The sequence below is a fragment of the Haliotis rufescens genome, unplaced genomic scaffold (genome assembly GCF_023055435.1).
Source record: "Haliotis rufescens isolate VD_foot unplaced genomic scaffold, xgHalRufe1.0.p SCAF_10, whole genome shotgun sequence".
NCBI classification, from domain to species: Eukaryota; Metazoa; Mollusca; class Gastropoda; order Lepetellida; family Haliotidae; genus Haliotis; species Haliotis rufescens.
Genome location: NW_025963780.1, coordinates 39,592,162 through 39,664,250, shown reverse-complemented (window position 1 = coordinate 39,664,250; position 72,089 = coordinate 39,592,162). Strand labels below are relative to the sequence as shown.

The 72,089-nt window shown below is 40.4% G+C and overlaps 2 protein-coding genes and 1 long non-coding RNA gene across 5 annotated transcripts in view; all 3 read right to left on the bottom strand.

Annotated features, from left to right (window-relative positions):
* Positions 1-11,116, bottom strand: part of LOC124142651 (calpain-A-like) — a 19,430-nt gene extending 8,314 nt beyond the window's left edge. Inside the window, exons 1-7 of one of the 2 annotated variants that reach the window (XM_046511228.2) lie at positions 10,958-11,116; positions 9,476-9,816; positions 5,618-5,749; positions 3,719-3,915; positions 2,955-3,132; positions 1,118-1,180; positions 657-745 (exon numbers count right to left, since the gene is read on the bottom strand). In XM_046511228.2, the coding sequence (XP_046367184.2) occupies positions 657-745; positions 1,118-1,180; positions 2,955-3,132; positions 3,719-3,915; positions 5,618-5,749; positions 9,476-9,784 (968 nt within the window). In that variant the 5' untranslated portion in view covers positions 9,785-9,816; positions 10,958-11,116. Of the gene's footprint in view, positions 1-656; positions 746-1,117; positions 1,181-2,954; positions 3,133-3,718; positions 3,916-5,617; positions 5,750-9,475; positions 10,227-10,957 lie in introns of those variants that run through there. The other variant, XM_046511229.2, reaches the window with a different exon arrangement.
* Positions 11,117-17,409: 6,293 nt separating this feature from the next.
* On the bottom strand, positions 17,410-49,033 carry LOC124142650. 2 transcript variants are annotated; one of them, XR_007219547.1, is made up of 15 exons: positions 48,854-49,033; positions 35,011-35,079; positions 33,450-33,547; positions 30,204-30,299; positions 29,642-29,770; positions 28,042-28,335; positions 27,441-27,585; positions 23,489-23,705; positions 21,872-22,556; positions 21,486-21,666; positions 20,608-20,725; positions 20,284-20,463; positions 19,989-20,025; positions 18,049-19,544; positions 17,410-17,645 (listed from the first exon to the last, which is right to left on the bottom strand). XR_007219547.1 is itself a non-coding variant. In XM_048390474.1 (14 exons), exons 1-14 carry the CDS (start codon positions 48,922-48,924, stop codon positions 19,243-19,245), a joined length of 2,622 nt encoding a protein of 873 aa, XP_048246431.1. In that variant the 5' UTR covers positions 48,925-49,033; the 3' UTR covers positions 17,410-19,242. The 2 variants fall into 2 exon arrangements, 1 of the variants encoding a protein (XP_048246431.1); XM_048390474.1 differs by having other exon boundaries at positions 17,410-19,544.
* Positions 49,034-55,951: 6,918 nt separating this feature from the next.
* On the bottom strand, positions 55,952-57,697 carry LOC124142647. Its single transcript, XR_007219834.1, has 3 exons — positions 57,541-57,697; positions 56,705-56,799; positions 55,952-56,179 (listed from the first exon to the last, which is right to left on the bottom strand). It is a non-coding gene; the product is annotated as an uncharacterized LOC124142647 (long non-coding RNA).
* Positions 57,698-72,089: the final 14,392 nt, after the last annotated feature.

Genomic DNA, 72,089 nt, shown 5'->3' with positions numbered 1-72,089 from the left:
CACCGTCACATGTCACTCTGTCGGCCCACTCTCACCCGTCACTCCGTCGGCCCACACTTACCTGTCACTCCGTCGGCCCACCGTCACATGTCACTCTGTCGGCCCACTCTCACCCGTCACTCCGTCGGCCCACACTTACCTGTCACTCCGTCGGCCCACCGTCACATGTCACTCTGTCGGATCACCCTCATTTGTCACTCCGTCGGCCCACCCCCACATGTCACTCTGTCGGCCCACTCTCACCCGTCACTCTGTCGGCCCACACTTACCTGTCACTCCGCCGGCCCACCCTCACCTGTCACTCCGTCGGCCCACTCTCACCTGTCACTCCGTCGGCCCACACAGACCTGTCACTCCGTCGAACCACCCTCACCTGTCAATCTGTCGGCCAACCCTCACCTGTCACTCTGTTGGCCCACACTTACCTGTCACTCCGCCGGCCCATCCTCACATGTCACTCTGTCGGCCCACCCTTACCTGTCACTCCGTCGGACCACCCTCACCTATCACTCTGTCGGCCCACCCTCACCTGTCACTCCGTCGGACCATCCTCACCTGTCACTCTGTCGACCACCCTCACCTGTCGGCCCATTCCAGCATCTGTCGCCCATTCGACCCGTTCACTCATCTGTCACTAAAACAGTATCCCTACTCACGTGTCACTCCATCGTCCCGTCCACTCGTTTTGACCATGTGGATTTCGTAATCGCAGCAGAGGAACTCTTGCATTGTCAAATGTCGTCACCTGCAATTCGTTGTACCGAACTGGTTGAGTTCACATAGCCATACCCATTGCACTCATCCTTTCATTGTGTGCGCTTTTATTTTTGTTTACGATAATATTCTCAACGTTTAACAGGAATCATATGGGACAAATATTAACTAGAAAGCATGCTCTTTAAATTTTCCTGTACCAGTTTCTATCATAAAGCAATGAGGTCAGGACCAGACAATCCAGTGATTGAAGTTATGAGCATCGATCCACGCAATTGGGATGCGATGACATGGATCAGCCAAGTCAGCGAGCCTGACCACCCGACCCAACAAGCATAGTCGCCTCTTACGACATGTTTCGCTGAAGACCTCATTATTTGAATAAAATATGCTTTGACTGTACCACATCAGCTCCGTTCAGCGAGTAGGCGTGCTGCCCGACCAAACCCTTGGGGGCAACTTTGTTCTGAAAAAAGTCGATAAAACGTCAGAGACACACGCGTAATTAAACAATATTGCTTCATTAATACCACTATAAATGCGGTGCATAGTTTTTCCGTTCACGAGTGCCAGAATCATACATCGTGTGTTCACATAACTGAATGACCCTTCTTATAATTATTGGTATGAAAGCACCAACCCATCTTCATGGGTTTAACCAAAGTGGCACATGTCTAAAACCTGCATCATGTTAAGATGACACGCTGTGATACAACTGATATGCTCGTATTCAAGGGGTCGTTAAAACACCTCACTCACTCGGCTTATAGTGTTTCCACAAAAGTGCATATGACAGGGGGAATATTTGCAAATATTTGATAGTAGTAAAAATATGTACTTTATCAAAAGAAACATGCAAGACATGCATGGGCAAGTCATAAGAATGCTCTGGATTGACATGCACGAGACAAATACGTTAAGCACCATCTCAAACCTGCTGCAGCGTGAAGGAAGACAGGGCGGACATGAGATTAAAGGCATCATAAACGGCATCTGGAAACTGTTCTCCTTCACAATCAATTATTAAAGGCATATTTCTATCGGTCTAACCTTATAAATAAACAGTTTACAAAAGAATCACTGGACACCAATACATCGAAACCTCATTGTCTCTTCCTGGGGTTGATGTCCACAGAAACAAAAGAAAGATACAATACTTATAAAGTTGTGAAAATGATGTGAAATAAACATGTATTTACCGAATCATCAAAACGTCAAGCATAAACCACACTCTCCGAACGAGTGAGTGAGTTTATACCAGCAATATCACGGCGGGGGACACCAGAAATGGGCTTCACACATTGTACCCATGTCAGGAATCGAACCCGGGTCTTAGGCGTGACGAGCGAAAACTTTTACCACTAGGCTACCCGACGGCTCCCTCTCCGAACGAGCAAACAAATCTCGAGTTGGTTACAGATGCACCAGTGTCCTTAGTAACATGTGCCGCTCTCTTTGCCTTCACAAACGTACACACTCTGCGATGCATTGAGCCCGTTAATTGCCTCATGACAGTCACCATCACCGACCGGCTAAACTTCCTTCACGTCCATAGACACGTCTCCTCTCTCCAATCGCAGTCGGCAATGTCAAAGTCAGTCTCTATTATACCTTGTAACATGGATTCCAAGACTCGCAATCTCCTGGACACTGTTTGTCAACTCTAGAAGCTAAGGTATGGAAGTTGTGGCGTCCCACTTAGGAACTGATTCTGAAGAAGAAGTGTTCCAAGATGCCTTTTATCATGTCTTTACTATCGTGTCTTTACTATCATGTCTATCTGCTGACTATTACGCTGCATCGGATTTGAAATGGTGCTGTCACATGGCCTGTCATACCCTAGTCTGGAGTCCTATGGCTCGCCCATGCAGCTCTGATGGAAATCATAGGATGTTTCTGTTGAGTTTATATACATGATTGCTCTGCTTTCTTATTATTTATATATATAAACCAATCACGTAGTATGTTTACTTCTCTTTATTGTCTAAATTCCATTTTCACCGTGGTATACTTTCCCTGAGAAAGTGTTGGGTAGCTTCTTTTGCCTACCATTTCACAATTTAGAATATTTCTATTTCTTGAATTTCCATTTTCGCAATGTGATAGCGCTTTTGGGCGGCAATACCTGCCACGGATGACAAGAATTCTGCTGCGCTATAAAAATTAATTTGGGGCCACATATCGAATAGAAGGATTCAAGTAAATGAGGTCGAAGTGTAGTATACATAGCGAATACTTACAAATATAGCGCATGTCACAAGGGCTCCCGTATCCACGGCCGTTCGGACTCTACGGTAAAGTAGCTCAGGGTTATACGAAGTGTTCCCGAGTCGGATGGTCTCGGGCACACCCCCAGTCAGCGCCAGATAAGCGTCACTCGGCCACCCCCCTTCAAGCACACTGTAGGACCCGTGGAATCTGGTCGTAAGTAAGTATATTTGGATTATTTTTTCACACAATATTCCCACAGATACAATACATCGGCGATGGGGTAGCCTCATCACGCCGAAGACACCGAGATCGATTCCTCACATGGATACAATGTCTGAATGCCATTTCATGTTTTACGTCTTACAAAAGATCCATCTGTCTGGCAAGTTTAGAACTCATATTCCTGCAAAATTTAAATATATTCTCTGACTGTCTCTAATAACGAGGATACTTTGAATAGATGGTGTGGGTAAATAATGTTTGATGTCAATGAATTATTAATGTGCATAGTTATATAAAACATAAACTGTCCTTAATGTGAATCGAGTAAGCATAATTAAGAATAATGATACCTTTTATTCGGTTTACTGCATTTATTTTTAAGAGGATTGGGTTTTACAAGTCTAAAGAGAACCTAGACATGTGACTTCGGGCATGAAAGCATACATATCTATACTCCGTTTAGTTGTTCCCCTATTTTTGCACATGAAATATAGGATCTGAGTCCGTATATACATTCTCGATCATTCCTAACGGATTTATCCATGTTTTGTTATCCATTTGAATAACTTACTTGGCTAGCGCCTTCTCCATCAGTGAGACCCACATCTCACTGTTGCCGGAACCAGAGCCAGCACTCATCAGGAACCTGGAACCGTCATGGACTGGCAGGAAGTCGTCGATGTAGACGTCCTCCCATATCCCCAGTCTCCACAGCCGACAGTGGAAGATACCATCAGTCATAGGAGTGTAGGACCTCTCGCTGATCACCTAGTCAACAACCTGGCACTAATCAGGTTGGAAAGCAACTGTTCTGAACAAGGCTTGAGGGAGTTTGTGTGTGCGCTTTGGCAATTCATGAATATTTCATCAATCGAAAAGTGTTTACTCTTTATGATAAATGCAGAACTTACGAGCGACGTCTTTGACGGATACCGATGCTGGAATTGGATAGTGACAGTGTTGATAGCGATGACAGCATTTCAAAATGATTATGAAATTCAATGTTTCCTGTTGATAGTGTATTTCGCTCATGCCCATAGGGGACAGTGTGGGCTATTATGCTCGAGGTCATTCCATGTTTTTTGAATGACTGTATGAGGACTTCTCAGCGTGATCTACTATGCTCGAGGTCATTCCGTGAATGTGTGGGGAATGACTGCGTGGGGACGTGTCAGTGTGAGCTACTATGCTCGAGGTCCTTCCATGTTTTTTGGAATGACTGTATGGGACTTGTCAGTGTGGGCTACTATGATCGAGGTCATTCCGTGTTTTTTGGAATGGCTGTATGGGACTTGTCAGCGTGAGCTATTATGCCCGATGTCGTTCCCTGAATTTGTGAGGAATGATTGTGTGGGGACGTGTCAGCGTGAGCTAGTATGCTCGAGGATATTCCATGTTTTTTTTCTGGAATGACTGTATGGGGACTTGCCAGTGTGGGCTACTATGCTCGAGGTCTTACCATGTTTGTCAGGAATGACTGTGTGGGGACTTGTCAGTGTGGGCTACTATGCTCGAGGTCTTACCATGTTTGTCAGGAATGACTGTGTGGGGACTTGTCAGTGTGGGCTACTATGCTCGAGGCCATTCTATGTTTGTGGGGAATGACTGTTTCCGGGACGTGAGCTGCATTTGGCCACAACACAATAAAAATTATTTCACAGTAGCGAGAAGTTCAACATCATTTAAGCAAAGCAGATACGGATAGGACAGAACGACGATACTTTATCCAGGGAAGGATAAACCTGTTCTGCACCATTGTACTTTTTCATAATTAGAAATCAGCATGCAGGTAGCATAGAAAGGTCAAAACACTCCAATGACAGTCAAAAAACATACATGAGCGCAAATATATACTCAAGTTTGACCATATGAGAGCCTCAAAAGTAATTTCAGAGAGTATATCTAACAAACATGATGTTAAATCAGGGAATATGTACAATACCTGACAAGAAATAGGGATTATGTTTATTCCCTGAGTGAATCAGACATTAAATATATTCCCTGAAAATTTCAGGGAATACACATATTCCTTGATTATACACATTTCCTGTAACCTGTTGACAAAGGTAAAGGTAACTGATTATTTTATTCTATTTTCCGTCTGATTTATGGTGTACTGGTGTATACAGGACTCAAAATGCAACCCTTTTAGGCCTTCTGAGACCTTATTTAAACTAATTCAAACTTCCATATTCAGGGAAGACATTCATTACACGTTTAGTGAAATGTCTGGTTAAATGTGTGTGTGCGTGTGTGTGTGTGTGTGTGTGTGTGTGTGTGTGTGTGTGTGTGTGTGTGTGTGTGTGTGTGTGTGTGTGTGTGTGTGTGTGTGTGTGTGTTGCTTCATGACTAATATTTGTTTATCCATACTCTGGAGTGTCTTATGCATTTGAGTAATATGAAGGGCTAGAACCACATAGCAGCATGATTGTTTGCTTGTGCATTCGTGCTATTGAACACATGTACATACCTTCTTAAGAAGATCTCTATCTTCTGCAATATTCGACAGCATGGACAAGAACCAGCATGTTCCAAAATTCCCTTGGTTGATGTCGGATTTGTCAGGACCTTCAGCAAACAGCACAGGGTTAGCAACGATAATCTGAAAGAAGAAGAAAAACAAACATATATGAATGTATTAAGACCATAAGATTATTTTTTGTTTATTCATAACGCCGCACTTAGCACGATCAACACCATATGACAGCAGAGTATAAACAATCGAGTCTGGACCAGACAAATCAGCGACTGATATTATGACCAACGATCCACGAAGTCCGGAAGAGATAACACCCAATCAACCAAGTCACCGAATCTGACGACCACCCACCCGTTTAGTCGTTTCTTACGACAAACACAGGATGCTTGGGACCTTTGCTCTTTCCTGGAATCCCCACTGGTGTCTTACGGGGATTGGCAAGTTCAATGATGCTGAGGACATCTAGAGATTACTACACGAGTGTCTTTCAGAAACCATTTATCTTTCAACAAGTTGTTTCAAAACGTACCTAACGAGCGAAAGCTATCATTAGTTATCAAACTTATCATTTGTGATTAGATGAAAAACAGATTCCCATGATCACTAATATGTTATTTTTGAAGTTCAATTCTTCGAGTAAATATCCAATATTTAGATGTCTAAACACAGGGTAAATAACGTTGTGAATATGTTTGATACAAGTTATCTCAAAAAGGTTTCTCATCCACAGGTGTGTGAGAAACTCTTATCCTGTATGCCCACTGGTGGCTAACGGGGTTAGTTGATTGACAAATTCTAGTATGATTGGCGCCTATATTCTTATCTGGAATCCCCGCTGGTGGAAAGATGATTGGCAATTGTTTTATGCTGGGGACCTATATTCTTATCTGGAATCCCCGCTGGAGGTAAGATGATTCGCAATTGTCTTATGCTGCGGACCTATATTAGAAATAGTTATGGACAGCTTTTTATATATTTCCTTATCAGTGCCAAGTTTTGTATTTCAAATGGTAGAAATAATGTAAAGAATGATTTTACTTGTGTTTCATGCAAGGGGGCATCTGTTGTCGATTATTGTATATATCCATATGAGAATGTGAATAGTATATCAGATTTCAAGGTGACACGTGTATCTGAGCTGGTGGATGCAGCGGGGTGTGTAGGATGTGTCAGTGGTCAAGCCATAACCAAAAGGGACCATTCGTTTCTATCATGGAGTGTGAAACTACCTTCTGTGTCTATAAGTGATCATGTTCAAGAATGCGTGACCAATTCTCTGTGTATGACTAAATATGATGTATCAACTGTGCCTGACACTTTTATGAGTTCAACTAACTGTGAACATATACTTCATGAAGCCATCAATAATCTGGAAGCTTCTAGCTGTCATCAATCTGATATTGATGCGGCCTACAATATTTTTACTTGTACAGTGAGAGAGGAGATGGACCGAACTCTACCTAACAGAAAACTCACCTTTACATGGGGACCAAACAAGAGGAGGCGGTTGAGGAAGAAACCATGGTGGAATAAAACACTTAACGAACTGTGGACTGACATGTGTAAGGCAGAACGTGAATGGTATAAGTGTAAAACAGTTAGAAAACGCTGTCTTCGTGAGATATTCACTCATAAAAGGAAGATATTCGACAAGGAGACAAGAAAATGTAAACGTAACTATAACACAGAATGCCTGTTTGAGCTGGAAAACCTATGGAAGAAAACAAGAACGATTTTTGGAAGAAGATTGGAAAGATAGGGGTGGGATACAACAGAATTCAGTGTGTACCAATGGAGGTGAGACTAGAGGACGGCAGTCTATCTGCTGACAAAGAGACTGTGCTGAACACCTGGAGAGACAAGTACAGTGTTCTACTGAATGGTGAGACTTCAAATACTCCGAGGAGGAAGTCAGCCCAGGTGAAGAAGAGGGACCTTCTCATGATGCAGACAGCCTCGAGATCAATAAAACCTTTACATGCGAGGAAGTGTTTGGGGCGGTAGGATCAGCTAGCAGAAATAAGTCTCCTGGTTGTGATAACATCGCCACTGATGTTATGAAAACTACCAACTGTATCCAGTTTCTTCATAAACTTACGGCCGTTAGTTTTATGTTCAAGGTTAAATGCCAATCTTTATGATATGTCTGATGTTGATCAGTTAGGTTTTATTATGTCATGCCCATATATTTTTTAAGTTACTGCCAAAACCTGCATGGATGTCTTAGATGTTAGAAAATTACTTTTTTATACATCTTAAACTTTTATAAATAGTTTATGCTGTTTATCCTTTTTACTAACATATATATATTTATTCCATATTTTATGTCTGTGTATAATTTCGTTCTATAGTCTCTCATAATCCCATACGGGATGGCTCATCACATGTATTTTATCACGTGACCTGTATATACTTTTTTATTTGTTTGAGGTGAGACATGAAATAAATTACCTACGTATATTCTTATCTGGAATCCCAGCTGGAGGTAAGATGATAAGCAATTGTTTTATGCTGGGGGCCTATATTCTTATCTGGAATCCCCGCTGGAGGTAAGATGATAAGCAGTTGTTTTATGCTGGGGGCCTATATTCCTATCTGGTATCCCCGCTGGAGGTAAGATGATAAGCAATTGTTTTATGCTGGGGGCCTATATTCCTATCTGGAATCCCCGCTGGAGGTAAGATGATAAGCAATTGTTTTATGCTGGGGGCCTATATTCCTATCTGGAATCCCAGCTGGAGGTAAGATGATAAGCAATTGTTTTATGCTGGGGGCCTATATTCCTATCCGGTATCCTCACTAGTACTGATTTCTCACGGGTGATAATTGGCAAGTTATATGATAATTGCAGTCTGTATTCTTATCCTGAATCCTCTCTGGTGTTTTATGGGGGTAAGATGATTGGCAAGTTATATGCCTGGGACTTTTACTATTTTCGTTGTCTTTGAATGAGTGAGTAGTGCTTTGTGGGCGTTTTAGTAAAATTCCTGCAGTAAAACCATGAAGACATGGAGAGTTAGATTCACAACTACTACCTCTGGATTTTAGGCTTGAACTGTAACGCTTATGCCACTGGACCACCTAGCCGTCTTTGGTGTTTTATTGAAACATGAACGCTATGTTTTATGGATAACGACATCTTTAGTGTTGAAACGACGTTTTAGGGCTACTCCTTGTCATTTCATCAGGTGAACACTGAGTGAACATCCCCGAGCTTATGTTTTTATTTATGCGTGTATTATACATGCTGATATGTCTACATATGGTAGGATTAATGTACAACGATAACACTATGACGAGGAGTGAGTGACTGTGGTTTTACGCCACTTTTAGCACTATTCCAGTAATATCACGGCGCAGAAGATCCCGGGTCTTCGGCGTGACGAGCGAACGCTTTAATCACTAGACTACCCCCACCGCCCCCTAGGACGAGTAGCAGGACAGGGAAGCCAATAAAGCCTCAGTGAAAACAGAGTGATAGGTGTGATATCAAAGAGTGAGTGAGTGAGTTGGGCTTAACCCCACTTTTAACAGTATTCCAGTTATATCGCGGCGTGTCAGCTTAAGGTGGAGGAAATCCCGAAGTGATGCAGGTCGCAGACGTTTACCACTTCGGTGAAACCCACGAGCACGGGTATGGTGCTGACAAACCTAGAAACATAATCGGAGCGAACCGGGATTCGAACCCACAATCATAGGTTTCTGGCGTGCCCAAAGGACGCAACTCTGCACAGCGAATCGCGGCGCCTTAGACGACTGGGCGACCCGTGCCCCCTGATATCAAAGAGCTGACTGAGCAACAATGTATTGCACAGCTATTATATGTAAGAGGTAAGTAGTTGAACGTACGTGTGGTCTCTTCCAGTCCAGGTAGTAGACTTCATGGTTCGACGGATAAGGAAAGTCCTTATCTGTCCACATCCGGCAACATTCAGAACAACCTGCACACCCACCACATCCACCACATGTGCCAACACGGGGGCGTGGCGCCCTGTATGCTGTTGGCACTTGTGACGCCCTGAAATCCACTGAGCAATACTTCAATGAAGACCCACGAGGGTCGTCCATATACTTTCCTTCATTAACACCGATGGTGACACCATCGTCGAAGTTATAAAATACATCTCCGGTGTCTTGTTTTGAGGATATACATCCCATGCTTGACAGATGTTGAAATGGTGTGCCTTGGCCTATTAACAAAGAAGTCCATACACATCAGTGGGAGAATGAGCTGTCTGTGGCATCTGTATTCAGAGTATTGCCTCAACTGATGATGCGATCAACCATTTGCTTATCTGGTCCCCGTGATAAGTCTGTATAACTTTCTGTAGATAGAGTATATCAACATTCACTGACTGTCATATCCCACACGATTGCTATGTGAAATAGCATGGTGGTTACCCCTAGTACGCCTTGGTAACTATTTAGGTCAACAACGCAGGCCCACGGAACCAACAAATGCGCGCAGCTGGGTAGAAATAATGCCTTATCTATGGGGTGGCAGCAGTAACCTGCACCTAATGCCTAAACCATTCAAGTCCACAGATGCATTACCACGAGTGTGTGCGTGGGCCTGCAAATTCCCCATCAAGCAGGGAAACACGACCTATACTGTAACTTTATGTAGACGTTTATGTGGGTGGCAAAAAAATACAACTGGCGTCACACATGAGCGACTCTCCATACATGTCTAGCGTTGAAAAACCTCGATCAGAGGTCACGAAAAACAACACGCTGTAGATATCTTTTATACGAATGCTTCAATCTGAATAGCACACTTTGCCCATCACATGTATGGTAGGTAGATTGGAGAACGGATGACACACGCAATAAGCATTTGACAGTTGATGCACTAAACCATTGATGTGTGATATTCAATGTCAGTCGAGATAGCATACTGTAACAGGTGTCAATACATAATGGCATAACGTTGTCTATAAGCTGCATATTTCCATAACATGTTGCTACAGGTCTCGATATTGTATGACATGTCTCACATAAAGATTTTAGATGCAGGTTTGTTTGTTGTTTAACGCCGCACTCAGCAATATCACAGCTACATGGCGGCGGTCTGTAAATAATAGAGTCTAGACCAGACAATCCAGTGATTAATATTATGAGCATCGATCCATGCCATTGGGATCGATGACATGAATCAATCAAGTAAGCGAGCCTGACCAGCCGATCCCGTTAGTCGCCTCTTACGACAAACATACTCTCCTTAAACATGCCGCCATTTGTGATTGTTATTTCCCAACTCAGTTCTCCCTCGAAACATGTTATTGACATTATTCTATTTACATGAATTTGAAAGAATATATCATAACTTACAAAGCGAATCGAGATCGGGTCCTTTCAAATATCACAGTTTGGTATAAGCGAACAGCGAACAGGTTGTAGTGTAGCCATTGTCAGTTACCCGGGAGGCCATTCAATGTGAGGTACACAAAGTGAATCTATCCACCATGCACCATGCTGAGAATAACACGTCGATACAATGAGGCAGTGCATGTATGATATGTATAGGTCTATTCTTACCTCAGTATATACGTTGTGTTTTGTACACGTCATGTAGGGCCGAATCTGACATTGATATGCTTATATACTTATTTCATGTGATTAAATATAGAATTAGAGCACATAAATAATATCATGTATATCTATACATGTATTTTTACAAGTATGCACCTCCGTAAATCGATATATGATAGATTTTATATAAACATGAATCAACATTTTTTTGCCACGAAAATGAAATATTTGTCGTATGGTGCATGGTCTAATCTATTATTCATACTTAATTATGCATTAACGTTGTGTTCACGTTCTTATATCACAACGTTGATAAGCTGTAAGCCTGAGGCAACTTGTCTCATTGTGTTTCAATGGTAATGTTTGATATGTAGATATTGACTTTATCTGTAGTACATTCTATCCACTAAATATATGTGTATATATATACACTTATTTCAGACATAAAAGACTCGTGGTCGTTCCTAATCGTGCAACAAACACTGCAAATTCGTGTTACGGTATTTGAATATGACCACCCGATTTCGTTAGTCGCCTTTTACAGCAAGCACGAGTTGCTGAAGACTTATTCTAACCCGGAACTTCATGGGTCTCTTACTACATGTAATGGTGATGTGTACATATTCTAAACCTGGTCGCCACAAAGGTTTAATATGAACTCCATTATGTACCTGGACTCTTTATTTTATCTTCTGGTATCGTCATGAAATATATTAAACTTGATCGTATGATTTAAATATTATAAAAAATAGTCAGAAAAGAAGAAAACAACAGAGACTAACTTCGCTTTTACTTTCTCGACAGGAGCATACTTGATCACATATCAGTCTACACGCATGAATAGTTACAGCTGATCTTGTTTCATCAGTCGTTGGTCAGCCGAGGACAAATATACATCCCAAGACGCTCGCAGACTTCCAATAACATCCTTGTGGCAAGATGTGATGGATGTAACGCGGCGGTCCTCGAGAATCAAATAAAAAATAAAGTAACTCAAATACAACAAGAGCCGAATCCCATGTTTTTAATTTACTTGTTTAGACTAAAACCAAACGAAAGCATGCCCAATATGTCTATCCCGTAAACACTATCATCCTTTGGCCGTAGTTGTTTTGACTGATCAAAGATGAATGACACAATCAGCTAACAAACACGCCCCAAGGCATAAACAACAACCTTCCCGCGATTATGTCACAATCAGCCTTCCACCATCAAGGTATTGTGACACAATCAGTCTTCCACATCAAGGTATTGTGACACTATCAGTGTTCCACCATCAAGGTATTGTGACACAATCAGTCTTCAATAATCAAGGTATTTCGACATAATCGGCCTTCCATCATCAAGGTATTGTGACACAATCAGTCTTCCACCATCAAGGTATTGTGACACAATCAGTCTTCCACCATCAAGGTATTGTGACACAATCAGTCTTCCACATCAAGGTATTGTAACACAATCAGTCTTCCACCATCAGGGTTTGTGACACAATCAGTCTTCCATCATCAGGGTTTGTGACACAATCAGTCTTCCATCATCAAGGTATTGTGACACAATCAATCTTCCACCATCAAGGTATTGTGACACAATCAATCTTCCACCATCAAGGTATTGTGACACAATCAGTCGTCCACCATCAAGGTATTGTGACACAATCAGTCTTCCACCATCAGGGTTTGTGACACAATCAGTCTTCCATCATCAAGGTATTGTGACACAATCAATCTTCCACCATCAAGGTATTGTGACACAATCAATCTTCCACCATCAAGGTATTGTGACACAATCAGTCGTCCACCATCAAGGTATTGTGACACAATCAGTCTTCCACCATCAGGGTTTGTGACACAATCAGTCTTCCATCATCAAGGTATTGTGACACAATCAATCTTCCACCATCAAGGTATTGTGACACAATCAATCTTCCACCATCAAGGTATTGTGACACAATCAGTCGTCCACCATCAAGGTATTGTAACACAATCAGTCTTCCACCATCAGGGTTTGTGACACAATCAGTCTTCCATCATCAGGGTTTGTGACACAATCAGTCTTCCACCATCAAGGTATTGTGACACAATCAGTCGTCCATCATCAAGGTTTTGTGACACAATCAGTCTTCCACATCAAGGTATTGTGACACAATCAGTCTTCCATCATCAAGGTATTGTGACACAATCAGTCGTCCACCATCAAGGTATTGTGACACAATCAGTCGTCCAGCATCAAGGTATTGTGACACAATCAGTCGTCCACCATCAAGGTATTGTGACACAATCAGTCTTCCACCATCAAGGTATTGTGACACAATCAGTCTTCCACAATCAAGGAGCGATGACATATGAGTCCACGCAAACACTGTTAAGGTATGATAATATGGTCTACATTAGTTGTTTTCTTTGATGAGTACACTCACATTAATTGATGACACACTGCACCTAGTTTCATAAATATGTTCAGTTGTCAGTTGTATGATTCCGTCTGTTTCATCAGCATGAGTTTATGAATCACTATAAATGAGGATATCGTGTGTTGGTTTAAGGTGAACGTATCACGTCCCATCAGTGCACAGACACATTCAAAGGAAAGTCATACGTTCACACACATTCCTCCAATTTTTTAAAAACTTTTAGCAATAGTCGAAACACACATTGCAACACAAATCTTTATATCCATTTTGTGTACAGATACATCCACCTTCGATTACTTGTAAATCCCAAAAGTAAATACTAATTACAAAATACCGTAACTTTATTTTATTCAGAGTTCACTATATTTACTCTTCCAAAAAAAAGAAACTTGACACTGACTTTCAAAATGTAATATAATGCGATTGTTTCAAACTAGGGCACAGAAACCATAATTGAAACGCTGTTTGAAGATCAATGTACACAATGTTCAAAATATTAATCGTGTCACCTAGACAGACACACGTACATGATACAGTTAATGTCACAGGGGTACAGAAAATGTCAGTATCGGTTGTGCCCACCACGTGCATCAATCACCGCTTGACACCGACGACCCATAGATGCAATCAAGTTGTCAATAACACGCTGTTGGATGTGCTGCCATTCATGCCGAAGTGCATCAAGAAGCGCCGGAAGTGTATGGGACGGTGGATTCCTTCTACGAAAGCGTCGATCCAACTCGTCCCACAGATGCTCAATCGGGGACAAATCTTGTGACCGGGCTGGCCAAGGTAATGTCTGGATGTTGTGCTGTAAGAAGTCCTGACAAACACGTGCAATATGCGGTCGAGCGTTGTCCTGCTGGAACTGTCCGCCATGAACGTTGACGTGAGGAAGAACGTAAGGCTGTAGGATCAAGGCTCTGTAACGCACACCTGTCAATGCCACATGCACGAGAGGCGTCCTACCACCGTGATGAATTCCGGCCCATACCATGACACTCCCGCCGCCAAATGGGACAACCTGCAGCACACAGTTGGGGGCGTAACGTTCACCCCTAAATGCAGGATCCTGTGCTGCACGTTTTTTACAGGCGGTTGCGTTTGGATGAAGCTGTAAAATTGATTCCCAAACGCTCCGTTTATATGCTTTGCATGTGTTTTCTCGAATTATAGACACATCATCTTTCTGTTTGACTTGTTTGGTTCTCATTTAATGTAATTATTTTAGATATTTGGCAAAAAGTGGTTTTACATCTATGTCAAGTTTCTTTTTTGAAGAGTATATATATTGATTTCAGCAAAACGATGTCTCAATGCCTCAAAGTCGTTTTGTGAATTTTATGGAGCAACTGTAGTTGTTGTGATTTGAATCGAAGATATCCACGTCGCTATGGCAGTATATACATTACATGAAGAAACAACTCACATCAATACCACGCTACACGATATCATCGTTATACACAACACAACTGTTGTGTTAATCATTCCCTTTTCCACATATATACATCACTTGAAGAGTCACATGGGTATCCATTTTGAGGTGAGGTGAAATGGGGTTAAACGACGCGTCCAAGATTATTGCACTTACATAGCGACGTGCATGCATGTGTTTGTGTGTGTGTGTTGCTGCTGGTACAAGTCCGGACTGTTGCCGATTTATAGTCCTATCCCAGTGAGATACCATGCCGTATTTTAAGATGAATACCCCACTCAGACACAGTATACTGACTCCGAGGCGACCATTCCTTGTTTTAGCCCCTTAATGCCGAGCGCCAGACAGGGTAACAACAACTACAATCTTTTAACGTCTTTTGGTATGAAGCCACCGGGGATCGAACCCCGGACCTTCCGTTCTCCGAGACGCTTTACCACTAGGACTAGGAGGGGGTCGTATCCATTCTGAGGAAGATCATACATGTAAATGCGAAAATACTAAGAGGTACTCTCCCTTAAATTCCCAAGCCATCAGTCGTTGAAAATTTGACTTGGAAGACTTGTATTATCATGTCGAAGGATGTAAGGGAGAAGATAGGACGTAACAGTCATATATTTGCCTCATGAATAATATTTCCCTTCCACAGCAAGAATGTGGGGTAATATCATAGTATAGGACAGAATCTCTGCACCAAAGTTCAGGATAAAGCGACTGTGATTGCGTTAGATATCACATTAGTTTTGTATGACAATGCATATATTTCTGTAAAATAAATGTGTATTTAATGATGTTTAGTTGTGTATCTATCATACAAAAAAGATTCAATAATTTGTAATAATTTCTTTCAAAACGTTTTGATATGAAAAATACCAACAAAAATATGCTACGTATACGGATGATTGATTTGTTGAACACGGATAAGTTGTCACTACAATATCGTTTAAATTCAGTCGACAATTGACTCCTTGAAAAACTGTATCTGGGCCGATCTGATATAGCACTTCGCTTGGTTCACACTCATTTATGTACCGCCCAGCAGTACAGAACCATCAACAGAATCAACACTGACATTGAGATTATGTCCCACATCCTTGGCTTGTTTAAGAAAACTATGGAATGTCTTGTTTTCATTATGGGGCATGCTTCACAAGATGATCATCAGATAAATAAATGTGTGCAAAAATGCACAAACCAGTTCTATCATAAAACGCCTCTTCGTTAATCAAACCACGCCCTCTCCATTATAACTTGAATACATCAGCGATTGAGGTAAAAACAAGGGTGGTGGGATCTATTGTCATCCATGTAAAGGAGGTAAGACGTGTTAGAATCTGTGTGGAGGAGGTTAAGGACGATTACCTTCATTAACCAAAACGCTTGAAGGATTTAGTGAAAAACAGAAAAGTAAAGGACGAACAGATTCTTCTTGAAATATTCTCTTCTAATAGAAATGGGTTCTGAAATCACCATCTGCACATGCGAATACATCTCAAGTTGAGTTGACCAGCAATTCAGTAAAGACTTGAGTAAAACAAGTAGCTGCTCGGGGAGTTCAAGGCATTCCAGTGACTTCAAAATCCATTCGTAATACCATTGGTTGCAGTCAATTGCCTGTAAGACATTTGTCATTAGATTTGAACTGGTTTTTCTTTTGATGATTTTGTTTTTACCCTTCTGTGGTTCAATGTCTTTTAGAAACTGTATGGTGTCCCTCCAGCGTTAGGGCAGTGGTATATGTGCAACAGTTAATGTCATGCAAAGAACAGTACGCACTGAGAGTAAAAGAACTAAAGTCATTTTTTTAAGTTGATTCTGTCTTAATGATTGATTACATCGTTTTATTAGCCTCCCTTCCTAGAGCGGTAAATCACAGATTTCATTATAAAACAAGAGGCGGAAAACTCATAAACTTCAAGGCCAACATAAGGGAATTCATTTTGGGAGCCCATCAGTGGGTCATCAGTGACAACTGCATCAGGTAATTTGGGGAGAACAACGCAAACGTCCATTTGCAATTGATGGTCTGCTACTGTTGGGACTGAGGGTTCATGCAATGGCGCCTGACGAGCGTTGGCAGTTATCTCACCAGACTCAAGGCGCATATACAACTTCAGTCGCCTGAGCTGGCGGCGTATATTCTGCTCTGTCAGGTGTGCATATTTATTTTACAAACTATGACTGGTTGTTGTGATGTAACTATTCATCGGAACGTTTTTTGTTCGCTCAAATCCTCTTCGTTTTCTCAATAGTCATCAACTGACAGACAGTGGATTGTCAATAATGACTAGGTTTACATTAACCTCCACTTCCTCTGCACTCTAGCTGTATTAAACTCTGAATGATGTGATTTGCTACATGTGATATCAACACCAAGACTTAGGATTAAGGACAAGGCGATAAGAATGTGTCTTTACAAATTTATTTGCACTAACAATGCTGGAGGTAAATGCTTGTCATATCACAAAATGGAGAAGAGATAGATAATTATCCCCAAATTATATCCTTATATTAGTCGGTGCATTTGTCAATATAATATTCTTGTCAGAGCCCCATCGGTCACTATCTTGCCGGTGCTTGTTGCAGCAGTCAAGACAACAAGATTGGCCTAAAGTTGTGTAGCACTGGGAGTCGTGTCTGGTCTGGAAAGACAATGCAACTACATTAGTCAATTTCTCCTCATATATAGCATGTTGTACACGAGTATTGCATATTTGATATCAAGTCAAAACTATGTTAAATAATGCCATGTGTATACAAAACATAGTGTCAAAGATTGACAGTATTCCAGAGGACATATATCATTCCTGATCATCAACTGATCATTGGACAAAGGCGTTTTCTTCTGTGAAGAAACTCCAGTTAACTTAAAAAATACTTTTGCAAAAGTACTACAGTATTTCAGCCAAATAAAAGCGGAATATACAATGTAAATTGTTCGGCAGCCAGCAAATATGGACATGAAGAGGGCAGACGAGAGCTAATCATAGTTTCTTTGTTGTACTGAGAGTTCAAAAATTAAAATGTTTAACAAGATTTGTTCACCAGGTTGACGACCAGCTTAGCGTTCATATAATTGCCTGGCACCCATCACCCATCCGGCTATCCACCACCGACATGTCACATAGTTGATATCCCCTCTGAAAGATCTGGACCAGTGAAATCAAACCCATGGTGTTAAGAATGACACCTATCACGTTGACTGGAAACATGGAATTAACCTGAAATATGTCAGTGATGGATGCAAATTATGAAACACAGCTTTGGACCAATGCTCGGTTCTCTGCGATGATATGGTATAGCGTGAATGTATAGAGGGTTTTCAAATACATCTTACTATTTTATCAATCTATTTCTACCATTTTGAACATCGATTACCAATAAAACATTAATAACATAATAAAATCGCATTAGAGATACAGGGTAATGTAGTTAAAAATTAAAAGTACTACATCCTTCTTGTTATTGGGAACAATATTCCATTTAGAAGAAGTGATATTCCAGTTCATAAGTGCGTTTGATAGATACATGTTTTGATTCCTCAACACCTTCATAGAGTAACTATGTTGTGAAGAAATCATCTGTATATCCATATGCTGAAAATAGAAATAACAGATATGGCATCATTTGGTTACAAATATTTACACAATATGAATTAATTATCAAAAGACTGAATTAAGAGGGATTTTAGTTTATTCGTATGTAAGTAATACTTTACAATAAATAGAATTGTTAACTGTCGTAAACGTCACAGCTGCATGTTGACACTTTGGATAGTGTAAGGTGTCCCAAGCTGAAAGCTGATATCTCACAGACCAAACACTCACTTTTAACCACAGCGACACACATGCTCTACAGACCATCAAACGCACCGATCACACAAACATATGTAACAGGTAGTCTGACAATATATATGCACAAACAATCGCATGCAGCGGTAAACTATGATACCATTATCAAAATATAACAATTTGTTTAACTTGGGTTAAAAGTTTTAGAACTTCTAAACCTTTAACTCCATATGTGAGCAGCTAGACACATATGCAGTAAACACAAATGTATTAATTAATTACGTTTATTCATGTATCTTTACTTAAAATCACGGTTAGCAATGCAGAAGAACAGAATATTGGGTTCTTAACATTACAGAACGAAAAGACCTTCCCGTTGTAAGAGATGAGTTCAAAAGTAGTGACTGTTCCTGACTGGAAGACCACAGAGGTGGCTGATGCATTGCGTTTATTCTTCGAAAGCTTCACGAACACTAAAACTATTACCTGTTGTGGCGGTCACCGGGACAGCCCTGCTCTTGAACTCCCCATACTGGGAGATGACCACGATGGTGTAGGTTGTGTCTGGCTGGAGGCCGACCAGAGTGTGGGAGGTGGCTGTCTTGTGCATTAGGGTCGTCACCGTCTGTCCATTCACCTCGTAGTTGATCCACATCTCTGTCCGGCTGTAACAACTAGGGGAGTGTTTCCACGTCAGCGTCACTAAGTTCGTTTCTGTCTTTGTGACAGTCACGTCTACAGGTGCTAGCGCTGAGATGAATAAAAAGGAGAAAACCTAGATATGTCATAAATACTGGCACCATCACGAGTCCAAGACATTGACATAATACTGAGTAATATGCTTTCAAATAGTAATGGAGTCCATTCTACGATTCCCACTATTCCCTAAGCATGTGTTTGAAACGCTATTAAATATTAATGATAACAGGTTTTCGCAATAGGGTGAGAGTATCCTGTCCTACCAGTGGTACCCGTCACACAAACATGAAAAGGAAAGCCTGAAGTTGAACTGAACAAACACGGAAACAAGTCAAAATAGGAGTTTCATCCGACATACTTTTTGTCGCTAGGTAGCGTGAGTTTCAAAAGCGCGCTGTCATAGTACTGTTATTCACAGTAAATCATCGTCCTTTGTATTTAACTTGGAAACAAAATGTTGACCTTAAATCGCAATCACATTAACACCCTACTTACATCCTTGTGTTCCATTCAGTGTATCTAGTTTATCCACCTGTAATAAAGATGAGTGCCACATTAATAGAACATAGCAAATATTGGATCAAATTAACACTTTATGAAACAACATGTCACTATCAGACTATGATATTGTTTTTAAATATTTATTTCATTTTTAATTGTATTGTATGCCTGAACATGGACATCGTGTTGGTTTGCATAATCTCAAAATCCTTTATTTATGTCACAAAATAGAACCAATTGTATCATTATCAATTGTCCAGCATCCAAAACTGATATTAACCACACTCACAGTGAAGCTCTTTGTTGTATGGATGCCCGCCATGTTCACAAAATCCATGTCCATTGTCACCGTCTGTGATTCCAACATTGGGTGTTTTAACCAGCAGTTGCTGATGGGCAGAAACTGTGTCTTGTTGAAGCAGACTGGATTGACGGTGGTACAGTAACACGTTGAAAAGCTGTCACACGCCTGTGGAGAAAGTTGTGTTGTAAGGCAATTGCATTTGAGACCATTTTTTATATAAAGAAGCAATAAAATGAGAAACGGTTCTCTCAAAGGTAAATTTTGTTTTGAGGAACAATAAGTGTCCAACGGTTCACTATATGTACTTACATCAATGGTTCTGAGAGGCAAAGTTTCATTAACAATCATTAGATTGTTGCTCACTTTCCTGACGAAAAGGTTCACACGTTTCAGACCACTCTGCATATCCCGAACATTGACTTCAACACTGTAATAAAAGGATGTAGACATTGTTGATTATTTGTTTAGAATAAAGCCGTAAGACAAAACGAAAGATCAAGGCACTGTTGTTCAGCAGGAACGGTCAATGTGAGCTGAATGTAATATGAAATGATTAAGAAAAATAACGGAATCGTTTTTGCAGCCATAACGACATTTTGAAAAAATTTAAAAAGGGCATGGTTTCATATGATTGTAATCGTTTTTTATTTGTAAAGGCAAAAAACAGTAATATAAAATATTTTGTATGATGAAGGATTTTTAATATTCGAAACAGTCCACAATAGCAAACGTTATGTGCAGTTGATCGCCCAAACGATTTTTTTAAACCAAATCTCTTTGTTAACTGTAAGTATATCCCACCTAATTATCACCTTTGGGAGAAGGATGCAGATGCCCAGACAATTGTAGAATATTTAACAATAACTAAATAAGTTAATCCAATGCCAATGACAATTTGAAGTCACATGGTGGTTCTAAATGTTCTAAGACTTTATAAGTATGAATATGTTTAAACTATCTCCTCCCGGAATGAAAAGAAATCTAATCAATGTGAGTTACTTCACATCAACAAATGGTTTCGATTCCGAGACAATCCTGCGTCTGAGAGGAAGATTCCATAAGATCATCAATAGTCGGAGCTGAACAGAAGAACAGACACAAAACAGGCGACGAACAATGTGTCCTGCTGGTGGACCAACAAACAACACAAAGGTGTTAACATGGAGAGTATGTATGCAACTACTCACGTGGAACTAAATGGAACATTGTTGGTCTGGATGTTCCTCCGGAACACAGGCTGCTCGACTTCAGGTGGTGTATCATCAAAGTGAACCCTGGTAAAATTTACCCGGGTGTTACCTAGGACATCTGTAGCTCTCACCCAAACTGTCACTGTGTCTCTGTTCGTCAATGGAGCTCCGTGTGAACCTATAAATCGTACATGTTTACTCATTATTTCAGAACCGAAGGATATTTACTTGATACGAAAGCACAATTTTTCTGAGATAACACATTTATCGCGATTATTATGCGCGTTGAATGTCATATATCATGCCCTGCTAAAAACTGTTGTAAAAAAAACACACTGATAATTTGAGCTGTACAAATATTATGCTGTGACAAAAAAAGTTACCTGCAGGTATAATGTATGTTTCATTGAGTCCGACATCCACCCAGCCTGAGGTTGGTTCCTGCTGATTCTTGCCACCATTACTGTCCTTCCTAACAACAACCTCAAACTTGACAACACCTCTCCTGTTTGGTATTGCGTCTACTGTCCTCTGTCCTTCGTGGTCATCCTGTCCGGAGTCTTTAGGGATGTCTTTCAAGAAGTCCTCGAGCTGTGGGGGGTAGGCAAGGACTTCATTTAACCACTTGCCCTCCTCATGCCTCAGGTTGACAAAGTGGTTGGTCCATGTGACCGTGACGGGTCTAGAAGGATCGTCTTGCCAGTTGTATCCCCCTCTAGGATCAGCGGATGATATGTAAAGTCGGTTATCTGCCCCTTCATCTATAGTAACACTAGAAACAGGGTCGTATATGGCGATCCTTCTTACAAAGATAGAGTTATTGGCCTTGTCTGAGGCCTCCAGGATGAAGGAGTAAACTCCAGACTGTGAAGGCCTGTAGGTGGCCTGGAAGGAGTTTGAGGCAGATGATGACTGATTGACTTCAATAGGACCATGTATGGGCATCAAGGGTTCAAACTCCTTCAGCACCTGATTCTCATCCACCTGTAGCCGGAAAACCTCCCAGGCGTAGCGATGCATGCCTGACGGTACGTCAGTCCAGTTGGACCAGCGGAGAATGACAGAACCCTATTGTGAAATTGTAAATACATGTATACAAGCAAAAACAGGTGAAATATGCGTTATGAAGAACACAGGTGTTATAAGCCAATACAAACCACTATTATCAGATTTAGATTTCGCACTTCAAGGTTACATCGACACCACTCCATTCATATTTATCCATTAAGTTATAAATTATTAAAAATATACTTAATTCCAAATTTGCACTCATTTGTTGGCAGAAATTATCTGTAAGAATTATCCACAGTATGCAGTTTGAAAGAACACATGATGAATGTCGGTTATGTCATTACTATATGTTTCGAGTGGAATAAAGTAGCACTTGAAGCTGCTCTACATGTTCATAAGGGGTAGTGTAGCGTGAACACATATCCCCGTCAAAATATAACAGAGAAAGGTTTGAGGGACATTTTTTTCTATCTGCTCTGAGAGCAGAACGAATTGGGCCAATACAATATTCGCCCTGGTAACATTGTTGGTCATTTGGATAAAAAGGTAGAGTACCTAAAAACAAAACTAACCTGTGACGGACTAGGTACTCATTGTTTACGCCAACATATACCAGTATAACGTAACTTAACAATAGTATTATTTATAAAGAACGTAGTGTCCGTGCAAATGTCATTCAGAGTTGGTCCCCCGTGAATGACATGGTATTTTGTGTTAGTATTTATCATGCATTATCATATAACAGCATTATAATTATGTAATAATAATGTAATGTTATAACATAATAACAGTCAGTTATATCCTGATGAGGCCCGTACATAATAGTTGAAAGCGCTAATCAATAAACGGCTGTCATTTCTAATTCAAGAAATGAAATTCGATATATTACTAATAGAGTGCGGCCTTAAACAACAAACAAACAAACAAACAAAACATGCAAACTCAATATATCATACACCTAAAATTCAAAAATTTGTTATCATTCATACCTTTGTGATATCATCATCCAATGAAAAGACGGAAGTACACCTCGATCCTATTTCGAGACATGTGTGAGTTGGTGTCAGGAAGTCAAAACGGTAAGCCATGGTTTTCTCCGAATTTTGTCCTATAAAGTTTTGAAACTGTCGATCAACGAACTGATTTCCAGTAAACTCCCTCAGTTGTCGGTAACCTCCACTCCACACTTTGAATGTAATGGTCAACCTGAAGAGAAGTCAGGGTGTAAACATGGTGTTTTCAGATTTGCGGGTAATACGTATTCAGTGCTCAGCAATGTCAGCTGAACTGAATCCTTAACTCTCAGGCTATCAGATACTCAATACCATCGACAAGTCTGACTGTGTGTCCACAATATAAATATGTAATCGGCGATTTCTTCCAAAGAATCGCCTCCTCTAACCGTTGTGAAAACAAATGTCATGATGTTATCATGATGTCATATCCCTCCTTTATAAGTCGACCCGTGAAGATCCGGGGTAGAACAGGGCTTCAGCAACCCATGCTTGCCGTAAAAGGCGAATATGCTTGTCGTAAGAGGCGACTAACGGGATCGGGTGGTCAGGCTCGCTGACTTGGTTGATGCATGTTATCAATCCCAATTGCGTGGATTGATGCTCATGATGTCAATCACTGGATTGTCTGGTCCAGACTCGATTATTTACGGACCGCCGTCATATAGCTGAGTGCGGCGTTAAACAACAAACCACCCAACCACCCAGCTTAATAAGTCAAACATATGGATAACACACTATAGAAACATGCGTACGCAGTTTTTCTGTAAAATATCATTTACACTGCATATATCAAAATAGAATGAATACAGTATCTAATGATGCCGTGACGAATACCATGTCGTTTTAATATATGGAAATGACCATGGCTCTATATTTACCATGGTACGTGACCCGTGAAAATCCGGGGTAGAATAGGTCTTCAGCAACCCATGCTTGCCGCAAAAGGCGACTCAGCTTGTTGTAAGAGGCGACTAACGGGATCGGGTGGTCAGGCACGCTGACTTGGTTGATGCATGTCATCGATCCGAATGGCGTGGATCGATGCTCAAAATGTCAACCACTGGATTGTCTGGTTCAGACTCGATTACTTACAGACCGCCGTCATGTAGCTTGAATGTTGCAGAGTGCGGCGTTAAGCAACAAACTCACTCACTCACAATGGTACGTAAATGAACTCGTATTGACAATGCTCTTTAACCAATAAAATTACGGCACATAAATCTGTTTGAGTATATCCACAGCGTATAAACGCATCTGAGGATAAGGTATCTTTTATAGCGTGGTTCACTTATCTTCGAAACAGTTCACTTATCTGTTTATGTCCATGAACATTAATCTGTCGTAGAGATTACTGATTGTTTTAACTGAAATACTTAAGAATGGATTCTAGCATGACTCTTGTTCGCTACTTTACTACTAGAATAACATACAATAACCCTTTTCTGAGTATGCTATGACAGGTATAATAAATATTGTTGAGAGTACTTGTGTAGGCTATACGTGCTCAAACACGCAAAGTCCTCAACCATATGTCTTTTAGAATTGAGAATGTAATTGCTTCAAAAAGAAATTTACCATGTGTATTTTCTTTCAGTGTGACTCTTTCCAAGAGTGAAAGATTTAATTTGTAGATAAACGGATAAAAAATAATGTCATATTGTTATATCACCACACATGTATTCTAATTCTGAAATCTAGACTTATATGCCCCTTCTACTTCTTCTTATGTTTTGGTATCATGGTCGCAGAACACTTTGTAAAATACGAATCGGTGAAAATTGACGCAGTGACTGGGTAACCCCTAAAGGATCTCAATTTCAAGATGAACGGACAGAGGCATGCAGTCATGGGCACGATGATCACGAGGTGCTTGAAAACCTGGTGGTTGTGACAGAATCGTTGCACATCATTATTAGAGAGCACAACAACATGTGCTACTAAGGATTGCAACAACTGAATGCACTTATAATCCATTGACGTCAAATACGTCGTTTGACGACCGAAGAATTAGGCACATGCATAGGCACGCTGGAAACTGGGTCAACACAACGTCTGTGGTATCAGCCAAAGTGTGGTCAGCAGGGCATGGAATCAATACCAGACGTTTGGATCAGTTACGCAGCGACAGGCAGGTGGTGGACATAGTTCCACCACACAGGGTTGGTTGCAGCTAGACGTCATCCCTTAAGACTGCCACCAAGCTCGGAAGCGTCCAGCGGAACGACAGTGGCGTTAACGTTTCTACTCAGACAGTGCGATATCCCCATCTTGAGGCTAGTCAACATTTTCGGCGAACATGCATTCGCATCCCATTGACCCGACATCACAGGCAGGCATATGCTCGGATTGGGCTGGAGTTCACGTCAATTGGTCAGAGCAAGATGGGGCTCAAGTACCTTTCACTGATGAATCGAGATACTGCCAAGACTTCACTGATCATCGTGCCCGAGTATTGAGTCGACAAGGAGAAAGATTTCAGGATTCCATCTCAGCTGAACATAACCGCTCTGAAGGGGGTTCATTCATGACTTAAGTGGCGGTGGAAGAACCGATCTCCATACCCTACAGAGGGTCATGGCGACTCTACAGGAACTCGGCAATGCCCTTAATGAAAAATGGTACAATCTTCCCTTGGCAACCATCTGGACACTTATTAGGAGCATCAGACGGCGGTGCAAAGCTGTGATCGGAACGTGTATCACATACGCGCTCCTGAGACTTGTTGCTTTATACAATGAATTTGGTTTCGTGATTCTTTTACATTTCATTTCTTGTCAGATACTCTAATTTTGACGCGTGATCTAAGTGATTGTTGGGCACATGTTGTTTGGTTGCCTTGTGTGGTACATGACAACGGACCTTTGTTCATTAAACATGCACATGCCTTCACGCAATATAGTCTCTGACTATTTCAACACAGTTTGACGTATAATGTTTTGGTAGTATATACATTGTATTCAATCTCAAAGGACACGTGTGTTCAGTTTATATGGTTACAGCTTTTCACAGTTGGTGTCATAAAAGATTGACAGTAGCGGGTGACCTCGCCCAGGTGAACACTACCAAGCTGACTGTCGTTCATTTCCCGATGAACGTCAGTATATGACGGGATTACGTTGTCAATCGAGCGGAGACATACAGAACTACTTTTGGGGAATTCCTCTATGTCTAAAAATAACATCAGTACAACTGACGACATCGATTCAGGCCATGAATGATGTGGGTTTTGAGGCAAGACAGATCAATATATGTGTCGGGTCACCGAAATGAAGCATCCATTCGAAGCTATAACAGAGAATGCTCGACTTACCAAAAGAAATCACTGAGATCCACACTGTCGTGTATTGCTTCGGGGAATCCAACTGTGCCACCTCAAGCGGTAGTCCCCATTATCATCAGCCGTAGTATGACTCAAACACACACCCAAAGTTCACAGAATGTTAATACCAATCCATTTACAGCATCAGCTGGGTCTGGATTTCATTCCAACATTAACTATTTCTGGGTGTTCATTTCAAGTGAATGACATTTCCGTAGCCGCCATTTTCTACCGTTTGTAAAACCAAGGGATGTCACTACAAATGGAATGTTGGGGACGGACTCTCCACGTTAATATAGTTCGCTTTAAATAATTAAAGTTTGATTTTTAATGGATAGTTTTGTTATGATTTATGTATCTGTCAATATAAGGATTGAAGTTGTATTTGTTGACGTTCATCAGCCGATGACGACAGTGCCTCACGTGAGCAAATTTACCATGAAGCGCTTGGCGCATCATGGAATTTGCTCACGTGAGGCACTGTCCTCGCTTCGCGCATCATGGAATTTGCTCACGTGAGGCACTGTCTTCATCAGCTGATGAACGTCAACAAATACAACTTCAATCCTTAAGTATCTTCCAACCCCCTTTACAAATGAAACTTACTTGTCGCCATTTTCGAGAGATCGGTCATAATTGGGTTTGTCAATATCACAGATGTAGGATTCATCAGTTGGTTGTCCACTCGAGACTGCAGGTTCACAGGGTATAGTCTGGTCAAGGCTGACTTGTGCCGTTGTAAAATACGACCCTGTAATCAATCCATTTCTCAAATGTACATGTGTGCATCTTCATACTCCTGATAGATTGGAAAGTTAGCAACTTCATCATATATATAAATCAGTATCCTCAGAACAACATCTTATATCACATTATATACATGTATACCAGATCATGAATATGACTCTTCATGATCATATCACTGTGTAGGTCCAAACATAAATGACCCGTGAAGATCTGGGTTAGAATAGGTCTTCGGTAAACCTACGCTTGTCAAAAGAGGCAACTGACGGGATCGGATGGTCAGGCTCGCTGACTCGGTGGATGCATGTCATCGTATCCCATTTGCATAGGATCGATGCTCATGATGTCAAACACTGGATTGTCTTGTCCGGACTCGATTATTTACAGACCATCGCCATATAGCTTGAATATTGCCGAGAGCGACGTTAAACAACAAGCAAACAAACATACAAACCAAACATACCTGTGTAAGGTATTTTCTCATGATACAGACGAGCTTCAGCACGAGCAATGCCAAGTCCGTAATCCTTGACAAAGAATGGCGACGCAGTGATGTTTTCAGCCATATACTGAGCTGATGCATTGATGTTCAACTGGTTGAACATTTTCCTGTTTGTCCACACGAAGTCAATATCGGTGGAGTTTGTCGAGTCCACATACAATGAATACTTTTCCATGGGCGTTCTTCCTGTTCCTCTCATCCAAAATCCAAATCTTGCTTGCACCTCAAAGATAACTGGTCGTTGATCTGACTCCACTTTAAACATTAAAGACCATGATTGGCGTTAACTGGAACCATCTAAAACAGCTTATACTACGGTATTTCAGAATGATGCATTCTGATTAGACCGCAAGAGGTATAGACTATATGTTAAAGTTCAATTTTGTTGATGAATGCATCACCGCAAAATACAGTATTATTTGAAAGCAGTTCAGTCTCAAACCCGACCGGTAGGCAATAGGAAATACTGCTGTAACTTATTACGCGTTGCATGATGACATGCTGATGTTCTTAGATTAAAAGTAATTCAAAGTAAGTGTGGCAATATATTGTAGACGGAATGCCTGATTGTACAATGACTACGAAAGTGGGTTGTATAATTCACTGACGTCAGCACAGCACAAGTCGATTACGTCCTGTGACGTGCTGTCTACCGCGGCACAATACTTCGACTTCCTATTGTAGGACATTATGGCGTCTTTACAGTGGCGACTCTGGATCTATAGAAACGCATAGTACATATTGTACCACAGTTTGGGCCAGTGTCTCATTCTTGTAACTTATTGCGTTGGTTTTCGGCACTTAATTTTTAAAATTCATGTGATTTGAATCCCGATTTCAAAATCTTATTTTACATGTATGCAATATATATTTCAGGGCCAACAATGGTAAATGCAACGCATTTTACCTCCGACCACTGCAAGGAAGGTGTCCGGTATGCCGATGTTCCCGTCTGGAAGTACCCGTTACGTGCAACAGTTTCCAAACTCTTCAAGCAAGCTTGTATTGCAGGATTTTTTACCAACCATTCACTGGGAGCAGCTAGCTACTAGACTGTACGATCCCGGCCTGGCCGAACGCACTGGACACAGATCTATGGCTATCCGTAGCTACAAGGTATTTTTTTTATTGGCCTTTTTAGATGTATTATTTAGATCTAAAGTCCTAACGTAAATCCTAAAAAGGAAATTTCGCCTTTAAATCTCAAAATCAACTATTTTTATTTATTGAAATACTTAATCACGAATTGCCTGCCTAGGGTTTAAATATTTTCATAAATTTCTTATCTTATGCGTAAGTTCTATTTGTAAATTTACAGGGGGAATTTTCATCCAAAATATTCTACTATTGATGGACTGTTGTACATTTTCAAATTTTAGAGGAAATAAAGAAACTAAGGGAATATGGAACAGACAACAGATTTTTGTAAATGTGGTTATGTAGAACATACTCTCAACTGGTTCAAATAATGAACCTAAATACCTAATAATCGTCGTTTTCATTTTAACGTGTACGGCATTTTGCAACATATAATTGAGACATATTTATATATACCACTCACATTCTCTACAATAATCGCCAGGGCCACTTGGCGGAGACCGGAAGCCTGATGAACAGTCACAGTTGACGTTGTTGCTGCCGAGAGAGGTGCATGTCCCGGGGAAACAGGGCCGCTGATAGTTGCACACCACTGAAAGTGTTAACAGCATATATACTATAACAAAATGTGAACACAGTGTAAATATCACCCATTACAGTTCTGAAACTTAATCCAAACAACTCTGAAGAAGATATTGCTGCAGGTACAGAATATATACGTATTAATGTCCTTGGACTTATTGGTGCAATTTTGCATTTGATAACCGTCTTCGAACATCTGTAATTCAAAACGCAGACGTCAATCATTTCATTTTTCCCATGTGGCTAAACTTTTGTGTATATATGTACACATATATTCTATTTAAGAACCCGTTGAGGACCATGGGATTCTTTCATATTACAATAGTAAATCTAGTTATTCAGTCATGCCATGACAGATTTACTGTAGTAACTTTTTTCGAGGAGTATGGATAGGATATAATATACACGTTTCGACCTCAAAAGTCTTTTTTACATTTACTTACACGAGTTACACGTTGGTCCCACAGCACCATCACCACACTGACACCTGTTGGGGGTTACACAACTACCTCCGTTCAAGCATGGGGGGTTGCAGATTGCTGTGGCATTTAAATACATTTGTGTTAGTGAGTAATGCCTCTTATTTATTTCATGGATAGCATCATGATTAACAAGCATAATAAACGCGATGTCCACAAGTTCCTACAACACCATCGACTTACAGTTTGTTAGCATTTCTTTGCATTGAATACTTTATCCCAGCACACATGCAGATATATTTCAGAACAAAAACTATTATGCGAATCTTCAGCTTTAATGTCATTTCCTAACACAGCCGAAACGAAGATGGTGACAAGTTAACCCAGCGGACAAGAGTTTCTTGAAGACAGAACGAGACTCGACAGTCACCACCCTTTCGCTCCGAGATTTCGTGTACTCAATTTCCTGCATGGCTTTATTACAGTCATATCCTATAATGATGCGTCTGGTGTGGAAGGAAACCTGAATACTAGTAGCCTATGTACCATACAGTTTTCCTCTCGCTCTGTGAAGGTTCATTCTCTAAATGAACTAACACAAAGTGAAAGTCAATTCTTATATTTTTTGTGTCACTATTTTTACCTCAAAGGATGTAGACCTTGATTTATACACAATTATATTTAGTACGTGTGACTTCATGTTTACATTGACAACCATACAACAACCAGGTGTATCGCGGAATAAAATAGTTCCGCAAAACGAGAGGTGACATGAGCTCATGTACGCTCAACATTCTCAACAGGAACACTTTTTGTAGTTTCTGTACAACAAATGTACTCAAATAATAACCTCATTAGTTGAGTCAGCTCTTCTAAGAATAACAGCGCGTCGTAATACATTTACTTCAAGTACAGAACGTCAAAATGACCTACACGAAAAACGTAACGGGAGATACTTCCGAAGTTATTAGTGAACTTGTGGCTATAACAAGTAATTGTCATCACTCATCAATTGGCCGATCACTGAACGGTGATTGTAAAGGTGTGTCAATTTTACTGAACCGCGAGAGAAACGTCACCATGGATAGATATATGAGAAACCTTATTTGTCCAAACACTGTTAACATACTTTGAGAAACATTAACAAGATGAAAATAACCTTGCCAAAACTGATAATCAGGGTTGAAATTAAAGTGTCAAATGTTCTTAGAGTGTAACACAAAACTAATCTCTGAGAAAATGGCATCACAAGTCAGTATCTCGTGTGTCCGCCATGTGCATGATGACTGCCGTCCAACGTCAATACATGGAATGGATGAGGCGGTTGATGAAGGCCATGGGCACTTGAGCATACAGTCTGAGGAACGCCTGACGCAGTTCAGCTGCAGTTGTCGGCCTTGGTCGGACGTCATTAGAACGTCTTTTAATCTCGTCCCACAGGTGCTCAATGGGATCGTAATCGGGAGGGCAGGCCACTGAATGGTTCTGATGCCATTCTGCTGGAGGAAGTATCTTGTTGCTCTCGCAGTGTGGGCACGGGCGTTATCATGCTGAAACTCGTGCCAAATGAGGTATGGCGTGTGGTCTCAAGACTTGATCAATGTACCGAGCTGCTGTGACACCACTGCATCTCCCTGGACCGATGTTCTGGAAGACCACAGGGCCGACTCTCTGTGCAAGACCAATTCCTACCCACACCATGATGCTCGGACCACCCCACGAGTCTCTCTCAACAACACAAGCCTCCGAATAATGTTTCCCACGGCGTCGCCAGATTCACTCTCTCTGCCATCTCCCGTTGACATCCAGTAACGGATCTCGTCTGAGAAGAGGACTATTTGCCACTGCTGGTGGCGTCAATGCTGGTGCTGTGTTACCCACTGAAGACGGTCCCGGCGATGACGTGGTGTCAGAATGCGTCCTCGGTGTGGCCTGTGACAGTGAAGGTGTCTGCTCGTCAATCGACGACGCACGGTGTCCGCACTCATGTGTCGCTGGTGTGTCCCCATGGTCTGTCGAGCAGTTTCCGCAGCAGTAACAAAGCGATCTTGAAGATGCTGTCGCACAATCTGACGATCCTGACGTCGGGTAATAACCCTTGGTCTTCCACTACGTTGTCGGTCACCTGTAGTGTTGGTGTTCTGGTACTGTTGCTGGAGCCTGTTTATGGTCCGTACGTGGACTTAAAATGAATCGGCTACTTGCCGTGCGGTTTGTCCAACTTGCAATCGTCCAAGGGCTTGGTGTCGCTGATTTCTTGTCAATCTTGGCATATGGTAGCAATTCAATAACGAATGAATGTCATCCGATCTGGGTGGATTTTATAGGGCTAGAAATGGGGGAACGCATGACAGTCATTGTGCATTTCCTTTTGCACGGAACTCACGTGCATCGGGTTACCATGGCCGTTGCCGTGATGCGTTTGGGCGATCGGTTTTATTGTCATCTGCTTTGTTTTTTTATCATCAAATTTAATTTTCCGGACAAGTTAATGTTAAATTTTGGAAACTTTGACACAAATTACCCAGATATTTAAATGGCAACTTTTCATGCAATGTTACTTGGGGTGACGTTTCTTTTGCGGTTCAGTATAGATACTAAGGTACGTTCATATATTGCTGAAGACTGTCACAGTCGTTTAGACGCGGATCGAGTCGACACTACGGTTGTTTGGATGTGCTTTCCTTTCGTTTTATGCTCTAGGATGGGTTGTAGCGAGGATATCCTTGAATGGACATGCAAACAAACTCTCTGACTTATCCCAATGTATGCTAAAACGCGAAGTTCAAGGTTAAAGGGTCCTAATGATGAGAAGTAACGCTTCTGTATTTATCCCCAGGGGCTCCTCCAGGAATGTGGAAGTAGTCCGTCAGTGTTTACGTCATTTCAAGAGCACGGTCTCGTGAAAAACATATGAAAGTCAAATTGTGTCGTTTATACTCTTATGAACGTCAATTTCGCGGTCATGTGACCGACCTCTCGTCCAATGGAAAAGACCTATTTCGTATAAACTGCTACATCAAGAGAAATGGAAATGCCTCAAACAGTCATTGCCCCAATAGGCCTTGCCCATTTCTTAATCGGAACGACCATGACCTATTTCATCAGATCCTTGTATTACACCAGGGGAGATAACGCCAAATTTCATTCTTCATGATTAAAGGATTATTTTGATTACTTTTGATTTAAATGATCAACTTCAATTTTGATTTCACATAAAAATACATAACTGAGTATGTTAACATTGATAATGTTAAACCCTGAACTTACCCACGTCACATTTCTCATTGGTGGAAACTCGCCATCCAGGGCAGCAGAAATAGACAGTCCGACAGTCCGGCACTTTGTACCGCTTATAATAGCAGCATCTGAAGAGACATGAGGTGAGGTTAACTGGGGTTTAACGTGGCATTCAGAGTAAGATCACTTACCATGAGGTCAGCACGCCCTTGTGATTGGCTGTTTGTATCAGTCCGGAATTATAGGCTTAATAGTGCTACCCCACTGAGATACTATGTCGTAGTTCACCATGGATACCCCACTCAGACACATGATACTGACTTCCAGCCGTTATCGAGCAGGGTAGCATCAAGTACCATATTTAACGTATTTTGATATGACGCAAAAGAGAGACATGGATGTACCATTGATATACCGGCTGTTATAATATGTGTTTTATATTAGATGTTGTATGAAATTCCCTGCCTAAACATAATTACCATTGTAATGCATGGTAAATCCACGAGAAAACTGTTTCACAAAACATAAGATCTTTAACTTTTATCATATGATTAGTAGACTTCTCGATGGAATAAAGCCAGCGGAGAAAACGGTATCCGTTTGGATCACATACGGATAAAGATGCAAATATGAAAGGTGAGGTAGGTACTACTTTTAGTGTTTACAAACAAAATGGCGCCGCCCTTGTCAATCAGCGATAGAGTCGGAATTAACCATCGGTGAATCTGGAGAAACTACCGGCATAATTGTGATCATTATCAAAACAGTAGTCTACGATACTGAAAATAAGTGTATAACTAGGACGTAGATTAGGACATTTACAAGTTATGGCATTTTTGGAGATATAAATTGCGAAACAATTTAGGAAGGACACTAGTCCAGTGGGATCCGTTTCCATATCTGTGTTTAGAGACCTCTGCGGCTTGAGTCTTTTCCCCCAATTTGAGACAGTTGGATTTGGCCGAAATATGCTCGAATTGTTACCTTGGTTCAATATGTCGCTGTGTGTACATCTGACTTTGCACTTCGTAACGTTGTGACAGCACAGAGAGACTTAACTATCGTGACGTCTCATAGACTAGGGTAAAGGGTAGTTACTCTTGCGGGCGGAGCTCAGGAATGCCGCGAAAGGCAAGTTGAAACAATATGAGTAGGCAATTGTTATTTTGCCTCCAGATCTATGTAGTTACGCCAAGAAACAGGTTACAGTTGGAACTATATTGACTGTTGTATATACTGTTCTGTACTGTACTGTACTGAAGTATATATACTTATGCGCACATTCCAGGAAACTTTGTAATGTTTAGATCGTGTTTAGATAGAGATGAGAACAGGAGTTTCGCGACAGAATTATGAATGACTAATTATAAAGAGGTTCTCACGCTTGTGTGTTTGGGGATGGTATATATCCTGAATTAGAAATAAATACTATGTATTTAGGTCGCTGAGGCAAGCTTAATACAATGTGTATTCCTAATACAGGATCTTTACCATCCCAAAACACACTCGCGTTAACCTCTAGTAAAGTTGCGTCATTGGAATTGACATCACGTGTTTTCTAGTCATATATTTAACGAAATACTGTACTTACGCTCTCCATGTTCTGTACGCACACCGATACTCCAACCTGTACTCGCAGATTCTTCGTGAACATACACTACTGCAAGGACAGATATGTTCGTTAAACAAAATAGCAACGTGGTCGAAATCCGTAGATATCCAAAGGAAAGCAATATACTAAAACGAAGACATCAGGACAATCGACAAATAACCGCCATAAAGAAATGCTAGCATGCAGAAAAAGAACGTGACACGTCCATAGTTCACGGGTAAACAGGTAGGTGAAACAGTTCATTTCCGAAATCCAACAAGAATAAAGTGGAACAAAACGTAAGAACCGTGGACAAAGCCCTTGTGTTTAATATATGAAGTAAACGAAGGTATTAAACTCTAATTAAGTGTGCTTGCAAAACATGTCAGTAGTAAGAACACAATACCTTGTACTCTCAGCACCTTTTTTAATGTGACAACTTGTGTTGAGGTTACTGTAAAGCCCATGTAGAAGTAGCAATAAAGCCAAAAACACACCATTGAGGCATGCATTTCGGTATTTGGCGAAACTAGGAGGTAGAGAAATAATTACAAACTTTTGTCTTTTACCTTCTTAAAAATATGTATGTATGAAATTTAATCTTCAGAAATTTACAGAAATTGATTTGAATTTTCAATTTTGAATTTGCAACTGTTCTATTTAAACAAATCACCACCACACAATTATGGTCGATATATATTTATCTTATTAAGAGCTCGTTTTTAAGTTGAAATCGTAATATATATGTGATAAGTAAGCAGACATCCTCCGTTGTCACCACATCAAGGTATGTCAAGGTCACTAGAGGTTACATTTTGAAGTAAGGTTACAAGTATAAGGACATTTCGGATTAATTCTTGAAAACTAATAGTCATTTGAGCAATCAGTTCAGATCAACTCTAACCTAACCTATCATATATATTGATTGTTACAAATGTGAAATGACTAGTAAATAGTTTTATTCGGAAGGTCTTGTTATGATGGTTGTGAGACCTATTATTACCACTCCCTATCTTTGCCACAAGTAATGTGGTTGCAGATGACAGGATTACAATTAAGGTGAAGGTTACTCGGTGTGAAGTCGAAGTCCCTAAACATCAATACAGTAAACTACGTTTATAACGAACACGCTTATAACGAACTGACGGATATAACGAACTTACTTTTTTGTCCCGACTATTTGCTGTAGTTATGCTGTATATATGCTTATAACGAACTACGGTTATAACGAACTAAAATTAGTGGTCCCTTTGAGTTCGTTATAACAGACAGAAAGTCCAATGCCTCTAACTACCTTAATAACAAAGCACTTCCAGTTAAATAATATATCTTCCTGTATTCTGTTTCAAAGATTTACTGCACTGGGAATTGTTATATCAGAAGCGAGTGTTGTAACTTTATTTTTATGGTGATTGTCAGTGACTGCAAATGATAGAAGCGCTGGTAAAATGTCACGTGAAGTTCGTTTCCAGAATTTAGCAGCATACATCAGCAGCGTTTAAATTTGAATTATCGCCACAAGTTGTTGTTGACAAAGATGGGAGGCTTGATCGTTTGAAAATCTTCGGAAAAGGACTATATGTACACTGAGTGGAACAGAAACTATATCTCTTATCATATGTTTGGTTTTCAATTGAAAATATGTTAAATTAACGACATTATTTGTTAAGCCAAATGAAAATATATAAATACACAAATGTGGTAACCTGATCATTACAAATAACACAACGGAGCGAAAATATTGATTAAGTATTGGCAAATTATCTCTTAAACTTAATATTTTATCTCTGAAAAATTTGTTGAAAATAATTTGTTGATCTATCGTTGTTTAACTTCATGCTTAAAATGATTCAAGGTCGTTGCTTTTTTTCAAATTAAATTTACACTTACAAACGAAACAATAGCAAGTAACAGAATGAGATCAAATACATGTTCAGTCATGATAATTTCCCTTATTCCAAATAATACAAACTGATGATCATCCAAATACAAATATTTAACACAGAGGAGCCGTTGCCTGTTACCCGAGTCAGAAGATCTTTCCAAACATATCTGAACAAAGCGACATTCACAGAAAACGTAAAATATTTCCTTCGTTAGCAAGGCAAAACAAAGTGCACTGATCATCATCTGACATTTTAATCTTAAGTAAAAACAAATGTGTTCATATGTGTGCAGTAATATTAATCAATCGTGCAAGCATCTAAGTTTAGTGCGCCGGCCTTGGTTATTGTTAAAATTAATGGTTTGACATACATTTGGGCTCATACGAGATTAATATCATTTGTAAAGGTACAGTTGTTCCATCTAAGTTGTGATTTTGACAAGTTTTGTAAGTTAGTAGAGTGGAATTGTATTTTTATATCAAACTGACTGAGACCTACAGCTTGCCAATATGGATTGGAACCATCTGAGCGGCAACACAGTAGTGTTATGAGACGCATAAATGTGACATAACAGATCAAACCATTGGGCGAATCTGGGAAACTAACTGTTCACACAAAACATATAGCACATGCAGCTGCAAGGAATATATCTCGGCATTGGGTTCGGTGTCTTATTATAAGTACAATGACCTACACTCGACAGCAGTATCAATATGTCATCTTGAAATAACCAACACAATGTAAATATATGCATTATTTAGTTATCGACACGCTTGAAATGTCACACATATATCAATTGGGCGCATTTTAATGTGTGGGGCGGTAGGGTAGCATAGTGGTTAAAGCGTTCGCTCGTATTGCAGGAGGCCTCGGTTTGATTTCCCATATGCGTAAATGTGTGAAGCACACTTCTTGTGTCCCTGCGTGATATTTCTGGAATGTATCTAAAACGGCGTAAAATCATTCTCACTCACTTACACACTCATTATGATTAGTATTGAATGAATCGCGTGTGTAAAAATAATCCCTGGAATGATTATGACAAAAGGAATGTTTTTCAAATGTCGAGGTAAGAGATTATACCGCTCGGAATGTGAGTGTTCAAGCACAGCAGAGAAAACAATCCTCTATGAATGAATGAATGAATACTCTTTATTTCCCCCAATGATTTGGAGAGTAGTACATACAATTACATTACATTATTTGACAACGGCAATGACAAAATACATATAAATACAACAGATCGAGCTGGGTAAGCAGTAGTGAAGTGATGCATGAAACTGTATTTACATGATGTGTGACATAGCGTCACAAATACAATATGGATGTTAAGTTCCATGAGCTGACATGTTTAGCCACGATACTCATGAATGTTGCCCAGCTGTCAAGTGTCATGTCCTGGACCACATCTGTAATGGCACCGAGGTATGTCAGAATCTTGACGGCCTCACTAGACGTGTCCCTCAAGTCTGAGATAGGTGTCAAGGCTAATATTGTCAAATAGAGACTCAATAAGCACATTTCTCTGTTTCATTAGGCCATCACATTAAAGCAATTGGTGCTTAACAATGTCATCACATTCACAGTTACAGATAAGACACAGTCCAGACGTTACAGGTAATATGCCGAGCTTTACAAGAGCATATACAGGGGGGGGGAAGCAATATCATACCATACACACAGAGACCAGAGACGATGTGGGGCAAGGCGGGTGTGGATAGCACTAAAAGTATGCATGTCTGGACGTTGTTGCAAAGTATTTCTCCAATTCATATTTTCAGACCATGCTTTTCCATACACTATTAGATGGAAATTCCCCAGAGTTGGTTAGTTTATCTAAGAGGCCTGAGAATCCATACTTTTGACCCACATTCAGTAGATCATGTGTTATGGATCTGGCACTGTGTGGGAGAGTGGTGACATACGGGGATAGTCTGAGATAGAAAATCGGCTTCACAATGGTTGTGCATGCTGCTCTACAGAGTCGTCCCAGAAAGAGAAGCTTCATTTTCTCCACCTTGCCCAGCATTGACCACAATCCTAGAACCTGGGTTGTAGCAGCTGTAGAGGATCTCCTGTGGAGGTTTTGGACTCGTCGTGCAAAGTAGCGCTGTAGGGTTTCCATCTCACTGATCTCACGGTTGTTGATATTGGGCCAGAGCTCACATGCATAGAAGGAAGTGGGGAAGATCACTCGTTGCCAGATATTCGATGAAGATACTGGGCTCAATCCTCCAGCTCTAAGACCAACATTTCTTAAGAAGTTGATTGTCTGTCGCGCCTTAGCACAAGCCCTAGTAGTTCGTTCACTTGCTTTTTCCGTGTGTATCAGAGAGCCGGCATAAATCGTACCGCTTTGGATCTTCATTGTCACATCTCCAATTCTGAACACAGGTCTATTACAATGTCTTCTGTTATTGCAAAAAAACAAGACAGAGCTCTTATACGCGTTATACGTCAGTCTCCAGCGCCGAGCATACTGGTGGATAGTATCAAGAGACATATTCAGTCCATGTACACTCGTACTCACAACAGTAGTGTCATCAGCCAGTACTACCGTTGGGATGTGCTCCTTACCAACAATTAGTCCACATTGTAGATTATCAAGCTGAGATATCAGGTCATTAATATAGACTAGAAACATCCATGCTGAGAGCACGCGACCTTGTCCTACTCCTTGTTGAACATTGAACAAATCACTTGTCCTCCCATTGTATTTAACACAAGCACTTGCTTCTTGGTAAGATTGACGAACAATGTGCCATGCACGGCCTTTCACACCAAGATTGTATAGTTTCAGTAGCAGCCCCACATGCCATATCCTGTCGAAGGCCTTTTCGTTATCCAGAAAGGCAACATATATATTTGAGTGTCTATCTTGATAATAGGAAATAGCCTCTTTTAACACATATGTAGCAACACTGGCGCCATGCTCTTTCCGGAAGCCGCACTGGAGACGATGTGGGAAATCAGGATTAATAGATTTGATGTAGGACTCCAGTCTGTCTAGCAACAGCCTCTCAAATACCTTCCCCATCACGGATGTTAGAGTGATACCGCGATAATTAGCTGGGTTGCATTTATCTTTATTATTCCCTTTGTAGATGGGAATAATAGTTCCAGTTATCATCATGACAGGCGTGTAACACGTACTGATCATCATATTGTAGAGGTGTGCCAGATGTTTAAACAGAAGATTGTCAGCATTAGTTACAGAGGTGTTCTACAGGAATACAGTCTTGTCCAGGAGACTTATTCTTTTTCAGCCTCTTAATGGTTGATTTTACTTCTTTAGATGCAATACTTGTCGCCAGGATTGGATCGTTCTCAGGTATGTTACTGTTTGCTATATCACAAACCTTTGATTTTGTTTCCTCATAAAAGTCCGTTTCAAACTCAGGCCTACCGAGAGGAGACAGCAGATCTCCGTAGTAATCAGTCCACATATTGCACATGTCCTCGGGTGTGCTGGCCGTCTTGTCTTTATACTGTAGAGATGTACATGTTACATTAGTCTTCCTCTGTTTCCTGACAGTTCTATAAAATTCACCAATGTCCACTTCACAGGCAGAGTTCAGCTCTGTATACTTGTGTCTGTCCCATTGCCGTTCGGCTTTTCTTTTCTGTCGACGGAAGTTGCATTTAGCTGTTTTATACTGTTTATAAGAGCCATGTGCATCTTCTTTAGGTTTACCTTGAGATATCCATTGTCGTCTAGCATGACGCATCTGGTAGTGGTAGTAGTCTAGACTAGATCCTCTCCAATAGGGTCGAAGGTATGGTCTATAGTATCCTGTTGGGATGTACTTTGCTGTTGACGTGTGGAGAGAGCTCACTATATCATCAAAGTAATATTCCACCATATCGCTGTCAGCATGTGTCACGTCTGGAAGGGTGTCACCAAGTATTTTGTTAACTTCAGATGAGTACATCTTCAGTTCAAGGCCATTCGCCTTCTGCCATTTGTAAGTTGGGGGAGTCCATAGCTTTTGCTCTGTTAAGAACGCATCGCTAAGGAATGATACCACTACTGGTGAATGATCCGATATCTCGAAATCGATGTTGTTATTGACAGAGGTCGTCAGCACAGATGATTGAAGAGCATCTGGCAAGAAATATAATCAATCAGAGATGACTGTGTTCCAGCCTTGTTGCACCATGTTTTGAGATGACCTTGAGTGACACCACAGTTGTATGATCGTATCATGTTTCTTGTATCCAAGTATGACTGTTGTACAGTGGAGAGAGGGGATGATGGGTAATTTACAAGATCTGTATTAAAATCTCCACAGAGAACAACATAACTGCTTTCTGATAGCTCATCAACCACGTCGAACACTTCCTTGACACTCTCCTCATACACTACTGTGTTGTGATTAGTGGAGGGGAGCAGAGCACTCACTACATACATATCAGCACACTGGGGACGGGAGAGTCTCACAGCTACAACACTATCATACTCACATTCACATATATCAGTGTACCTGTACATATTTTTCTTAACTAAAATCGCCACACCGCCTTCCCCTCTACATCCTCTCTGGTTAGCCTTAACCTTAGCTGCGACGTCAAACTTATCATTTAGACAGTCAACCCAGCTCTGCGTTCTATCACTGCGTTCACACACTGCAAGGGCATCACAGTCACTCGCCAGTTTCTCTAAGCACTGGCGACAATACAGCCCACCTCTTACATTCCATGTTCCTATACTTAGCATGGTAATACGTATTAGGCAAGTATTCAATGCTATCATGTTAGATGAGTTAGCGTGCGCCATTGCTGTTTCTATGTGACTGTGGTATCCATTCGCGACATCTTACATTTGGCGGCCAGAAATTTTCATTCTCAGTAACTTGCTCTGCTGTCCTACTGTAAATGTTCACTCTCAGTGTGTAGGTGTGATTGTAGCCTTCCCAGTGCCTCAATAAACGAACGTAACTCACATGGACGCCACGTTGTTTAGCATATTCACATATGGCATCTTGCACTGTTTTTAGTGGTTTATCAGCTCTAACATACGATAGCACAAACCTTTTTGTTTTAAATTTTGGTGAAACACCTCTAAAAGCTCTGGACCATTCAGTGTCGAATCTCACAGATCTCTGAGCATTGTCTTCGTGTTGTTTATGGCTAACGTCATCATATCCAACATCCCTGATATGGTCATCGCTGGCTCTGTCATGTTGAGTAGTGTCACTGTCGCCGCCCTCGTCGTTCTCGGTGTTGTCCCCAATAGTATTCCTCTCGTGGTTAATAGTAATGTCCACAACACTAGGAGTTTTAGTTTTGTTGGTCTCTGCTGTTCTGGTCAGAACACTGTCAGCCTCATGTCCTGTTTGTGCACAGGAGCTCACAGTTCTGAGTAGCGGGGGGCTTCTAACTGCCTCAGAGTACATAAGCTTGTTGCGAGTGTTTACTGTGTCTATTTTGCCGTCTATAGCTTTGGTTTTTCGTGTTAGGTTACTAATATTGTCTTTCAGATCACTTTCAAGGTGGTGTATCCGTGAATCTTTCTCATGTAGTTGAGAGACTAGTATCCGTACGTCTCCACGTAGCTTGAGCTCTACGTTTTTAGACCTTTCTATCTACCTTGACGCTGTTATTAGGTCGCTGTTCTTCTCTTCGATGGTCCGCTTCATATTCCTGAGTTCAGTGTCGAATTTGTTATGTAATTCTTCAATTCTTCTGTCCATGCTGGCATTATGTTCGCACACAGAATCCCGCATTTCCATCATTTTGGCATAGATTAGGGTCAAAAGATCATTACCTCTTTGTGTATCCAATAGACTATCTCCGGGTACGTTGGTGGGACGTGCGTTTGATTTGCCTTTGCTGAGTACTTGTTTTTCCAGTATATGAGAGGGGATTGTGTGTGTAATAAAACCATATAGGCAATATACATCAGACGCATATTTCTCAATTACAGACTTCCTGGAATGTTCTCTTTGTACACGTTTTGGTAGATATCCATTTGGGGTATCGTGTCGAGTATCCTTGGCTACGTCATAAAGACTTTGTCTCACTTCGTTTAGTTTTTCTTCATCATCATTGTATATGTCCAAAAGTTCAGTTTCAAAAGAAATTCTATCTTGTTGTCCAAGGCGTCTGTGTACTTCATTGAAAATGTCATTGTCTATATCATCCACACTTTGTGTAGCGTATCGAAGGTCATCATCCTCGCTGACAGAGCTACTCAATGCTTCACTGCCTCTGCTTGGGCTGCCCATTGTTTGTTGATTAATCGGACGCTCAGTCAATCAGCACTGGTCCACTTGTGTAGATTCTCCTTCACATTTCTACACATTTTGGGCACTTGATTTTAAGCAAAACCCAAAATCATCTTCATGATTCACTTACATGAGTCCATTGTAGGTATCTTCACAATCACCTTACATGACTTTTGCGTCACAATATCTGATAATGGTACAGGTATAAGATGATTTTGGTTGAGAAGACTTTTCAGCGACTTGCTGTTCTGACGCATGCGGGAATAAAGTTAATGGTTTCAGTGGATGAACATGATGTAAAATCAGGTTAATGTTTGTTAACGATTGTTGCACTTACATAACAACTTGAGATGATCAAAGAATAATGTCTGATAGTGTTATACATTTTATGATCGACTATCTACACTAGTACAATAGCGCCACTGAGGACACAAATGTACAATACAGTTAACAATTTGAAGTAAACCATGTACTTTTATATCTAATAGCGTGTCATTGAGGACACATATGTACAATAAAGTTAACAGTTTACAGTATACCACGCACCGTTAAGGCTAATTGCGCGTCACTGAGGACTCAAATATACAATACAGTTAACAATTTAAAGTAAACCATATAATATTATATTATATTATATTAAATCTAATAGCTCGTCATTGAGGACCCAAATGTACAATACAGTTAACAATTTACAGCATACCATGTACCTTTATGGGTAAAAGCGCCACTAAGACACAAATGTACAATACAGTTAACAATTTACAGTACACCATGTACCTTTATGGGTAATAGCGCCACTAAGACACAAATGTACAATACAGTTAACAATTTACAGTACACCATGTACCTTTATGGGTAATAGCGCCACTAAGACACAAATGTACAATGCAGTTGACAATTTACAGTATACCATGTACCTTTATGGCTAAAAGCGCGTCACTGAGGACACAAATGTACAATACAGTTTACAATTTACAGTACACCATGTACCTTTATGGCTAATAGCGCCACTAAGACACAAATGTACAATGCAGTTGACACTTTACAGCATACCATGAACCTTTATGGGTAATAGCGCCACTGAGGACAGTACTGGTACAGCATGGAACACCAATGTACAGGGGCAACAATGTACAGTTTGTTATAAACACGTCACAGTGAGCAATAAGCAACACAAATGTACAGTATTGTTAACCATGTGCAGTATAACCTGTACTTATTTGGCTTAGCCTGGGACAATATCAACCTATCTGTAGGCTACTTGTACCACGATATACCATGTAATGCCCTGACAACGACCCCACCCCGACCCCCAACACAATTAGTAGTACAAGTACCAGAACGGGCGAGGACAAGCAGCGTCACACACACACGCACCTGTGCATCACACCCGATGAAGCGTAATAAAATCGCCTTTCTTGTCACTGTACGGTCAGACTTGTGCGGAGTTTGTGGCAATTCTGTGATTCGACTAAACAAAGTACTAAGCGGCAACACAGTAGTGTTATGAGACGCATAATGTGACATAACAGATCAAACCATTGGGCAAATGTGGGAAATTAACTGCTCACACAAAACATATAGCATATGAAGCTGCACGGAATATATCTCAACATTGGGTTCGGTGTCTTATACGTACAATACCCTACACTCGACAGCAGTATCGATATGTCAGCTTGAAATAACCAACACAATGTCAACATATACATTATATAGTTATCGACACGCTTGAGATGTCACACATACATGAATAGGGCGCATTATAATTTGTGGGGCAGTGGGGTTAGCTAGTGGTTAAAGTGTTCGCTCGTACTGCAGGAGGCATCGGTTTGATTTCCCATATGCGTAAATGTGTGAAGCAAAGTTCTAGTGTCCCCGCGTGATATTTCTGGAATGTATTTAAAACGGCGTAAAATCATTCTCCCTCACTCACTTACTCACTCATTATGATTAGTATTGAATGAATCGCGTGTGTAAAAATAATCCCTGGAATGAGTATGACAAAAGGAATGTATTTCAAATGTCGAGGTAAGAGATGTGAATGCGATCGTTCAAGCACAGCAGAGAAAACAATCCTCTATGTATAGCTTCATTGAAACCGTAATATACTTCCTCATTCCTCTGCCCCAAAACACACCGTGAGTTTTAATACTTGCAACTGGTTGGTTTCAAGTTTAATCTGAGAATTCAATGCGAATATTACTAACATATGATATATCTACAATATCATGATAATACAGATAGTCACTCATCCCATTCATGTATGCTATTGTTGTTACTGTTAATCCCCTTCATGTATGCTATTGTTTCTTTCAGTGGCATTTAGAAGTTGGTGTGATGAAGTAAGACGAGTTCTATGGATGAACAACTTCTTTATTACAATAATTGCGACGTTTCGGTGTAGATCCTAACACCTTTATCAAGCAAGTGATCACTTGTTATCACGTTATCAATTTATCACTTAATAGAGACTGAAATGCGTCTGTAGGATATTATTGCCGTACTCGGGCGCTGTTTGCAAATGATGCTTATTTCTGTCTTCATATTCCGATATTTACAACAACATTACTTTGTATATTTTATGATGTTATCGACCTCTCGGTATTATGGTCCTTGTCTTCAGTTTGTATTGTGCTGTGCTCTATTTCTACCGGCTGCCTGGAGGAGTCAACAAATGGAGCATAAGGTTGTTTTGATAACACTGAAGGCAAAATGCACTGCAGGCGAATGTAGACGACGCACTGGTGCATAAAGTCATAAAGCCGTTTGATAACCCAGTAGGCGAACTGCACGAAAGTAGACGACGATGGTATCCTAATTAGATGAGACAGGTCTGTTAAGAACTACCCCAGTAAGTCACAAAGATAGAGCGTCGTTATACATTTACATCAAGTTCAAGGCGTCAAAATGTCAGATACGATACAAGTGACGGGGGTGATTTCCTAAGCTGTTAATAAACCAATGGCTATTTGGTTCATTCTCAGGACGACGACCCCCTGTGTCGTATGAAAACAAACTAGCAAAAAGTGAGGTCGTCGTCCTGCGAATATTTTAATCCGCCAATCTAGTTGAACAATGGGTATCGAGTGTTATTTTAACAACTCGAGCAAGTAAAAAAGTGGAAATGGATTTGAAACGAACGAATGAAAGACAATAAGGATGGAATATTGATTTATTTACAAATAATTAGAATGTATATGTACAAGATGACGTAAAAGTCATGGGCAATTAAGACAGTTTGAGAAGATGAGACACTGAGTCAGCAAAGAAAATTACGCTGACTTCATTCTGGATCAGTCTGGTCTTCAGTTGATCGATTCTGCGTTGTATATCACAGAACTTCTTCTTTTTTGGTGGGAGACGCTGGCCGGCCTGGTACTGTAGCAGATTACACTCTGTCTTCTGCCGTTCAGCTCCTAGAAATCTTATCAGCTCAAAGATGTTGGGGTGGGCTTTGCCGATGACTTTCTTTAAGCGTCCATGCCATCCCTCCAGGTGGTTATTGGTGCGAGGGCTGTCGTTGTTGAAATGGTTCCAAAGCTCCTGCTCTGTCTCAACCCATCTTGTTGGCAAAAAGGCGTGGAGGGTGTAGAGCTGGTAGAAGAGACGTGGAGTCGCGTAAAAGGTTCCATCTCCGTAGATGGTGTCGGCTGCACACAGAAATCCAGTCATTCCTCTTCCTTTTTCCAACTCGGTAGGTGTAGCCACCAGTACAAAGGTATCTACTGCCGCGTGCAGTTGGAAGAAACGTGTACTGTACCTGCGCGTTTGCCATATCGAGAATGAGAATTCAGTGAACACATTTCAGTTTTTGACACTAACCAAGGAGTTAATCCCCTCCTAAAACACCACCACACATCAAAAGCGTACCGGCGGTCGTCGTCCTGCGAATGGAAAAATTCGAGGGGTCGTCGTCCTGAGAATACCCCGGCTATTTCAAGTGTTAGTCATGACTGATCAATAGGCCGATCATTGAAAGGTGATTGTAACGAAGTGTCAGTTAGATACTAAGGTACATTCATAGACTGCTGTAGACTGTCACAGCGATAGTTTCGATGTGCTTTTCTTCGTTTTGTTCTCTAGGATGGGTTGTACCGAGGATATCCTTGAACGGACATGCAATCAAACTCTCCGACGTATCCCAATGTACATGTATGCTAAAACGCTAAGTTCAAAATTAAAGGGTCTAAATGATGAGAAACGACACTTCTGCATGTAATGTGTCCTAGGGAATTCCCAGGGATTTCCCTCAAGGAATGTGCAAGTAGTCATTTAAAAAATACAGCCTCGTGAAAAAACATATGAACGTCAAAATGTGTCGTTCATACACTTATAAACTTCAGCTCAGCGATCATGCGGCCGACCTTTCGTCAAAAGGAAAAACCGTATGTCGTGTAAACGTCACATTAAAATAATATTAACTGTTGTAATCAAGTAAAACACAACCCATTATCCGATTGGGACAACTGTGCATAGCGGACGGATATGTCATCTCAATAAACTTGGTAACATGTGATGGATTGGTTTCACGTCTTGGCGTGTGTCTGAATTCAAATAACAGGTTTCATATCCTAAAATTGACTTATCAGCAAATCTCGCCGCACTGCGCACGACAGATACTAGAGCAAGGAATCCCAGAGATACGAAACCTAATGCTCCCCAAAGGAAACCTTGGACATCACGTGCGTCAGGGGACCAGCGCCATCTGATTGACTGTTAACAGTTGTACAAGGCGGAGCAAAAACCATCGTTTTTCCGTACATTTTACGCTTGAGAAACTCGACGCTCTTCCGGACACTTTCTGGACGCTCACCAATTAAATAAGTTTAATGAATGTTTAGGCGAGCTACATATGTGTGTCCTGATCCGCACTTACCAACACTTATTGCATATGCATGTCTTCAACAACACACTACGCTTGTGTGTCCTCGTCCACACACTGACAAATTCCGAATACATAATTCTGTCCTCGACCACACACCGAACAATACTAATGACAGAGGTGTAGCTTCATCTACACTAGCGTAGTGATGTCGTCTTTCAGCCTTGGTTGTGAAATTGGTCCATGTAGGTACAGCGTATACTACATAATTAGGGTTATGACGTTTCGGCTACCAGCTACCATGCAGGTGCAGTAGATGATATCAAATTACATATCGTATATGAATATGTTCATGACTGATAGACAAATATCATATAGAAGTAAAATGGACGAATATTAATCCTGATGCATGCATGTATTCACGATTATTCAAATAGGGTCGTAGAAAATTGCGCATTCAACGATTATTTACGCCCAGAGAGGAGCACACAGTTGCCCAAACTATCGCACGTCATATCGCAAGTATGTCGCCTAACTTGAATTGTGACTCGTGTGAAAAGGTGACTTACAAATACCAGACATCAGATAAATACAGAGGTTGTTGTGACCGAGTTTGTCATATGCATTGTTGAATAAGGGCAGTAAAGATGAACGCATGACAATTATTGTCGCAATAGGTAGGGTGAGTCTAATTACATAAAGTAAAACAGGCTTATTATTTCCAACAATGTGTCATGTTATCTATATAGAAACGTAATCATTTGCATTAAACGTATTTTTGCTCTATTTTGAAATGCGAAAAAATACCTTTTTTGTAGTTTTGGGGATAAAATCTGATTGCCTTTCTGTTTTTCACAGAATTGCTTGAATGATACATGAAAGTGTTCGTATGACATCTGGTTACTTACCCGCTCCACTGGACACTGAGGTGGATAAATCCCGCCAGGATCAGCAGCTGAAAGATGTAGGTTGTCTTCATGCTGGACACAAAGCAGAACTAACTCTAGCTGACACTTTTTCTCGTGTACTGCGCATCGGGTGAATGCAGACTGTTTGCTGCTACCCGTGAATAGGCAGGCTTTATGCGACAGACAAGGAAGTAATTCTTTGTGCATTGATGCATGTACACACAGGCTAGGGTCGTGGTGTCTCTGTCGCGGGTGCACAATGTTCACTTGGTTGGGGTTGGATGGAGACGGGCATGGGGATATTGGGGGATAAAGGGTGGGTGGTTTTGTTTTTTTCGCTCTCCCTTAACTTGCACACTTCCTATAAAGTGCAACTATAATTATTTGCTGCACGTGAAAGCTGCACACTCAAATGCTCTCGCACAATGGTAAATAGTTTAAAACGTTGTTCATCAATATGTGTTATAGCTTTGATTATTATCAGCAGTCAACCGAACCAGGATTATGTCGAAATTGTATATGCCCATTTAGATGTATATTATTATAATACAATTTTCTTTGGTTCAGTAATAACGTTCAATTATAACGGGAGGGCGACAGAGGGATAGCTACGAAAAAATCTCAGCTTGACGTCAAGGTGAGCTTAGAGTCGGTATTGCCTTGAAGTAGTATTTGAGCCCAACGAGGAGCTCCAAAACAACACGAATTACACTGATCTGTCAAATTTTGAATCTCGTTAAGATTTTCTTTGTTTGTTGCATGTTGTTTAACGCCACACTCAGCAATGTTTTATCTATATGACGGCGGTTTGTAAATAATCGAACCTGGACCAGCCAATTGAGGGATTGACATCATGAGCATCTATCCACGCATCAAACAAGTCACCGAGCCTGACCAGCCGATCCCGTTAGTCGCCTCGTACGACAAGCATTGTCGCCTAAGAAGAGCAAGAGTAACCATGGACGAAGTACAACAAGAGCCTGGTCCAATGTTTTAAATTCACATGTCTCAGAATATATCCAAACGAAATCATGCTCAGAGTGTATATCCTGAGAACACATATTTTAGATCATATCCATAGTTTTGACTAATCAAGGATTGATGACATATCAGTTAACCATGCAAATCTTACAAAACCAAATATTGATGGACATTGTAAAATGAAAGTTATTTAAAAATCGATGTTTCAGGGGAACTCATTTACTTAGAGCAAACATTCATAAATTCGATTCTTGTTCACAGCTTTCTCATTTGTAATTAGTAGGAATGTGTATTTTCAAGATATGAAGAAACATATTAAGGAAGACATGCATGTCCAACAGTGCCAACCCTGTAAATGAGGTGGTGACAGAAACAAGTCAAGCATGTGAGAGATTTGCAGGCATGCATTGTAGCTGGAGTGGACAAATGTCGTTTTTCTGTTATGTTAGAGTTGCACATGAGAAAGGCGGCTGATCAGTTTGTGACAGGATATTTTCAAAATGCCTGCGTTTGAAATCAAGTTGTTAACAATACCTGACTTGGATAATGAATGTCATCATATCCCTATTGCGCAGATCAGTGCTTATGATGTCAATAACTGGGTTGCCTGGGTTGGATTCAAGTATTCACATAGCTGATATATTGCTGAGAGAGTCGTTAAACAACTAACAAACACAAATTCCTTCATCATGTTGCCATTAACATTACATTCAGTAGCTCCTGTGAGCCTTGTTAAAACCCTCAGACAGTAAGACATGAAGGAAGTGGAAGTATGACCAAGTTAATGTTAAGATCGTTAAAGTATACGTTAAAGATTTGCGTTATATTATTGCTACAAATTGCAAATTTACACTGTTGTCATGTCAGTGGTGTAAAGAATGTAACTCTTGTTAATGTTGATCGAATATGTCGAGGAATGTTAGATTTCTGTTGCTTATGTATATTATTTGTGTTCCAGTGGGAAATATGTGCTAAACTCATCAGGCGGTATTTTGTTTGAGTTCCTTGATCAAGTTCAACCAAATCGATTCCCCACGTGGGTACAATGCGTGAAACCCATTTTTGGTGTCCCCCGACGTGATATCGCTTGAATATTGACCAGCGCTCCTACAACCAAATGTATTCGGTGTCAAAAAGCAGGAAACAATTACACTTTTTGTGAAAATGTTGCATTTTTTCAAAACGACTTTGTGCGACGTAAAAAGTACTGTATAAATCTGGTAACATGGCATGTTATGACCACATCAACCAAAAGCACCAAGAAACTATGCCACGTTTAACCGCTACAGAGAGGGGGAGAGCTTTTGGTATGACGCAACAAGGAGCCACGGACGACGCCATTGCAAGAACGTTTGAATGCACCAGAGTAACGATTACCAGATTGATGTTACGTTTACAACAGACAGGAGAGATATCAGACGTAGAAGAGTAGGCGTAGAAGTAGTGAGAGACCACCACATCCGGACCATTAATCTCCGAAACCGCTTCATTACAGCGACGGCAACCGAAACGACGGCACTTGGACACACGTTCCGTCGACAGACAGAGTATATATAGGATCTTAAGAGAACGTCGACCCTACCGAGGAGTGATGTTAACGCGGCAACGCCGATGTAACAGTCTGACATTGGCCAGGTGAGTTCGATGTGCGAGACATGGGACGTGTCATGTTCTCGGGTTTGGGTAGATATTGCTTGTACAGAAATAAAGGTCGGCAGCCTGTATACAGATGAGTAGGTGAACGTTTAATGCCAAACAAATTCAACAAGTTCAACCATTTGGAGGAGGTATGGAAACTAGGCACGTTATTATTCAGGTGAGCCTTGAGGAACGTTTAATTCAACAACAGCTACGTGGCATTGTCTTCCAGCAAGATAATACGCATTGTATACAGTATACGGTAAGGTCCACAAAGGAGTTTCTGAACAACGCGAACATTCACGTTTTACTCTGGCGAGCATGTTCTTCTGATATGAACCAGATCGAATATTAATGGGACCACGCCCAGTGGCATCAGTCAGCCGCCAAGAACTGAAACATGTTTCCTTGAGGAAAGGCAGTGGATTATCCCCAACGTCATCCCACATTAAACGTCCACAGTACGTCGTCGTGTTCAGGCGTGCATTAATGCACAAGGTGGACTTACTCGCTTTCACAATGTGCTTTCACAGATTTGTGACAGTGATATTGTGAAACTAGTCATTAATGACCCCATATGTCTTGTGTTTCAGTCAGTCGTAAGGTATTTCTTTGAATAAAATGAGCAGTTTTACACATTATCTTAAAACGCAATTCTAATGAAATATATATTATACATATTGACTTTCAACATGCTTTTGTTTTTCTTCCATAGTCTTGCACACTCATGGTATACATTCGTTTGGAAACTAGTTTAGTTAACGTCCACTTTGCGGTGGACTTTGCACAACAGTTTTGCCTCACGTTCCATTTGTGTGATATACAATTCTCTTACATCGATGAAACAACACGCTTAACGTTGAAATTACTCCTCCGTACAGCGGCCTTGTGAGTTCACGTCAGGATTGTTGAGCGCGCTGGTTTGAAATATAAAAATGAACTTACAGACATGCTAGTTTGTTTGTTTATGGTTCAATGTCGCACTAAGCAATATTCCAGCTACATGAGTGAGCGAGTGAGTGAGTGAGTATGGTTTTACGCCGCTTTTAGCAATATTCCAGCAATATCACAGCGGGGGACACCAGAAATGGGCTTCACACATTGTACCCATGTTGCGAATCGAACCCGGGTCTTCGGCGTGACGAGCGAACGCTTTAACCACTAGGCTACCCGACCGCCCTAACGAAATGGAGGGGTAGTCAGGCTCTGTAACTTGGTTGATTGCATGTCATTGTATCGCATTTGCCTGTATCGTAGCTCATCATAACAATCACTTGATTGTCCAGAGACCAGATTATTTACAGACCGTCGTCACTCATTGCACTTATATAGCCTTATATGCTACTAATTCATAAAACTGCTCCCTATGAATCAATTTAAAAAAAGATAACAAGAATTAAATGGGAACCAGTATTATTACAAATATCCTATATGGATGGCACAGGTATCGCTTGTTATGTGAAACTTTGAAATACATAATCATGTGTATATCTGGTATGGCCAATACGACATCATCGTAAAATGACCTCTTCAAATCTGGACTGACGGGTACATTGTATGTCAGGTGTTAGACAGGGATGTCAGCTGTCTCCATTTTTATTCTCATTTTTTATTAATGACATTGTCGAGGAGTTGTAGTGTGATGCTCATGGTGATACCTTACATACTCTAGAACTGTTCATCTTGTTGTTCGCCGATGACATTATTTTAATGGACGTGTCAGTTGTTGGTCTTCAAAAGCGACTTGATAAACTATCTTTATATTGTGATAAATGGAAACTTACTATTAATACTGATAAAAGTAAAGTTGTCATTTTTAGAAATGGCGGAAAACTTAGAAATCAGGAAAAATTTAGGATGGGAAATGATGATGTCACCACAGTATCGAATTATAAGTATCTCGGTGTCCAGTTATCCTCTTCTGGCTCGTGGAGTTTAACTCAGAAGACATTAGCCCAGCAAGCTTGGAAGATGATTCAAATCCTCCAGTCTAGACTAGGTAAATTCTCATATCTGCCACCAGATGTCTGTTTCAAAATTTTTGATGTAAAAGTGTTACCAATTTTGACATATGCATCGGAAGTTTGGGGATTCAATGCATCACCTGACATTGAAAATGTGCACAGTAAATTCTGTAAATTGACTTTGGGTTTGAGTAGAAACACACCAAATAGCTTTGTAAAATCTGTCTTGATGAGAAACTCCGTCAAAGTGTCACATTATTTAAAAATTATAAAATTTTGGCTTCGACTATTGATACAAGATAATAATTTGATTTTGAAAAAAACATATAGTTTTCAATATAAAAGGGCAGAGAATGGCAACGCTTGCTGGGCACTCAAGGTTAAATCATTGCTGTTTTCTTTGCAGAGGTATGGCTACAACAGGGTGTTGGTAGATCTGACTTATTCCTACATCAGTTTAGGCAAAGGAGCGTAGACATTGAAAATCAAGTGTTGCACAATAATTGTGAATCTTGTTCTGAGCTTGAATTGTTCTCTGCAGTAAGGGATAAATTTTCATATAATAACTGGATTCGATTAATTGATGTAACATTATTTCGAATTAATATCTTGAATTTTCTCGGATCCAATCATCGTCTTATGGTTGAAACAGGCAGATAATATAATATACCAAGACATGAACGTTTCTGTCCCCTCTGTGTTGTAAGTGCTATCGAAGATGAGTTCCACTTTTGTATGGTGTGTCCGTTCTATCTTTATCTGCGGTCTAATCTCATACCCAATCATTATCACATATTTCCAAGTCGTGAAGAAATGTTCAGATTATTCAGCTCGACTAATCAAAGTATTTGCAACAATTTAGCAAAATATGTATTTCTTGCTGGTAAGAAACGTAATTCCATTTTCAAGGGAATACCTGTGTCATATAATTAATTCCAATATTAACAGTTTGAACACTGCATTGTAAATCTTATAATTCAGCGCTCTGTCACATTTGTATGCCATCATGCTCTGCACGTGTATGATGGGCCGGTGGCCTCATTACCTAAATAAAAGCATCACATCACTTGTACAGTGTAATTGATTTAGAATTAACTTGGGTGTCCCACTTTTAAGCATAAGATCTCTGATATTATATCTAATAACCGGTTCCATATCACTGTATGTGATAAGAAGTGGTGTTACAGATTTTGTGAGTGTTGTTGCAGCAGCAGCAGCCATCGTGTTACCAACGATTCCAACATGCCTGGGTAACCAACAAAGGACGATGTCGTATTGGTCAGTAGCAACATTATTATGTAATTCAATGACGTCAAGTAAAACTTGGATGCTCACACAAATTATTTTTAATAGCCTGAAGACAGGACAGAGAGTCATGAAAAATAATAATCATGAATTGATTTTGTTTTGACTGTTTATTGATATACTCCAGAGCTGTAAACATGGCTTTTGGTTCAGCTGTAAAAATGGAAGAGTTATCCGGTAATCTACTTGAACCTATAGAACACGTCATTTGGGATTGTGATGATAGCATTGATACATTGAAAACTGGATATTAAGATTACTTAACATTTATTTGATTCTTTCGCCGCAAAACATCATATTGGGAATAGGCTAAGAAAACGATGTTGTTAATGCTATAATCTTACTAGTTAAACAGATATGTTAAAAGATGTAGCACAACATGCCTTTCTTTGAACCAATTAAGAAAGAAATCGTCAGGTATTATATTACAACATGCTTGTATTTTTCTTTGAAATAAACAACTCATAGTCTTTGTTTATCGTACACTAAAACAATGCGCACCTCCTGGTTTATTCTCCCTGCAGTGTTTTATTGTGCGATAAACAACTCCCATTCGTCGTTCAGTTCTTAAATAGATGTGGCAGTTCATAGTTGTATGGACATATGTCAAACACTTTTCAGTTTCTGAACCAAATAGTAACGGATGGGTCGTAATGCATTTATAGCCCCTTAACACAATGTCTTTTTCTTAGAAACCCGTGAAGATCCGAGTTAGAATATGTCTTCATCAACCCATGCTTGCCGTGAAAGGCAACTATGCTTATCGCATGAGAACATTCGCATCTGGATTTGTATTCTGTCATCAACTTTTTCATTTCCGTCAGTACAGTCCGCAGTTGATCTGCAGTTGCCCTCATTTAAACCTGTTAAAACAGTAATGCATAATGTAAAATAAAAAGAATATACCAATGCAAATTGCAATGCTTGAACTTTAAGGGGGCCATGTACCTGTTAAAGCCAATTACGATTCCTAGGTGCCATGTTATTTTGATGGGGTGTTTTGGGGGGAGACTTACATAAACAAAACGTGTTCCCATCAATGACTGCATGACATGACGGATGCTCTCATAAATAATGCGTTGTGGGTCCCTCATAAAGGTCATGGCTCCACCTTTCTGAGAGAGACAGTGTGTGTTTTGAATCTGTGACTGGAAATACATTCTGTCTATAAACAATATCTTTAACAGATGAACTGACATGTTAAATGTTATTGTTTTACATTGTTACTTGTAAGGAAACATTACCTGCATTCAAGCAAAGGGCATGGAGAGAAAAGTCGTACTAGGAACTCTCTCTCGTTCCGTGGGTTTTCAGTCGATGGCACAACAAAATAGTTTCCTTCTTTGAGGTTGTACCGGAAGATACATTGAAGATCCTGGAAGTAATCATCCTTTTTTTCTGTGTCATGAATCTGAGTGCATGTCCTAATGCTACGCATCTAAAACGGACAAATGATGCTTTGCATTAACAAAGAAACTTCATTATGATAATGTTGCATCTAATGATTTCATATTGATACACATATGTATATGTATGTTAATGAGTGAGTGAGTTGGGTTTAACGCCGCTTTTAACATTATTCCAGTAACATCACGGCGTGTCAGCTTAATGTGGGAGGAAAGCCCGAAGTGATGCAGGTCTCAGACGTTTACCACTTCGGTGAAACCCATGAGCACGGGTATGGTGCTGACAAACCTAGAAACATAATCGGGGCGAACCGGAATTCGAACCCACAATCAATATGTATGTTAAACATATAGTGACACGTGGAATAGGCACATGCATCGTTGCAACTCAATTATAAACCAGGAACCTAAATACTTTCACACATACTTGGTACACAAACACGAAGATTTACTTTTACCATATCCAACACAATGCCTTATTTTACAATATGTTTTTAATTTGTATTGTACATGTTATACTAATATTTATCACTGATGATGCTGAATCAAGTACACACCTTGAATACGTCGCAGCGTATGCTTTGATAGTCCAGGTGCCCAGCTTTTTGTACCAGTTGTACAACTATCGGAACATATCCCTCACGTGTTAAACCTGACAATAAATCATATTAAAGAGACATCTTTAATAACGTAACGATGATCAGATCTATCACATTCCATGTGTACCACGTTTGTATTTCATATGATATGCAATAATGGTTGCTTGGTTTGTTATTTTACGCCGCACTCAGCAATATTCCAGATATATGACGGCGGTCTGTAAATAATCCAGTCTGGACCAGACAATTGAGTGATTGATATCATGAGCATCGATCCATGCAACTGTGATTAATGACATGCTTCAACCAAGTCAGCGAGCGATATACAATAACGTTTGTTTGTTTGTTTGTTTGTTGTTTAACGCCTCACTCAGCAATAGTCCAGCTATATGACGGCGGTGTGTAAAATAATCGAGTCTGGACCAGACAATCCAGTGATTGACATTATGAGCATCGATCCACGCAATTGGGATCGATGACATGTATCAACCAAGTCAGCGAGCCTGACCACCCGATCCCGTTAGTCGCCTTTTACGACGAGCATAGTCGCCTTTTACGGCAAGTATGGGTTGCTGAAGACCTATTCTACCCCGGAATCTTAACGGGTCATGTGCAGTAATGAAAAAGAAAGAAAGAAGTGACAAGATAAATTGTCTATATATTTTAGTTTACATTTATTCTGCGTGTGAGGGCGTTTTGTAATAGAAGGTCTAATGAAAACAGATGCTGTTTAGAAAACATGGCATACATGTATATCAGTAAAATTACATATAAAAAGTAGCATGAAACTAAACCTCTATACTTTGGGGTTTTCATCACCCTCCCACAAATTCCACGAACTGTGAATGCCAGTCGCGGGTTGTTCCGTCTTTCATTGAGAGAAACGCCTTTACCAGCGGCTCTGTCCCCTCGCCACTCACTGAATATCTTCAGTACATGGTCTGAAAAAGATGGTTAAATTAACGTCATCCAAAGCGATTGTTAAAAAATTCCATTTCCATGACGTTTGTTTGAAGCTTGTTGTGAAACGCCCGTCTCAGCAATATTCCAGCTATGTGACGGCGGTCGCATCGCATCTGGACCAGACAACCAGTTATTGATATTGTGAACACCGTTGGGGTACACGCTAACTAAGTCATCGAGCCTGACCACCCGATTCATTTGGTCGCTCTTTACGAGAAGCATAATTGTCTGTGGACCTATGCAAATCCGGAATCCCAACGGGGGCCATTCATATAATGACGTCATGCCATATTATATTGGCACGATGGACAGTGTTTTAAAGGAATCTCTTTTGATGCTCTTTGAACAACATTCCGTTTAATCGAGTTTCAATTATTCGATGTATTCCATAAGTAGTCCAAGCCGTCAGTCTTACATAATAAACACTTGACACCCAAAATATGAATTCAGCGCAGTGAAATGGTAAATTGTGTTACTGGCCTGTGATATCAGAATGCAGTTCGTCTCTTTAATCGACAGATGCGCAATTTCCTGCCTCGAATGGTCAGCGGTGATGGCAACAGCCATTGACTGTTTTCACATCCAGGCTACCTTCCCCTACACAGTGGCGGAGCGATTGTCCCATATAAATAACAATACAACTTTGATGCATCAACACGGCGGCAAACTCTATATTCGCCAAACAATACTAACAATAAAATAATTTTCACAAAATATTTAATCAACACAAGCATTTTTTAAGATAGTATGAACAATATTGGTTTCAATTCACTTCCTCTTTTATGTCTTAAACGATGTTTTTGACTACCAAGCGATTATCTCCCTCAAACTGAATTTGATAAACACAGTAAATGACCGCAGTAGCCTATTCAGGCCGATACTAGGCCAAGCCGCATTCCGTTCGTGATGAACTGGCATGTCTTCTATTCATTATTGCTGTGAACCGTCTTACAGATGTCATGCATATTATTTAATTCTTGCCCTACTGTTCAATGAGTTCAAAGCCACAGCAATGGCGATAACAGACTTTTCCTGATGGACAAACACACATTAAGTGAGCGTTGCCAAAGCAGATTAACATAATATTGACATTATTGTGTTACGATATGTATGACTTTGTTCATTCATATGTATAATGTACAAGCAGCTTGGAAAATAAATTAAAAAATATACAGATTTTGCCACCTTCAGAGGAGGAGACGTTAGATGTTTCCGCTGTTTTGACTATTTACAAATCGCCCAACAAACTCAGATGGCTATTCTTTAAAAACGATGAACGTTAACACTATCAAGAGAGAAGCCTTGGATCCCAGCAGACAGAAACATTTGCCATGCACAGTTCATTTCTTTGAATGTTCTCAATTCTGTCATGAGAGATGTGCACTGTATTTGTTGTTTCATTTTGTTGTTGAGTATATATGATGGCGGCGGAGAAGCTTGGGGACTTGGTTGATAGCGCACAACTGAAGTATCAAAACTGCGGCGTTACCACAGCGACGGGTATCAACATAATTTAGCTACTCTTATCAAATGGTGTTGACGTCGATGTAATCGACATGAAAAAACCCACGAAGACTTGAACTTCTTGGTTGATACATGTCATCGATCCCAAGTGCGTGGATCGATGTTCAAGATGTAAATCACTGGATTGTCTGGCCTGACCGCCCGATCCCGTTAGCCTCCTCTTGCGACAACAATCATTGGTTGCTGAAAAACAATTCTAACCTAATCTTCACGGGTCTCTATGTATGTGTCATAGTAACGGTTCTCTTTTACAAGCCCCCTAAATATTAAATATTTGCATTGTTCCTTTGTGATCCGGTGACATATTTTGTTCCAACTCATACTGGAAAGAAATATTGCCTCAGATTTTGAAAAAAAACGAGTTGTGCGTAAACAAATTGTTAGTCTCACCCTTGTAATATGACAAAACTCCCAGGATCTGAATATTCCAAAACACAAAATGATATAACATTTTCAAGTACTCCTGCTAGCATAAGTTTCAACCAGTCAAGACATACGCCCAAGTACACTCGAGGTGAAGTGAGGTGAAATTGGGTTTGACATTCGCGGTCAAAATTTCGTACACTCGAAAAAAGTCGTTCTTTTATGAAATATATGTTAGGATTATGTCTAATGTCTAATATTTCCTAGACTGGCTATGTAAGCTAGTCTGCCTATACGGACACGATGACGTCATCGAGTCACAACTGTCCCTGACTTTGCTTTGCGTTACCACTCGAGGTCACAACATAGATCAGATAATGTTATTCAAAATATTTCATCGAAATGATCAATTACGTTAAACTTTACATTTCTGTTAGTGGTAGAGTGCACTGGAAAATCCGTGGATAAATCAAGTCAGCACTTCATATTCAAATCATTTCAGTGAAAGCAATTGGGCTATTTTTGTGTAAAACTTATTCCAAACCAAGATTTGTGAAAAATTATGAACTTATATATTAAGTAACTTTATAACTCTGAGGAACGTATTTATTAAAAATTGAAAGAAACGTTTATGCCATCACAGATATGCAACCAGACAACATCAATACTTTTAAAGTACAGTAACTAGGCGTTATAGAACATGTGACTCTGATACAGTAGATACGTCGTACCTTATCGAGACTGCATTGATTTGTTCAAGTTCGTGGCATGAAACGTGTCTATGAGTATATTTCTTATGATTGCACTACTACCAGGTAGAAGTTGGAAGAAGGGACTAACAAAAATAAAATATTAATTGAGAGAATGTTTTCGTATGTCAACATATATCTTCACCTTTTTTTATTACTTAAACTGCAAATACTCTTTTCCCACGTGCCTCGACCTCATGAAAACATAATAAGAGCTGAGAGATATTGGATATTGCTTGGTTCTAATATAATATGATGTATAATCTAATATTGCTCAGATTTGTCAGGGGGCACGGGTGGCCCAGTCGTCTAAGGCGCACCGATTCACTGAGCAGAGTTGCGTCCCTTGGGCACGCCAGAAACCCATGATTGTGGGTTCGAATCCCGGTTCGCCCCGATTATGTTTCTAGGTTTGTCAGCACCATACCCGTGCTCGTGGGTTTCACCGAAGTGGTAAACGTCTGAGACCTGCAGCACTTCGGACTCACCTCCCACATTAAGCTGACACGCCGTGATATAACTGGAACACTGTTAAAAGCGGCGTTAAACCCAACTCACTCACTCAGATTTGTCAGATGTTGAAACATGCATATTAACATGAGTGTAACGCAGATTTATCAACAGGCATTGCCCATTACAGCCTGTATGTAAAATGCAGCCCTCTGTTACCACTTCTTCTGTCTCCACTAACTTGCCGTTATCATATCACTTAGATTCGGTTAAGGTATTAATGGTCTCTTATGTGGTGTTCCCTGTTGTGTGTTCTGTTAGCCCACCCCTGTACCGGGTAGGCTTCACACACAGTCACGTGGGTGTACCTGTGTTCATGTTGGCGTTCTCAGGCCTCATATATATCCCAAACATCCATACACCAAGAGCAACATATATGTACCAACACGACAGTCATTTGTATCAACCACAAATGTAAGGTAACAATGGTCTCTTATGTGGTGTTTACTGTTGGACTTTAGTTGGAGACACACCTCAAACAATGTAAGGCTTGAATTTTGAAAGGACCACATGCTGCTTGTCCTTGTAGCAAGGGGCTTTCTTTGAAACTGATTTGTTCAATAGATACTGATGCTTAAGCTTTCCTCGGGAATAGGTGACAATCATCAGAAGGACAAGCTCATTAAAATCCAATTTTCTACTCCGATAGGATCCCTCCCTGCTTGAAGGTCTGAGTTTCTAAGCAGTCATTCCGCTTTTAGCTTCGGTACGAGTGAACAAAGCATTTACACAAGCAAACAGTGTCAAGACCTATGTTCAGGTATAACACACAAGCTAGACATGCTCAAAAGGGCTTAGAAATGCGTTTAAATCCAAAACGGAATGAAAGGTTAACGTGTTTAATCTAAAGGTGTTTGAAACTTCAATACGTGAAATGGGCCAGTATCACCCGACAAAACACAATCTCCCCATACACTACAATTTCAAAGATATTGCGGACAAACAATTCGGTGTTTAGAACAATTTGTATGCGGACAATAAGATTTAAAATGTATTAGAATATAACGGTATAATTATGTTCTGACGCGGTGAAGCACAGATGGCAACTCTGAGACCCAATAGACGCATTCCACGACTTACCTCACTTTCAGGAAATATCCCACTTTGTCGTTCGCGTTTATTATTTATCAAAATGAGTCATCTGCGAAATGGAGAGGCCCTTGAAGATCCGGGTGAATAATAGGTCTTCAGTAACCCATGGTTGCCTAAGAGGCGGCAATACTTGTCGTGAGAGGTGACTAACGAGATTGGGTGGTCAGACTCGCTGACTTGGTTGATGCATGGCATTGTATCCTAATTGCGTGGATCGATGCTCATGATGTCAATCACTGGATTGTCTGCTCCAGATTCAATTATTTACAGTCATATAGCTTGAATATTGCTGATTCTGGCGTTAAACAACAAACAAACAAATAAAACTAAATAAAGTAGTACTGTGGAAGAGGTTCTGAGAACATGGTCAAAACCACTGAACTGTGTGAATGATCTCTTATTGTACTAGACTTCTAAAGATTTATTTACCTGTTACATGCATTCTAGCAGAGCAACTCTAACAACTCTAAACACATTAATTATTGTGATGTTGTGGCTCTTAGTTCAAAGGTTAGTGAAGCAAGGCATGGCCTGCAATGCAATACGAGAAACACTTGACTCCTTGTTCTATCCACCACTTTCCCAGTCTTATCGTCACTGATATACTGGTTTAAATTGAACTGATTGACTGACTGAATAAAAAGCCTATCCTTCATGTGCAGGTACATGGACAGAGATGTGGCGGGGATATGTTCATCTTGGACATTAGTTTATGGGGTCTGGATGGGGATGCTCACATTTCTAAACGAGTCACCAGCGGTAATATAAAAGGCCAACTATGTGTAACATTGATACACATTCAGTCCCCTCGGAAACGCTATTACGACCTATATCGTATCGTTTTATTGTAAGAAGACAGACAGAATTCAGTTCCCTGTTGTGTGCTCTGTTAGCCCACCTCTGCACCGGGTAGACGTCACACACAGTCACGTGGGTGTACCTGTGTTCATGTTGGCGTTCTCAGGCCTCATATATATTCCAAACATTCCAACACCCATAGCAACACGCATGTAGCAACACGACAGTCATTTGTATCAACCAAAAATGAATTGATGACACAAATTCCCACCGCCTGCACTCCCAGAGACCTAAATCACAGCGTAATTTTACCTCGTGATTTTCAGTACACTCTACAAAATGTTGTATTTAACAGTCATTGCAGAACGGCAAGATGCTATTCTAAATTACAGCATACTTCGGGACTATTTATATTCCATGCGCTCACGTAGGAAACCTGTGGGGCTTGACTGACAAGTCGACATGATGCAAATTGAGTGTCAGTTAGTCACGTGAGCATTACCGATAATACATTGGTACGTTATGTACATATGTCAGATTTTGCACTATCTTTTCTCGGGTTCACATGAGATGTTTAAAATTGGTACGGATTTAAAGAGGCAATCTTAAGGGACACCATTTCTGAGATTATACGCCACAATCAATGTTTCAAAAGCTTGTCGGTTTCAGATCAGCCTTTGGAAATTCAGTATAAATATAGCAAGATCAAAAAGAAATATGCAACAAAAATGTTACTCCACGTGCCGCATACCAAATGCTGATCAAAGGTCATATTCACTTTATACGAAGGAATAGTATTTAATAAATTTCAACCACTTTGTGGCCCATGTTTTGAGGACAAACGTTTGAATTGTACGTTTCTTTTGGCCGCCAAATTTTCACGAATTAATTAATGCGAATCTTGAAATAACATTCATGTCACTATGAACATATATTACAGAGGTGTCTCAATATGGTCATGGCTTTCCTGTATTTTCTAGCATGTACATTAAACGTACAGATATGGGACGGATAATAAAACCCTTGAAATCTTTTTTACCGGGTTTAGATTTATCCTGTTTTATACGCACCTCGTAGATCAATGAACGAGTTCCATATTGAAAAAATGCATCTATTTCAATGGTTCAGTCATACTTCACTGAACGCTGTCTAGCACAGACTATTGAATTTTCCCCTGTACACTGCGTCTTTGTTACTGCAGGCTTTATCGACGCACTACATTTGTAACTTAAGAATAGGGGTATTATGTAAACGTTGTGAATACAATGTGAGACTTCAAGAATGCAAAAAAATGAAACACATGTTCATGTGCATGGGGATTATGTTGGATTAAGTTGCACGTTTATATATACTGTGCATGGGGATTGTGTTGGTTTAAGTTGCACCTTCATATATAATGTGCATGGGGATTATGTTGGTTTAAGTTGCACCTTCATATATAATCAAATGAATACATAGTTGCGTTATGAACAACTATCACTTGTATACATGCCTTTAGGGAATGATTCACATACATGTATCCGACCCGTGAAGATCCGGGGTACTATAGGTCTTCAGCAACCCATACTTGCCGTAAAAGGCGACTATACTTGTTTTGTCATTCTCTCATGAACTATGTAACGTACAAAGCTGAAACTTTGCAGGAATCTTCCAACGGTCTGTATCTAAGAGTGCTGTCAAATTTGGTTACGATGTCAACCTGACGAAACGAATCTTAAATCCAAGATGGCGGCCAAACGGTTGGATGTAGCACTTTTGACCCCCCCCCCCCCCCCCCGATCGGAATTGATCAGCATCTAATAACAATGTCACATGCAAACCTTGGAACCTATTGGACTAATAGTGGCTGAGAAATATCATGTTCTATGCCGTTTTTATATCTTTTTGTATTCTGACGGTCTTCAATCCAATTTGACCGCCAAATGACGCAACTTTTGAGAAAGAGCTAAGAACATTTCTGTAAAAGGCGACTATTCTTGGCGTAAGAGGCGACTAACGGGATCGGGTGGTCAGGCTCGCTGACTCCGTTGATGCATGTCGTCGACCCAATATGCGTGGATCGATGCTCATGATGTCAGTCACAGGATTGTCTGACCCGGACTAGATTATTTACAGAATATTGCTGAGTGCCGCTTTCAACAACAAACAAACGAACTGATTAGTTTAGATGGTAAGATCTAAGATGGAACATGCACTCGCTGACTTGGTTGATGCATGTCATTGTATCCCAATTGCGTAGATCGATACACATGATGTTAAGCACTGGATTGTCTGGATTGTCTGGTCCAGATTCGATTAATTACAGACCGCCATCATATAGCTTGGATATTGCTGAGTGCGGCGTTAAACAACAAACAAACACGCATTGCATACTCATAGCTCTTGACAATAAAAGGAAACAATTATATAAAAAACTATCGAAAAAAGCATATTATAATCTAGAGGCCGCGTGAAGAAAGAAACACCATTCACTGACTTTACATCGATAGGAGGATCGTGTGTAAGGTCAAGCAAAAACATTTCTAGTTATTGTTTGAAGTTTCATTACTGTAAACTTACGCTGCTTGTACAGTGGACGGTTCCCACTAAAAGAACACGTACCGCGAGTTATTCCGTAGTGTTAGCGGACAAGGTCAGCCGACGTTTATTGAATTTCCGATGATGGATTTAATAGTCACTTCCTCTTAAGTAACAAAACAAATACGATTACAGTCATAACGAATTTTAAATATATATAAAAACTAGAAAGGTTATTGTTTATTTCACATGTACACCAAATCCTCAGTCGATGTTAAAGCAGTTACATTGGGGCTATGTACCATATTTTATTGACGCTTCAGTTTTGTGTCGAAAAACGTTGTTTGATTAACTTCCTCATCATGTTTTCTCTGTCCATCGTGATGGCACAATATTCTCCTTCTGTTGTTGTTTGTTAACCTACTCATATTGATACTCTCTCGTGTATGCCAATAGTTGTTACTGTTAATCCTTCACCTAACTCTGTGGCATATATTTGTTCATTCTCGTTTGATAATAATAATAATAAGTACAGATTTATATAGCGCTGGTATCAAGTTCGAAGAACTGCTCAAAAGCGCCTCATTTGAGTCTACACAAAAAAGAAACATTACACAGCTAGGAAAACACAAAGCCTCAATACTCCAAGAAAGATTTTGTGAAAAGATAGGTTTTGAGTCTTGATCGGAACAAAGTAGGACTGTCAATGTTCCTGATATACAATGGCAGCCTATTCCATAGCTCAGGGGCAACTTTGGCGAAACCCCGACCTCCAAAAGTCGCCGTTCTAACACTAGGCACAGAGAGTAGGGACTGGCAGCTTGATCTGAGAGATCTCCCAGGCACGTACTCTTCAAGAAGCTCGCTGATATAAGTTGTTTTTTTATTGTGTCTCGCATTGAACACAATCAGCATCACTTTATACTGGATTCTCTCCAGATATAAAGAGATAACCCTATACGGATCTCTACAGATACGTCACTATTAAAGAATAATAAAGACGTTGTTATCCATAAATTGTGTGTAATCTGTCATCCGTCAACTTCTAAGAATTACATTTCAAACTAGAATAATGGGACTTTCTGGTTAAAGGTTATAACAAAGTAAACATGGTTGTTGCTTGGAAATGCTTATTGTTTCAAGCATAGCTAGATTTAGCATTTAGTGTTCTCTGCTTGGAAGTGCACTAGCAGGAGGTATCTATTAACAAGTGTACTTGATTTTAAGGCTATCTAAGCGATCTGAAACGATGAAATACATTGGTCCATTGCTTATTTTTCTTACTGACGGAATGAAGACCATGCAAATGATAATGCAGTAAGAAGGCGTTTCATTCGAGCCACGTATAGCAGCCATATTTTACTGTTCAGTTTTGAAGTACAAAATCATGGAAACGGTGTTGTGATGTGTCAGTAAGATTCTTAGCCACGTGCGTTTCTATATGGAAAACATCCTATAACGGTCGTATCATGCGAGTCTGGGAAGGGGTGATCACACACGCATTTTTATCATCTGATTGGTTTATCGCATGGATAACACATTCCATTACATGATAAAATTAGTTCTGCAGTTGGATATCATATCGGTAGATGGAATAAGTCATCGGGGGCATACCAATAAAAAGTATCAAACTTTCATATGAAACATACTCAATAAATCACATACCTTGATGCCTGACATAGTGCTAGCCCAGTGAGATTCCATGCCGCAGTTTAACACGAATACCCCATTGACATTGTACTAAAAGGGCGAATTAAATGTGTGCTTAATGGTGATTGATTGTTTTCAATTACTATTGAAAAAAAAACAAATGCCATAGAAATACTTATTTTCATGTCGCAGTTAAGTGGATGTCTTTTGAGAGTGAACACACACATGCTACGGGTTGAGGTCTTTATTGCGATGCGATGCATAAGATCACGGATCTGAGATATCAGACACCCTGAAACACATAATTACATAATGAATAATAGGTAAAACATTGTCATCAATGCTAGATACATAACATAGGCTTATTACAAGTAAGTATTACATAGATCAGTCTTCCATTAACACACTAGATAGACTGAACCTTAAACGATTGTACTAGAACATATACAGTAATATACATGCTCTACAATATCAACATCAAAGGGAGATAATTCCTTGACTTTCATTTGACTATACACACAATATAAATACATAACGCTTACACATTCTGTATAAACAAATACAATACTTTAAGACAGACATTAATGATACTATAATATTACATTAAATGGGGTCATAACATTTAGATTACATCTTACGTCTCAGACAAAGATAGATAACACAATGCATACCCTGTTGGTGATACAAGGGTGTGGGTCCCAACTGCAACACGTATGGCAACACCATAGATGATCTGAATAACTAATACATAGACTAAAACACTATTTAACATTTAATCTATTGAACAAGATAATACACACATTTTATTTACAATGATTTGCATGTATCACCTCTGAATCTGTACATAACAAAGCTTTTTAAAACATTCTTGAAGTAAAACACTTTCACACATATTTCATTGAAGTGATAGAATATATGTGAGTGAGTGAGTTTGAATTTAACGTCGCATCGATATCGGCATTATTTCAGATATATGTCAGTGATAAAGTATGGTTGTTTACCTTATCTCATGCAGATTAAAGCGTTCGTTCGTCACGCCGGGTTCGATTCCCGACATGGGTACAATGTGTGAAGCCCATCGCCGTGATATTGCTGGAATATTGCTAAAAGCGGCGTAAAACCATACTCACTCACTCACTGAGACACACAGACACACACAGGGACAGCCCGCAAGGGAGATCACCGCTGCTTCAACTTCCGCTGACCACGAGGAGGCGCCAGGGAAGACACATCCTGTCTTTCCCGTAAAGCATACAACTGTCACAATATTCTTAACAGAAAAAGTTAGGGATCGTGAATACATTTTGGGATCCGTTTTGAAGTGCAATTTGAGCACACATTTTCATAACAATACATCTTTTAAGCGATAAAATGAAAATTTCCGCGCACTTACACATTGAGGTGGTAAGAGTCACAACAATGTATACACTAGTATATAATTGCAAAACAGAATTAAGAAATGAAAGTATAGCAATATGTCCGAAGTAATATTCATCGGATTCATGCCTACAGTATGTGTGTAGTTAGATGTTATAACACGATAGTGTTGTTAGTCCCCCTTCCCAACGTTAAAAGCCTTCACGCACGGATTTGCCTTACATGTTCTTCACACCCTGAACTGTAACGAAGGCCGATACCACATCTCCAGGTCGGGAGGACATCGCGCTTGTGCCGTGATGATGAAAAGTGACTCTGTGAACAATGAAGCATCAGTTGCCAAGTAACACCGTCACGCGGTAGAAGAGGGTAGGAAAAACAGTTTTGTTTAGGGAAATAGATGCGGGGTGAGATAACGTCGCGAAAGATTAGCCTACAGTCTAGGTATACTTGTTAAAATATTTCCTGTGTGAAGCCCATTTCTGGTGTCCCCCGCAGTGATATTGCTAGATTATTGGTTAAAGCGGCGTAAAACCACAATCACTCACTAACATATTTCCTTCAAATGAGTATATGGTAGCTATATAACGGATATTTTTGGCCATAAAAAGAAAATTAGCAGACCAAGAGGTGCACAATGAAGAGGTTCAACGTGTTAGAGTGATGGTGACAAAATTACCGGATCAAAATGATCACAACAAGGACATGCTAACCATTAGTAGGGAACCACGTAGGATTAGTTAAAACGTACCCAGTGCATTAACAAAAAGGTCATGGAGTTGCACGAACTGCAAGTGCAGCAGCACTGTGAACGGTATTAAAGTCCAGTGTTTTTGATTGTCTGGTATCTGCGTCAATCGAAGAGTGGCAGTTCAACAACATGCCAAGATTAACAGAAGTGAAAAGAAACAACGTCATATGCTGCTTGCAGGCAGGGGAAACCCGATCAGCTGTAGCCAGGGTTTTCAATGTAGCGCCCAGCACCATCACAAGGCTATGGGATCGGTTTCAACAGCATGGGGCAACACGTGATCGGCCAAGGTCGGGACGACCAAGAGTAACCATCCCCGCCAAGATCGCTACATCCGACTGCGCCACCCACGTGAAAGGACGACCAGAACCACCTCAACCGCATCCCAGATACCCGGACTGCGCAGAATCTCCGACCAGTGAGACACCGCAGTATCGGCGGTTCGAGACGGGAGCTAACTCCGCTTGCCTAATCGAAAGTTTGAGGTAGGCCCACTTTCGAAACTAAACGCACTTGTTGTAGAGGATATGAACTACGTCAAGAATCTGTATTACGAACTACTATTTCGTCTATTTGAAATGAGTATTGTGACTTTTAATTGGATTAGAATGTACAAATGCGCAGAAACTAAATCAGAACTATGTCGTGGCGTCATTAATATTCATGAGTTATTCCTTTTATGGAACAAGTTCCCGGGAATTGTTTGAGGTCATGACCGAGTTCGATTCAAGTATAGACACAATTTTCAGGTTTATATCGCCACCGACATTTATGACTAAATCGATGTGTTATATTGGAAAACGTAGGTTTTATGGTATTGTCTCTCACATTTAATTTGAAGTACGCTTCTTGCGTTGTGACTATTTTTGCAAACGAGAGTTTTGGAACGAGAGTGATCACCTAATGACGTTATTGAAACTTCATAGTCTTTGTGTACCTATCGCGGAGGTAACGTTACACCTAATAATTTTAAAGACATTTCCTATCAATATAACAAAATGAGAACAATATATATTGCTACTTATCCATACAAAATAATTACAAATATGAGCCCACAGAATGACTTAGTCAAACAAATGAAGCCTAGCGATTTACAAATGTGGGCCCACCTGTGTCGATCACTATATATATCACGTAAGGAGTGGACCCACATCTTAGAAAATGGTTATAAGTGAGCCAACCTAATGAAGGTTAGCGATTTAAAAATGTGGTCCTTCCTGTTGCAGTCTCTATGAAATTATGCCTGCCCACATTTAGAAATAGATTTTCAGCACCATATGCCAACCTAATAAAGCTTTCTGTAGTCCTATACAAATGTGGGCCCACTATATATGACGGGGTAAAAGTTGGCCCACATTTTAGAAACTTGCTACCAGCACCAAACCAACCAAAGAAGATGTACATGTTACACTCAACATATGAGAACTATCTGCAGTCATCTCTATTAAGAAAATAAAGTGGGCCCACATTTGTTGAAAACGAATATTTACGAGTTATTAATTGTATTGGCAAGCACCGTTTTTAATTTTCTGCAAGAAGAAGAAGAAAAATATATATTGCCTTCAAACATTGAATTAAAAATATCGGTTTACGGTTTAGATTAGATGGCCAATTAATAATTGGACCAACGACAACGTTCAGCGCGACTGACGCCATTTTTCGCAAACACGAAAACAACGGAGATAGCTCCCGATAGAAATTAGAGTGACCTCTCTTTCCCGTTATGAACCTCTGATAATGCGATTTCGTACGAAACCGTTTAAGAGCAGCAGGTCTACGAGCAAAACGTCCTGTTCGACGCGTCATACGGGGTCGACAACATCGTCAACAATGACTGCATTGGTATCGTCTACACAGGGTATAACCTCAACTACGATGAGGAGATGTCTGATTCAGCTACGAATCATGATTTCGCCTCCGTCGAGGGGATGGAAGAGCACGGGTCTACAGACGTCGGGGAGAACGTTACGCCGGAAACTGGGTACAGGAAGTGGACAGGTCTGGTGGGGTAGCATTATGATGTGGGCGACTATCTCTCATCATGGTAGGACATGTTTGGTCCATATACAGGTCAATCGTACGGCTCAAAGATACATCAACGAAATTATCCTACCAAATGCCCAACGGCAACAGTGTATTCCAGCAGGACAACGCTCGATCGCATACAGCACGGATCACAAGATCCTGTCTACACAACTACAACGTTGATGATCTCCCCTGGCCCCCCAGATCCCCGGATTCGAACCCGAAAGAGCACCTGTGCGATGAATTGGATAGACGGCTACGCCGACGTCAACCACAACCCCAGACGTTGCTGCAGTTGGCTTTTGCATTGTAGGCCGAGTGGGCTACCATTCCCCAGGATGTGATTCGCTTACTCGTCTCGTCCATGGACAGGAGATGTCAGGCCACTATCGATTCCGACGGGGGACATACGCGTTATTGATGGTAGCTGACTTTCACCTTAAACTTTTCCTATGAACCGATAACTGAGATGACTACATATCACCAAGTGTTCTCTCCACTACATTTTGGCTCAATATCTTGTACGGTTCCCCATAGAAATGTATTTTCCTACCTCGCATAAATCTGGCTTTGCGTTTCTCTTTTTTTGAAGAGTATGGATAGCCAAAAGGTCAGTGCCGCGTGTTCACGTACGACCTGATATGACACAGGACACAAATTAACGGTTTCTAGCTGTAATAACCCAGTAGTCAGTTTCAAGGCGCCGATATGCGGAGTTACGATCCTAGGCGTCCCAGAATCTACTATCATGATTCGAGTTAATTGTGATTCGTGGTTTGTGTGCATACTATCTGTGCTCTTTGTTTTTTTCTAAATTGCTAAACCACATGCATCACTTTGGACTTTACTTTCACATTGAGATGATCGGCTGATATAACTAACGTCAATCTCAACCCACTTACTCACTACAAAGCTATGTCGCATGTTGACACAACTATAATACATGCTGGTGTGCTCCCACCACGTCGGATAGGTCCTGTGCGATGTATAGTGCTTTTACGTCATTTAGAGGATGTTCATAAGT

Excerpts from the sequence above, each read along its gene's own strand:
- LOC124142650 (XM_048390474.1), bottom strand. The coding sequence starts at position 48,924 with ATGAAGACAACCTACATCTTTCAGCTGCTGATCCTGGCGGGATTTATC. Across the intron at positions 30,300-33,449 it reads CAATGAGAAATGTGACGTGG|CAATCTGCAACCCCCCATGC; the intron begins GTAAGTTCAGGG and ends TAAATGCCACAG. Across the intron at positions 22,557-23,488 it reads TGGATGATGATATCACAAAG|GGTTCTGTCATTCTCCGCTG; the intron begins GTATGAATGATA and ends ATTTCACAATAG.